We start from the raw sequence: 72,089 nt of genomic DNA, 5'->3' as shown, positions 1-72,089 counted from the left end.
GGTAGATGTGTTAGTTCCCTAGTGAGAGTGTGTACTTAACATAACATAGGGAATCATGACTAGCTGCCAGGATGCAGATTTAGTACATAGAGTCAACAGTTATGACAAGCACAGTGTGTGAATAAGAAGGGATCTGACTGCTATTTTTTGGCATTTACTTGTCTGAAGTCAAGGCCAATTTGTAGACAATTGCAAATTATGAGCCATCACAGAATCCCCCACCTGATGCAGACAAATAACTGGTGTCAGAGTCATGGACTAAAACTAAATGCCAAGAAATGTGTAATAGTATCATTTGGAAGTCAGCCACGTCTGGTAACTGCCATATTGACAACACACCCCTGTTGACCCAGTAGTTAGGGGCTTGGGGACACACAGACAGTAATCTAGTCTTTGACCATCACATTTGCAGTAGTGAAGAAATCATTGTATGTTGTGTAACTTATAAACAAAGATATGGCATCTAGGTCCAAGTTGGTCATTGTTCCACTGTATTCAGCAGTCATCAGACCTCTCATTGAGTACAATGCCCCCTTTGGTGTGTACCTAACCAGGCACATCCAACAGCTAGAATGTCCACTGAGTTTCCTCTGAAAAAGAATACAGTGAGTAAATAACATGTCCTATGCACACCACCTCAAAGCCCTAACCCTGAATTCTGCCTCCTATAAGCTCTTGAGGAGAGAACTATACCTGGTACACCAATTCAAATGTTACTTGAACAACTGGATGTGGAACAGGAAATTCACCTTGTATTTATTAAACACATTTTAAAGAAACTATTTCTTTACTACAAAATGTAAACAAATACATACTGGCAAAGTGCCCCTACTATTATGTCACCCTAGGCTGACACCTAGTTATAGTAAAATGAGCCTCTCTAATGAGACAACACAAGATGGTGGAGTGGAGATGGTGGAGTGATTCAGAAATACATAAATGTTGCTCAATGGAACTGTGCCTACTACGTGCTTCTACTACCTTGAACTCAGCTGAATGCTCATGTTGAGATCAAGGAAATTGTTAAATAATGTTTGGAATTGTCGGAGCATTAGTAAATGTGCATCTGCAGGAGACTCTTACTGCTGCTGCAGTAAGGGGGTGTGCACATTGGGGTATAGCAAGTACACACACAGTAAAGTGCAATTTCCCTTAAGAGCCACAGAGATCATCAGTCTGAGGTTGGGTTCTCCTTTTTTTCCAGATCCCCAATAAATCTCTCCACTGGCATAGCTATAGGGTCCAGATCTCAGCCAAGTGCTCAGGCTAAAATCTCCAGCACCATCTCTGTCCAACCAGTGCTTCGTGTCCCTGCTGAAGTAGCTGACACATACACACTTTAAGATTTGATTTAGGTACAGACACACAGATAATCCTGGGGCAGGCTGGCACAGGTTCTCCAGCTATACCACCTTTCTTCCGAGAATATAAGGTAGTACCGGTTGCTACCAACCACTATTATCAGCTACTATAAGGCCCTTCTCAAAGTGTGACCAATTTCACTGTGTAATAATATTGTTATGCAAATAGTAAGTGTGCAGAACAGCAAGACTGTTGGAGTGGCTTGGACAGTATCAGCAAATATATGCAATGTACTCTGACAGCTTGAATTATCTCTACACAAAACAGCCACAATTGAAAGGTTTAAATTATTTAATAAAAAATAAAAGCACAAGACAGATCTCATTAAGTCAACACAGTGCTAATCAATAGTTTAGAAATCACAAGAACTTTAAAACAATAATGTAGGATAGTCTGACATAAATATAGAAAACAGCTAGACTAATCTGGATACATTCTTATCTAAGTCTAAGAAAATATATGTCCTAAATAACTTTACTTACAAGGCAAAGTGCTGGTGAGTTGTTGTCAGCTTCAGAGTCAGACAAAATCCAAAATGCTCAATCTTTCTCTCTGAGAAAGTCTTAAATTAATAATACACAGTACTGCTAAGTCATTTCACATTACATTATTTTTAGCACTTCTCCTTTAGAGCCCAGGCTAACAGAAACTCAAAATTTACATTTCTTTGTAAGGTGCACCTGGCCAGGAAGCCACAGCAATACAAGGCACTTTTACATGTAAAATCTAGCAATTATCTCTGTCTTCAAATAGAAAGAATTTGCTAGCCCAGACATCCTACTACCCTCTCAAACATATGAATGAAACTATCAAAATTATCCCCCTCTGTAAACTGCAGATGAAATTTACTGACCTTTTGTGCTTCTGGGGTCCAGTTACTCCCTTCCCCATTACTTTCATGACTCTAGAGAAGAGTCAGCATCTCCTTTTCATGCTGTCTCTGCCTCTCCTTCTCCTCAGCTTCCTGGTGTAGCAGTTTCTCATTCTTCTCAGCCTGTAGATGTCGCTCTGCTGCTTCTGTTTCCAAATGCCTGGTCTGCAACTCAAGTCTCTTTAGCTCCAGGTAGATTTTTAAGTCCTGTGCAGAAAGGTTAAGCTGTCCGTTCTCTGTGTGTTGTACAGTTCTACTGCTCATCTTCCTGGTTGCTATTCTCTGATGCAGCTGTGACCAAAGCTGCAATCATGTCTCAGAATGTATGAATTAGATAGTTTCACTACAGAAAGTCAGGTTTTAACCAACAGAAAACCTACAACAGGCAACTTGCTCAATGAAATCGAACAGCAGACATCTACTATGAGTTCTGCAGTGTCGACACCCCCTGTATTTCAGAAAACCAATGAGGATGTGTACGTTTATACGTCAGATAAGTCAACTAGTCATCAGTCTGCGAATACACCCTCTAATTCGCATAATGGTGAGGATTTTTTGCAGGATGCCAAGACCTCTCAAAGTGAAGATACCAGAAAAAGTAGAAGTGCGGAAATGGCAGCAATTTCGAGGGCGTTCACAACAAAGTATAGGCATGAATGGAGCAAAGAGGAACAGCCCGATGTACAACAAACAAGGCCGCAAGAAGTAAACTGTAAGCACATAGGGTCTGTCTTGAATCTTTTAGATTTTAATTTGTCTGTGGCCACTGTTAGCTTACTTAAGGGTTTACAATTCATACCCATGAAGGATACTATGGTAGACGCATTAACTGATTTAAGAATTTTTATTAGAAATGTTAGCTTAAAACTCATGTTTAAAGACATGAGAAATGGACAGATTTAGATGCATAGGAAGTCAAGTGTTTTTGTACCTATGATTCTAAATGCATTTATGATAGCTTGTGAGTATGACTTAAGACAACTTTATTCTAAATCACCAAGTAGTAGGAGAAAATAATTTAATTTAGCATATGAAGAGCATAAAGCACTTATGGAATTGCACAATAATAATGACATATTCATCAAACAAGCAGACAAAGGGGGAGCGGTAGTAATTTTTAACAAATTAGAATATACTACTTTAATGAATGATTTTCTATCAGATGGATTAACTTTTAAAATTATACATTTTATTGAAGTTAAGAAGCACATTGCTGATGTTAATATGTATATATATGATCTGCAATTACAAGGTGATATATCAACTGATCTTTTTAATTATTTTACTGTTTCTTATCCATTAATACCTGTAATTTATGGTATCCCCAAATTGCAAAAAAGCACCACCAAACCACCAATGAGACCCATTGTCTCAGGTAGAGGATTGGTGATCAAGCCCCTATCTACTTATATTCAGAATACTTTAGGTAAATATTTCACCTTATGTCCTAGCTGTGTAAAGGATATGGGGATTTTTTTGAAAAAGTTGTATACATGTTATAAAATAATGCTGATAATGATTACATACTTGTAACACTTGATATTAATCTGCTCTTTACCATAATTCCAAATTAATATGGCATTAATGCAGTGCGTGATTTTTATGTAGAAATACAGATATGACTGGTAAAGAAGTGGAAAATATATCTAGTATGATTGAGATTGTTTTGACTAAAAATGTTTTTCTTTTTAATGGTCAACCATTCTTGCAGATAGCGGGTGTAGCCATGGGTGCTCCCATGGTTAACACAAATGCAAATATTGCGTTAAATGAGTGGGAATGTGAATATATAAATGGTTCTGCCAACCTTTTAAACAAAATGTTCTTTTTTATCAATGCTTTGTAAATGATTGTTTTATGGTTTGGAAAGGGAGCGAACAGCAATTACTTGAATTTGTTGAACATTTGAATAATACCACGGTGTTTCTTAGGTATAAAATTACTTTTTCCTATACCAGTAATTCATATCTTGATGTTCAATTATATAAAGACTGCAATATGCTTAAGACATGGTGTCTATAGAAAAGAAATTCAGGTTAATAAATATACACATGCTAAGAGTGTTAAGCACATTTTTGGTGGTACTGTTAAAGGGCAATTTTTAAGGGTGAGTAGGCTCAACACAGATAAAGTTAAATGTATAAACCAAATGGAGGAATTACCTGAACAACTTATAAGTAGAGGTTATAAGGAAGATGTAATCTTGAAAGAGATAAGGTATGTACTTGATAATAGATTACATATTGCTCCCCTTTTTTGGGGGAGCTAGCAACACAGTCAACACTAAGGAATGGTGTGTCAACCTTACTTAGGTATGTTACTACATATACTATTATGAAAAAGCAGGTCGAGGGTGCTATACAAAAAAATTGGCAGATATTGACAGCTATGCCTGAGTCGCTGACTATGCTAGGCAATAAACCAAGATTTGCCTATAGAAATAGTATAAATTTAAAGAGACAGTTATGTTATAAAGATTTTAATGTTAATTTAGTGGTGCCAGTAATAAAGTATGGTACACTTCCATGCTATGACTGTAGTTGTAAAAATATCTGTGTTAAAACAGCATACAGTTCAGCATCCTCTAACAAATGAGAGATATGAAATCAAGTGTCAAGCATTATGCAATACCACTACTGTAATATATTTAGCAACATGTGCACAATGTGAATGTTATTATGTGGGTAAATGTTCAAAACATTTAAAGGACCATATTATTGAGCACAAGTCTGATACTGGAAGATGTGTAGCCATGAATGCTTTAGCTAAGCACATCTTGGATAGGGGCTCAATACATGATTTTAAATTTAAGGTGTTAGAGGTGGTTTATAGGAATTTACAAGGAGGGGATATAAATAATATTAGACATATCAGAATACAGGTGGATTATTAGTTTAAAAGCAGAAAAATACCCTGCGCATAATAATATGGTAACATTAAAACCAATATTAGTTACCATGCAGGAGTATCAATAATTAAAAGATTTTTATGTATTAGATTTTATGAGAAAAGTACTTATGTTTTTGCATCTGTATGTATTTTTAAATTTATATGTATATGTTACTACTTTAAAAGTAGATATGGTATTAATTATTTGTTAATTGTTTTACTATGCTATATTAAGAGGTTTGTAAAATGAGTTCTAAATACTGATGAAGGGTGTTTCCCAAAAGCTTTATCTTATGCAAAATAAACTAGCATTCTTCCACTTGGTGTATGTACTTTTTGAATCATGCCTGCTTTACTCAGTTTTCCATGCACCAGTCCTTTAGCTTGGGACATCTCAGCCAACTGGCTCCTTGTCAGATTACTGTACTCCCCTGCTGACATTCTTGCCTGCTCTCCCTGACTAACTAAGCTAACAAAATAAATAAATAAAACAATTGTGATCTGAACTCTGAATCTTCACTGTGTGGCTGATTTAGAGTACAAAAACACCTTCAGTGATCACTGTACACAAGCTACAGGAATTAACTATCCACACCACAAGCCAATTAATATGTGATGTGGCTAATTCACCACTATCAAACAATTAATATGTAGTGTGGATATCCCACCACTGAAGCCAATTAATATGAGACACCCACGGACTAGCCCAGTAATCAAGGAGCCTCAGTCCTCACAACTAGCACCAGTGAGGGGCATTCACATTGGGGGAATAACAAGTACACACATAGTAAAGTACAATTTCCCTTAAGAGCACAGAGAGATCATAAGTCAGTCTTGGGCTGGTTTCTCTCTTTCTCTCCAAATCCCCAATAAGACTACCCACTGGCATAGCTATAGGTTCAAGATCTCAGCCTAGTGGTCAATCTAAAATCTCCAGCACCCTCTCTGTCCTACCAGTGCTTCATGTCCCTGTCCAAGCAGCTGACACACACACACACACACACACACACACACACTTTAAGATTTGATATAGATACAAACACACAGACACTCCTGGGGAAGGCTGCCATGGGTTATCCAGCTATGCCCTCATTCTGTCCATACTATAAGGTAGTACCGACTGCCACCAACCACTATTATCAGCTACTATAAGGCCCTTCCCAAAGGGTGACCAATTTCACTGTGTAATATTACTGTTATCCAAACAGTAATTGTGCTGAACCGCAAGACTATTGGAGTGGCTTGGACAGTATCACCAAATACATGCAATGTACTATAAGAGCTTAAATTATCTCTGCACAAAACAGCCACAGTTGAAAGGTTTAAAAATATTTAATAATAAATAATAAAAACACAAAACAAATATCAATTCAACACAGTGCTAATCAATAGTTCATAAATCTCAGGAACAAAAATATAGAAAACATCTAGACTAATCTTGCTAAATTCCAATCTAAGCCTAAGAGAAACTATGTCCTAAATAGCTTTACTTACTTACAAGGCAAAGTGCTGGTTAGTTGTTGTCAGCTTCAGAGAAAATCCAAAATGCTCAGTCTTTCTCTGAGAAACTCTTAAATTGATGATACGCAGTACTACTGAGTCATTTCACATTACATCATTTTTGTCACTTCTCCTTTAGTTCCCAGGCTAACAGAAACTCAACTTTTACATTTCTTTGTAAGCTGCACCTGGCCAGGAAGCCACAGCAACAAAAAACATTTTCACATGTAAAATATAGCAATTATCTCTGTCTTCCAACAATAGAAAGAATTTGCTAGCCCACACATCCTGTCTCTGAGCTTAAGATAAAACACAGTGGTAATTGTTTACTTAACAGCTTTCTACCAGCAGGGTGCACTGTGGTTACATTTTTGAAGTTCAGCATATAACACAGTTTTCTTACATTTAGTTTTCTTACATTTGTAAAAACAAGCCTGTGGATTATGTTAATGTTTGCAATGACATAGAATTATTTACAAATTTATTTCTAGTTAGGTTGCCAGCTTTCCCAAAGGCAAAGAGAAAAAGGGGCAGGGGAGTAATGAGGAAAAAGTACACACAATAAATTCACATTAATGTTAGACAGCATTGAATTTAGTATTATAAAACACTTATTTTAGAACTTTTTATTGAACTAAAACAAGAGTACAAAAAGAACTTATGCATACATGGGAACAATAATATGGGAAGTGCTTATGTATACATGGGAACAATGATCTGGGAAATACTTATGCATACTTGGGATGAATTAGTGCATTGTTATCTAGTCTTGGTCAGGTTTGCATTTTGCACTTTATTATAGTAACATAAATGATAATAATACATGTTATACTTGTGCCTGATATGCATCTGTTTGCAATATTGTACTGAAGTCACTTTATTTATACTTGTAGTTATATATCTAATACAGTCAATTAAAGACTGCATTTATACACTGACATATCCTTTAGTTGCAATACTGCACTTAAGACTTCAGTTAGTATCCTTTAGAGTAGTTATTTATAAAGTAAGTATTTATATAGTTTTCAACCACTGCATAAACATCTTAATCAGTTTTGGTCCTGTACATGCTCATCATAGAGTTGAAACTTTTTCACTATACTATACTATCCAAATACTCTCCCTAAACATAATATTCTCAATTTGTTAATGAAATGACAAAGCATTTTTTTACTGCTGCCTGTACTAAGTTGCATGTGTACTTTCTCTTTAGTAACTTCCACCTCTGCAAAATCTTAGAATGTGTATATATATATATATATATATATATATATATATATATATATATATATATATAAATGCAACTACTGTTTGTGTATAAATGTAAATAGAAATATAACTGTGTATAAATGTAAATAGAAATGCAACTACTCTGTGTTTGACTGGAACTTAGCATAATGCAATGTATGCAAATGGAGCTTTTCTCCGTGGGCCTCTGCTGAAAATTGGTATTACCTATTCAGACTTTCCCATTAAACATAATAAATACTTATTATATACACAATAAAAATCAGTTAAGGACAGAATACTGATCTATACATTGACATATTCACTTATTTTATTTATTTTGATATTGATATCCAGGAAACTCTTTCTGGGTTAAAATACCTTTTCAGCAGAGGCCCAGGGAGATCTAACTTGTTTTCTTTAATGAGGATGGCAGATATGCTTTCATTGTTGTGTTATTTGGCTGATGATTACATCAAAATGTTTTTTTGTGTAAGACTGTGGCATATTTTTATCTGTAGAAATGAAAAACAAGGGGTCAAGGCAGAGAAAGGACCACTTCAGACATGAGGAAAACCATACCCTCATGGCAGCCCTAAGGATTTTTGGCAAACATCTGACTGGTAAAGGGGTAGCAAAACAAGTTGAGTGGGAAAAAGCCTGGAATCAAATTGTAATGGATATTAATGCTGTCAGTGGAGGAACTCCAAATTAACAAGGTGTAAAAGGAGGGCAAATGATATGAATGGATATGTTACCTCCAAGGCAAGGCAAATTGTAATTCCCTTTACCAGTACTTGAGGGAGGGCTCCAACACTTATCTCTTTAACACCAGGTGAGGAACACCTTCTCTCCATTTGTGGAGATGACTGATACAGAAGATGAGGGCACCAGAGTAGTCAGAGTTGGTGTGAACAATGGCTATTACTGACATCTGTAGTAGCAACACATATCTGTTCAGTATGAAAACAGTAATAATATTTACATAGCCAACTGCATGCTTGCATGGAACGATTACATTAAACACAGGACAATTACTATTAACTGGCAAACCTTTCACATCTGTGCAGAATGACAGTGAAGGCAATGGGCATGAAAAGTGTCTCCCACACCTCATTAATCAGAATAAACTAGTTTATGCTGCTTCTTTATTGATGTTGTGACCATCGCGTCTCCAGAATAACTTGGAAAGCCTTCTTTCTGACTTGCATAATTTCAAAGTTATCTATACCAGATCCATATACACCTTAAATTCCCCCTTACTCATATCTCATTGGACCCATTATTGAATATAATATACCTTTTGTCATGTATGTGCCTAAACAATTACTTAAATTGACAGATCTCATAGATTCATAACTAAAAAGATCAGTAGCTTCTCTCTACTGTGTCTCTTAAAGATTCCTCCATGTGGATCTGTGTCAGTCCTTCCAAGCGTGAAAGATGCAAACCTTTTTGACTTCCTATTGTTCCACAGAACAATTGGTATCTATAAAACATGCTTAAAGAAACTAATCCTTCACCAAAAGCAAATAAGACACATTAGCATTATAAATTCATGCCCAAACACATCCCCCACTTGTTTAACAAACATCTACTACAAGTCAGAATGGCTCAAATTCTGCCCTCTCTATCTTGTCTTGCCATCCTTAAGGATGGAGGGATTGAATATATGTTTTTAGCTAGTCCTGAAATGGTCTGCAGACTGACTGTCCAGTACTTACCTAGGAAATTAAGAACCTATTAAGCCAGTGTATGCATCAGAAATGAGAGTCTAATTTGTATGATCTTCAGCTTCTAGAAAAATCAACAGTAAGTGGGATGAACAGATGGTAACCACAGGGTTGGGAGGGTGGCCTAGTGGTTAAGATGTTTGCCTTACAAACACAAGGTGCAGGGTTTGAGTCTCACAAGGGATAACGGACTAAGCTTAAAATGGCTCTCAACGGCACTTAGCTTAGTACTAATCTATGAACAAGGACATCACAAAGCAATACATTAGTAAACTGATGTTCTAACTATGAACTTACACTGTTTTTAATTGCAAATTTTTATTTTTCTCCACTTTTATTGTGTGTGTGTGTGTGTGTGTGTGTGTGTGTGTGTGTGTGTGTGTGTGTGTGTGTGTGTGTGTGTGTGTGTGTGCGCTCATGTGTTTTTAAAATTCAGTAGTTGCAGTACTAACTGGGAAGAAACATTTGACAGTGTCAAGAAGATTTACATCAATCTATTAACAACTATTTAACAAAGCGCCAATAGCTTGAAATAAAATGGCTGTAAAAACTTTTGGCAAACCTCAGAGGTATTCTTTTGTCTTTTTTTTTTTTTTTTTTTTTTTTTTTGAGGGGTACCTGTATATACCAACTCAAGGGTCGCAGAGCTGTTCAGCAAAGAAAAAAAAACTCTACTGTCAGCAAAAGTTGACCAAATTTCTTCAGTCTGTCAGCAAAATAGTTATCAATTATTACATGCTTCCATGCTGAGGTCATGGCACAGCAAGGCTCAGTAACTTATTGTTGTTAATACAATATCTTATATCAGAAATGACTTGAATATTAGGAATAGCTGTGAGCATGTATGTTCGTGTACATTGCAAGTGCTGATTCTGGTACACTCACCCAAGTTGTAGTTTTCAAAGTGATCAGATTAGATGCATGTTTAAATCACTTGGAGATTTGCTTTGCAATATTTATCGCTCAAGCATTGTTAAATTTTATACTTAAACCTCAGGAACAAAAGTACTGAAAAATGCTGTATCTTGTACTGAAAGTGTTGCTCGATTGTGCATAGGAAAAGCACTTATGCACATAATTTGACAATGATCATGAAATTTGCATCTGATACATTAAGAATGTATGCTGAATCAATCTCTGTGATGTACGTTTCATTTTGCAGTCTACAAAATTTATTCTACAATCACCGCTATGAATGTAAATACACTGCACATAACTGTCTCGGCTTTTTGCACCATGTCAATAAAAGGATATTTCTTCAAATGGTTTAACATAGTCTAATGATGTTTTAGTGAATAATACTAAACATTTTGTGTATGAAATTTAGCTTTTGTTTCTAACTTCAAGCACAATGTAAACTTTGATCTTGGATTTTGAGGGGAACGCAATCTCTCTCTCTAAGCCTGTACCAATTTTCTATTTAGCATTACTCAGTCAGTCAGCAATCAGGTAACTAAAATTGCTGACCCATTATAAGAATATGATCTGATATTCCTAATGGAGAACTGGCTTGACCATAATTAGAGTCCATCCATTGGCAAAAGATGTGGCTAACCATGTTTCCATTCTTCACTGCCCACATTTGGATAGGATCAGGTATGGAGTATTGACTAATCAGTCTGTATTGCATTTGTCCAAGACTACCTTTAACCTTCTTATGTGAGGATACACCTGCAAGAATGTACAGACTTCATTACAATAATTTTGATGAGCCGAAACTGATTATTTTCAGATAACTTCAATACATGGATAAATGTGGAGTCCCTAGCACTTGCTACAGAATGTACCTGCACAATGAACTAATTTGGGCACACAAGTTATCACCCCTCCATACATTATTTTGGACAAGCCCAGGATTTGGTCCTGCAGCTTGGCATTTTAGTAAGTGGCTTGATAGTGCAGCCAGTCCACTGGTTTGACCACCACTTGCTTCAGTTTACAGCTGATCTTCCCTCATGGATGATCTCCAGTATTACTCTAGTATCTTGTGTGATCCTAGAGGTGCTCTGTCCTGCTGTGCATCAGCCCCTTGTGGAAATAAGTGCTGATAGCCCAGGAGGGCTTATTTCTATACAATATTCACCTCTGACTGCCTCTCTGGACCTTATTTACCCTTGCTGTGTTTGTTCTGTCCCACTTGTAACTCCTGAGCACTGGATAGAGTATGAGTTTAGTTAACATTATAGGGCTGTATGCATATTGGAGCACTGCTGGTTCTCTCCTTATATCATGGTGGAAAGGCTTTGATTTGATGACCATTATGTTATTTAGCTATTAGAGGTCTCCTATAAGAAGACATTAGTTGTGCACAGGGGGATTTTGAATGTGATTAACCAGCCAACACTACCTTTAGGGTGGTTCAGAGTCTGAGAAGCACATCTCGTCTTGCTAGAACTTTCTTCAGAGGAATGTAAACTTGCCACTATTTTTTTTTCAGCTAAGCTTTCCTATATCAGGTCTGGCTCTGAATATAAAGTGTTTCCCCAGGAGTTGTGGTCTGTTTTGCCAGATTATGATAAGTTTGTTTATTTGCTTATAGCATGAATCAAACAATGTGTATGTTTAATTCTTGCCACACCAAGACTGATACTTTTTGTCCGGGGGACATAGGTCCTGTAGTGTAAACAACTGTCCATTCTCCTTTTGTGTGTGGTATCTCTTCCTTTTTTCTAAAGGAGGCCTTGGTCTGTATAGTTTTGAAGAAGCATTTATAAGATGCTAATGATTCTGACTGCTGTCATCTTAAATCTAAATATATTTTTATTAGTAAAACTTTGGTTTATACACAGCATGTATCCTTCTTTAAAGGACACAGTCTGATTTCTTACTTCTACAAAGATCCTTAGTGACCCACTCATAACCAGAAATTAAAGGTGTTATCTGGTCCTTGACCTCCTTGATCACTGAGCAGCATTTGACAAACTGGACCATTAAATCCATCTGGATAACTTAAGAAACAATAGCAACACAGGGGTAGTCATGGAATGGTTTGCCTACCTTATTGTTCATTGAAAAATGGCTGTTTTAAGTGCTAATTTCTTTTTCCAATTCTGTATGGACTATGGTACTCGGCAGGAATGAGTTTTGGGTTCCATCCTCTTTAATGTCTACCTCATACCATTCAGTGTCCTTATTAGGAATAAAATTTTGATATCCATCTACTGAACAGAGATAATAAATCAGTGCTAAAATAAGCAGCACACCCAAATTTGACACTAAGATCACTAGGTTGTGGGTTATGATCATATGCCCAGTGACTGAGTTTGTTTCCAGTACATATATAGTTGTTGCTGTTTGTCTTTTGGCTTTTCCCGGTTAGGGGTCGCCACAGCAGAATTCCGGTCCACTAATGATTGGCAGTTTTTTTTTTTTATGGTGTCGAGTTGCCAGCCTGACGCCCAACTTTCAAGGCATGCCCATTCAATGCATATCTTTCGAACTCCCACTCTACTGCGGGGAGGACATGCAGACTCCACACAGAAGGCACTCCCAACCCAAGCATCGAACGGGAGATCCTCTTGCTGTGAGGCAACAGCGTTACTGCTGCACCACCATGGCTAATGGAGCATAATGAGGGTGCTGCACTTCTGAGTGTTACATCCCTTAGAAGATCTGTTGAACACAAGTCCCACCTGCCTAAGTTGTGGTAGCACTGATGTAAGTAAAACAATGCACTGCATGCACTTCTTGAAAAGATAAGGGGAAATTCATGGGTGCGCAGGACAAAGTTCTCCGAGTCAGTATGCATGCTACTTCAGATCTCCACTGAAAATATACCACAGCCCTAATGGGACTAACCCAGTCAGTGAAGCATAAATAAATAAATGTGGTCTTTTTTAGAAATAACCTGAAATACAAAAAAGAATTAGTGGGAAATATTATACAGGCCTAGATTCATATGCATCTGTGCATGTAAATATGCATGCATGTATGTATGGGGTTTATTACAAGTGCATGCATTTTAGTTGCTCACGACACACTTGTTCCATACACTTGCTCTAATTAGCAATTGCCCTAACTCCCATTAGTCCAATCCTACTTAATTATTTAGCCCTCCGTCCACCTGCCCTCTTAATCTGTATAGACTTACCACATCCCTAAATATAACCCTCATGACACCCCAACACTGGCCTAGTAATCAAGGAGCCTCAGTCCTCACCACTGGCAACAGTGAGGGGGATGTACACACTGGGAGGATGACAAGTACACACACATAGTAAAGTGCAATTACCCTTAAAAGCACACAGAGATCACAGCTAGTCAAGGGCATGGTTGGTGTGTCTCCAGATCTCCAGTAAGGCTCCCCACTGGTACAGCTATAGGGTTGAGATATCAGCTGAGTGGCCAAACCAAGACCTCCAACACCCTCTCTGTCCAACCACTGCTTCATGGCACACACACACACACACACACACACACACACACACACACACACACTTTGAGGTTTGATTTATACATTCACACACACCTGGGAAAGGTTGGCACAGGTTTACTACCTATGCCCCCTTCTGCCCAGACTATGAGGTAGTTTTTATTGCCACCATCCACTACCTATTAGCTACTTTAAGTCACTTAATGGTGTCCAATTCTACTGTGTAATGTTACTATTAATCCAAATGGTAGTTTGACCAAGAGCAAGGCTATTAGGAGTGGCCTGCACAGTGTCACCAAATAGATATGCAAGTACTCTAAGAGCTTAAATATCTGTAAACAGACCAGCCACAATTGAAACGTTTAAATATATTTAATATTAAATAATAAAAGAACAAGAAAATACTAAGTAAATCTTCACAGTAACTTCAGAGTTCAAAATCACAGGAAAATGTTAAAACATTGCAGAACAGTCTAAAATAAATACAGAAAACATCCAAACTAATCTTTACTATATTCCTTACTGAAATTACTTTACCCAAGTTAACTTACAGAACAACAAGCAGGCAGAATTGGTGAGGGGAGGTTCTTCTCAGGTCAAAGACAAAATACAAAATGCACAGTTTCTCTCCCAGAGAGTTCTTAAATTGATATCAAATATTACTACTGGGTTAGCTTGGATGGCATCACTTTTTTTCACCTGACTTTAGTTCCCAAGCTAAACCCCCATTGTCAGAAATGACCAGCATTTAGCATTTCCCTATGAAAAATACATAAATAAATGTTTTTCCTCAGATGTTTGCAGATCCTGGAGTTCCTAAAACAAAAAAATTACTAGGCTTGAGATGTAGAAGTTATCTTTCTTTCAAGGCAACACTGAGAGTCCCCTAGTATAGGCATCCTGTTTCCTGTTGACTGAAACTGAAAGATAACATCTCTTTTGTTTATGGCGCAGCAATAAAGTACTTCAATCTCAACTATTCTTAAGTTTTGCAAGTTAATCTTCTATGTTCCAGTACGGTACACTGTAGATACATCTTCTAAGCTCAGCACTTTACACACACTTCTGTGCCAGCAGTTTGATATACAGACAACATACAGTTCTCATACATTTGTAACAAGCATATGAATCATGTTCATATTCACAAATTACATATAATTATTTACAAAATTCCAGATAGCTGGGCTGGCAGTATCACCTTCTGTCGCACTTCTATATAAATCATATTAATATTCACAAATGACATAGAATTATTTACAAAATTCCAAATACCTGTGCTGATGTTATTTTTTCAAGTGACCCTTGACAAATGTTGCATGAGAGGGTTGACAGTTTTGGAATACCTTACCCCATTCCCTGTCTTGAGATTCTAGCTGCCTTGGCATTGCTGAGCCCAGTACAGTGATGCACTGTCCTATCATATGCCTGCAATTCTAGGCTCCACCATATTAATTTGGGATTTTGCTGGATGGCTCCCTGTAGCCACGGATCCCCCTCAGACTTCTCCTGCCATCCACTGCAAATAATCAGCATAAGGGTCTCCCTATCATGGTAAGGTTTAATCATGTTAACATGGTACAATTTGTGTCCCTGCCTCCTGCCTAGCAGTTCTACCATGTAGTTAACATTACTGACCTTCATTACCACCTTGAAGGGTCCCTCCCAAGCTGCCTGCAGCTTGTTGTGTCTGACAGGATTGAAAATCATTACTTGCTGCCCTACAGCATACTCTGTAGCTCAAGCATTCCTGTCATACTAGACCTTTTTCCTGCTGTTGTCTTCTGCCAGGTTCTCCTGGGCCAAGCTCATGAGCTCCCAAAGCCTTGTCCAGAGGTTTAGGACATATGCCACAACAGACTCCTTGTAGGGTTCATACTCACCCACTTATTACAAATCACATCTAGAGTTCCCCTCACCCTATGCCCATACAGCAACTCAAAGGGTGAAAAACCTGTGGATTCTTGGGGCACTTCTCAGTAAGCAAACAATAGATAGGGAAATACTTGTCCCACTCCCTCTTAAACTGATCTGCAAATGCCTGTAGCATGGACTTGATTGTAGAGTTTAACCTCTCAACAAGACCATTGGTCTGGGGATGATTGTGGGGTGAAGCACCTAAAGACCACCCCCTGTGCTTCCACATACAAGCCAGCAGGTCTGATATGAAATTGGCACCTCTGTCAGTCAGTATTTCTTTTGGGAAACCTACCCTGCTGAAAATTTCTAACAAAGCATTTGCCACCTTTTCTGCCTCAATGGTGGACAATGCCACTGCCTCAGGGTATCTGGCAGCATAATATACTACCAGTAGGGTATACTTCTTCCCTGTGGAAACTGGGGTACTTAGAGGTCCCACAATATCCATAGCTACCCTCTGAAATGGCTCTAACCACAGGCAAAGGCATCAAAGGATCTTTGACCTTGTCCCCTGCCTTGCCTACCTTTAGGCAGTGCTCACAAGTCTTGCAGTACCCTGTTACATCTCTGGAAATCCCAGGCCAATAAAAGTCCCACATAATACTTCTCTTTATACGTTTTATGCCCATATGACCTGCAAAGGGAATATCATGGGCTATGGCTAGAAGTGCCAGACAAAAGGCTCTTGGCATTACCAACTACTGTATTCTATCACCCTCTAGCCCTCCCTCAAGGGTCCACTATCTATACAGTAACCCTTTATCCCAGTATACAGATTCCCCTTTTCCTTGATAATCAGGTGCCTCACTAGGTACCTCCCTCAGGCCTTGTAATGTAGGGTCTAAGACCTGGGCCTATCTCGACTCTCTCTTGGTAACCCTTCCCAGCTCTACTTCCACAGGAATCTGGTATCCTCTAACAGCAGTGCCTCACTTTCAGCCTGGGTACCACTACTCACCTCTGTCCTTGCAGTCACTCTGTCCAAGGTAACATCAGTACCCAAAAGCAGCTGTGGCTCACCTTCAGTCTCACTGCTGCAGGGTAGCTCCCTCTCTGAAGTAACCACCACACCAGTCCTGGCCTCAAGTCTGTGGTCTGCTTGAGTCTCCTCCAGGCTATCAGACCCACATGCTAGTCTTCAAGTCTGACTGCATGTCACTGCATGCACACAAGGTACTGCATCATCAAAATCATTCCTATAAGGACATCTGCAGGGATATCCTCAAACACACCTCTTCCACCCTCCCAGTCAAGGTGATCCATAGCCAAAGGTATTTTGAATGGGGTCCGTCCTAAAGGTCCGACTGGAGTAGAATGCCCAAGCAAGTAGCACTTCTCTTTAACCATTGCCGGTTTCACAATGGTTAGGTCAGAGGCTGTGCCTCTTAGCAGTGGCCTCTTTCCCATCCACAAAGATAGGACATAATCTCTTGTGGTAATTTGGTACCCTTTTCTCCAGACAACTTACTCCTGGCATTCTCTCATTTCCCACTCATTGTCTCTCCCCCCTTTTGTTCCCCACCTTGCCTCCATGGAAATCTATATGCTACATGCCCCCACTGGTTGCATTTAAAACATTTAACCCTTGGTCCTGGATGTGAACCTGGACTAGTGGCTTCCCCTGCCAGTGATGGACTCTGTTGGGGGGCTCTAGGCTACCCACCATGGGTTCCCTTAGACCCATGAGCAGCACATGGTATCCGTTTCGTGTGCAGTGATGCCCTGCTAGCTAGGTACAGGACTTTTTTTTCCCTCAGTTTATCTGCTGTGTTACATTCCCTATCTGTTAACCAGATTCTAATGTCCTCAGGCAAAGTGCTAAGGGCTTGTTCCCCTCAAGAAAAGGTCTCAAGCCCTTAAAAAGTGGTGACCTGACATCCACTCACCAACCTATGAAAATAAGTGCTTAGTTCAGCAATATATTCACACACTTTCATCTGCCTTGCGTCTATGCTCAAGAAACATTTTTCTATAAGCTTCAGGTGTTAACTTAAAGCACTATATGAATGGAACTATCAAAATTATCCCCCTCTGTAAATTGTGGAAGAAGTTTACTGACCTTTGCTGCTTCTGTGGTTTGGTTAGTCCCTTCCCTATTATCTCCATGATGCCAGCGAAGAGTCAGCATCTCCTTTTCATGTTGCCTCTGCATCTCATTCTCTTAAACTTTCAGATGTCTCAGTCTCTCTGCTGCTTCTAATTCCATTTGTTTCTCCTATTGCAGTCTCTCTGCTGATTCCAGTTCCAAACGTATGGCCTCCAGTTCAAGTCTCTAATTCGAGATGGATTTTTAAACCATCTGTGGAAAGGTTGAACTACCTGTGACGATTGAGGAGAGATGGGCGAAGGCTGCCAGCCTAGTCAAACAGAATTTGATATATAATTCTGGCATTTGTAACACAGGCATGTTTTCTTGAGTGTAAAAGAATATTGTGAAATGTGGAACTGCAAAATATGTGGCAACATTGCACTCTACTAGCCCAGTGAAGCATGTTGTGACCCTTTTATGTTAGAATTCAGCTCCAAAGAGTCTGGATGAAGGTTTCATGCCCATTGTTTTAAGGCTAAAGTTTATGACCATAATTTACATGTGGCTGGTGCTTTATTGCTCTGGTTTCTGCTAGAGTGTATATGTGAAATGCCTTGTATTGTTGTAGTTTACTGAGCAGGTGTTAGCTTGCTAAATAATGCAGTCTGTGGTCTGAGAAAACCTAAGTGTCAAAATGATGTAATTTAGGAGGGCCTCAGTGGAGCTGTTGGTTAGAGTTTAAAAACTATTGTTCAGTGAGAGACTGTAAGCATTTTGACTTTGGACATCTAACTCAGCACTCTGCCTTATGCTCACATGTAAGTTTTAGCACTGTGATTTCTTGTAGGAATAGTTAATGCTAGTAAGGATTAATTAGGTATTTTTCTTTGAAATCAGACCTGTCCTACTGTATTATTTTAAGTTTCTGTGTGATGTCTGAACTCTTAGATATATCTGTGGTGTAGTAGTTTTGTCTTGTGTTTTAGTTATGTATTATTAAATTTTAAAAACTTCTACCTGTGGCTGGTTTATGTAGAGATAAAGTATGCTTTAGAGTACATTATATATTTATAGAGTTTACTGTCTAAGCCCTTCTAATAAGCCTAGACTAAACAGTCACATTACCATTGGATAATAATATTGCACAGTAATAATTGGACATCCTTTTAAGGGCCTTTTAGTAGCTGATATTAGCTGGGTGGTGGCAGGGATTACTACCATATGGTCTGGATAAAGGTGCACAGCTGGAGAATCTGTGTCAGCCTTTCCCAGGAGTGTCTGTGAAGTTGTATAAATACTTATCTGAAGGTGTGTGTGTGTGGTGTGTCAGCTACTCGGCAGGGACATGAAGCACTGGTTGGACAGAGAGGGTACTGGAGGTTTTGGCTTGCCCAGCTAGGCTGAGTCCTGGACCCTATAGCTGTGCCAGTGGGGAGTCTTACTTGGGACCTGATGAGCAAGGGTGCAATCAGCCCCATACTGACGGTGATCTCTATGTGCACTTAAGGGAAATTGTACTTTACTGTGTGTATTAGTTATCCTTTCCTCTCTTCTAGGAGACAACCTCCCTGGTGTTAGTGGTGAGGATTGAGACTCCTTGATTGCTGGGCCAGGGTACAGTCATCACAAGTGTTTGGCAGTGGTGGGATCTACTTCACATACTAATTGGCTTGTAGTGGTGTGGGGTAGAATGAATTCCTGTAACTTATGTACCGTGATCTCTAAAAGTGTTTTGTACTCTAAAAAAGCCACGCAGTGTATACTTAGAGTTCAGATCACAATTATTTTATTTCTTCTGTTAGCTTAGTGTTAGTTAGGGTGAGCAGGCAGCATGTCAGCAGAGGAGTATGGAAAGCTGACAAGGAGCCAGCTGGCGGAGATGTGTCAGGCTAGGGGACTGGTGTATGGAAACCTGACTAAGGCAGACCTGATTGCAACCTTGGTTACAGCTGCATCAGAAAACAGCAGCCTGGAGGAAAATCAGACTGACAATAGAGATACAATATCCTCGGAGAATGGACAGCTCAACCTTTCTGCAGTGGACTTAAAAATCCAGCTGGAGCTAAAGAGACTTGAGTTGGAGGCCAGGCATATGGAACTAGAAGCAGCTGAGAAAATGAGGAGGAGTCTACAAGCTGAGGAAAATGAATGGCAGAGGAGGCATGAGAGGGAAATGCTGACTTCACCAAAGTCATGGAGGTAATGGGGAAGGGAGTAACTGGACCCCAGAAGCAGAATAGGTCAGCAAATTTCTTCCATAGTTTAAAGAGGGGGATAATTTTGATAGCTTCATTCATATGTTGAGGGTATGTAAACAGTATGAAGTTGACCAAGGGCTCTGGGTATGGTTCCTGACCCCCTTACTCCATGGTAAAGCTGTAACTTCTTTAGCACAAATGCATGACACTGATTGTTTTGATTATACTGCTGTAAAAAGACACATGTTAGAATATTTTAAGCTTACACCTGAAATGTATAGGAAAATGTTTTGTGAGCATAGACGCAAGGCAGATGAAAATGTATGTGAATATGTTGCTGAACTGAGCACTTATTTTCATAGCTGGGCGAGTGGATGTCAGGTCACCATTTCTGAAGGACTGGCAGACCTTTTGGCAAGGGAACAAGCCCTTAGCATTTTGCCTGAGGACATGAGGATCTGGTTAGCTGATAGACAGTGTGCTACTTCAGAGGAGTTGGGAAAGAAGGGAGACCTATACCTAGCAAGCAGGGCAGCCCTGCACAGGAATGGGACCCCCAGTACTGCTCATGTGACTAAAGGAACCCATGGTGGGCAGCAGCACAGACTGCCCCAACAGAATCCGCCAGCAGCAGGGGAAGCCACTAGTCCAGGTTCATGTCCAGGATCTAGGATGAAATGTTTTGAATGCAGCCAGTGGGGCCATGTGGCATACAGGTGTCCACGGACGCAAGGTGGGGAACCAAAGGTGAGGGAGCCAGTAAGTGGGAAAGACAAAATGCCAACAGTAGGTTGTCTTGGCACAACAGGGGTATGGAACTACCATCTTGCAGATGTTCTCAGAAGGAAGGATTTGAATGAGGCAGTACTATGTACTTATGCAGTTACATGCAGTGAGGCTAAGAGACAAGCATGTGGGTCTGGTAGCCTGGGGAAAACCCATACAGACTGCACACTTGCAGCCAGGACTGCTGAGGTGGTTACTTCAGGGTGGGAGCTGCTCTGTAGCAGTGAGACTGAATGTGAGCCACAGCTGCTTGTGGGTACTGATGTTCCCTTGGATAGGGCAACTGCAAAAGTAGAGGTGAGTAGTACCCAGGCTGACAGTGAGGCACTGCTGTCAGAGGATGCCAGACTTCATGTGGAAGGGGAGCTGGGAAGGGTTACAAGGAGTGACTTGAGACAGGCTCAGACCCTACATTGCAAGGCCTGAGGCAGGTAGCTAGGGAGGCACCTGATTCTTAATGGAAGGGGGAATCTATACTGGAACAAAGGGTTACTGTACAGAGAGTGGACCCCTGAGGGAGGGCTAGAAGGTGCGAAAGTACAGAAGTTGGTAGTGCCTACAGCTTACCATCTGGTGCTTCTAACCATAGCCCATGATATTCCCTTTGCAGGTCATATGGGCATATAATGTACAAAGAGGCATATTATGCAAAATTTCTATTGGCCTGGAATTTCCAGAGATGTAACAGGGTACTGCAGGACCTGTGAGCAGTGCCAAAAGATAGGTAAAGCAGAAGACAGGGTGAGAGCTCCTTTGATGCCTTTGCCTGTGATTGAGGAGCCATTTCAGAGGGTAGCTATGGATATTGTGGGTCCTCTGAGTACCCCAAGTTCCACAGGGAAAAAGTATCCTAGTGATTGTAGATTATGCTACACGATACCCTGAGGCAGTGGCTTTGTCCTCCATTGAGGCCGAGAAGGTGGCAAATGCTTTGCTAGAGATTTTCAGCAGGATAGGTTTCCCAAAGGAAATACTGTCTGACAGAGGTGCCAATTTTATGTCAGACCTGCTGGCTTGTCTGTGGAAGTCCTGTGGAGTGAAGCACATGAAGACCACCCATTACCATCCCCAGACTAATGGTCTTGTTGAGAGGTTAACTCTACAATCAAGTCCATGCTATGGGCATTTGCAGATCAGTTTAAGAGGGAGTGGGACAAATATTCATATCTGTTGTTTGCTTACAGAGAGGTTCCCCAGGAATCCACAGGTTTTCACCCTTTGAGTGGCTGTTTGGGCATAGGGTGAGGGGACCTCTAGATTTAATTTGAGATGAGTGGGAAGGGGAGTGTGAGTCTCACAAGGAGTCTGTTGTGGCATATGTCCTGAACCTCAGGACAAGGCACAGGGAATTCATGGGCCTGGCCCAGGAGAACCTGGCAGAAGTCCAACAACAGAAAAAGGTGTGGTATGACAGGAATGCTCAAGCTAGAGAGTATGCTGTAAGGTAGCAGGTGATGGTTCTCATTCCTGTCAGACACAATAAGTTGCAAGCAGTTTGGGAGGGACCCTACAAGGCGGTAAGAAAGGCAAGTGATGTTAACTACATGGTGGAAGTACTAGGCAGAAGGCAGGGACACAAATTGTACCATGTTAACATGATGAAACCTTACCAAGATAGGGAGGCCCCTGTGCTGAGCATTTGCAGTGGATTGCAGGAGGAGTCTGATAGAGATACCATGACTGATCTCCTCAGTGAGGCTCGGGCTGACACCTCGGTGGAAGGGGTAGTAATGTCCCAGCAGCTATCTCCTAACCAGCTTCACGAAATCCGAGCAGTGTTGCAGGAATTTGGGGACGTGTTCATTGGGAAGCTAGGGAGCACCCACCTGGTGCAGCACCAGGTGGATACAGGACCCCAAAGGCCTATCAGGCAGGCCCCTTATAGGGTGCCTGAGAGAGTCAGACTCTGAGGGAGGAGGTACAGAAGATGTTAGAACTAGGGGTGATTCAAGAGTCCAACAGTCCTTGGGCCTCACCAGTGGTGTTGGTGCCAAAGAAGGATGGCAGCAACATGTTCTGTGTGGATTACAGGAAATTAAATAGTCACACAGAGTCAGATGCTTACCCCATGCCTAATACAAATGAGGCCCTAGAGCAGCTGGGTGGGGCTAAGTATCTTACAACCATTTATCTTACCAAGGGTTATTGGCAGGTGCCTTTGACTCCCAATGCTAAACAGAAGTCAGCCTTTGTGACTCCTTTTGGCTTATATGAGTTCACAAAGATACCCTTTGGGATGAAGAATGCCCTAGTGACTTTCCAGAGGCTGGTAGATCATATCTTAGCAGGAGCAGGAGGATTTTCCCTTGCTTACATGGATGATATTGCTATCTACATCCATTCTGGCAAGAGCACCTTCAGCATGAGGTACTGAGCAGACTACAGAGGGCAGGGTTGACAATTAAGCCGAGCAAATGTCAGTTGCTTATGGTAGAGGTCTCCTACCTATGACATAAGAGTCGGGAGTGGTAAGATAAGGCCAGAACCTGCCAAAGTAGAAGCCATTCAAGCATGGCCTGCACCTGTTACCAAAAAGCAGGTGAGGCCATTCTTAGGGACAACAGGGTACAACAGAAAGTTTGTTCCCAATTATAGTACCATAGCTGCTCACCTCACAGACTTGAAAAGGAAGAACAGGCCAGATAAGGTAGTGTGGACCCCAGCATGTGAGCAGGCATTTCAGAAACTTAAGGAAGCTTTGAGAGGGCCCCCTATGTTAGCCAGTCCAGCCTATAGCAAATAATTTGTTGTGCAAAAGATGCTTCAAACTATGGGATAGGGGTTGTACTTAGCCAGATTTCTTCAGAGGGAGAAGAGCACCCAGTGGTTTATCTTAGTCGTAGGCTCCATCCCATGGAGGAATGCTATGTAGCGGTAGAAAAGGAATATCTAGCCATAGTGTGTGCACTACACAAACTTCAGCCTTATCTGTATGGAAGAAAATTCACTGTGATGACAGATCACAACCATCTAACATGGTTAAACAAGAGTCAGTCAGCAAAACGCCAAGTTGCTAAGATGGAGACTGAGGTTGAAAGCGTATGATATGTCAGTGCAGCACCGCAGTGGGAGTAGCAATGCCAATGCAGATGGGCTCAAGATAGGGAATGGGGTGAGGTACACCCAGATAGAACTGACACTCTCAAGCAATGTTTCTTAAGGGGCAGTTGAAAAACTTGCGTGAGTTTCCCGGGGTGGAAGTGATGTTACGATTGGGGAGATGAGAGAAGGCTGCCAGCCTAGTCAAATAGAATTTGATATATAATTCTGGAATTTGTAAATAAATGTAAAAATACAGGCATGTTTTCTTGTGTGTGAAAGAATACTGTGGAATGTGGAACTGCAAAATATGTGGCAACATTGCACTCTACTGGCCCAGTGAAGAATGTTGTGACCCTTTCATGTTAGAATTTGGCTCCAGTGAGTCTGGATGAAGGCTCCATGCCCATTGTTTAAGGCTAAAGTTTATGACCAGAATTTACATGTGGATGATGCTTTATTGCTCTGGTTTCTGCTAGAGTGTATATGTGAAATGCCTTGTATTGTTGTAGTTTACTGAGCAGGTGTTAGCTTGCTAAATAATGCAGTTTGTGTTCTGAAAAAACTAAGTGTCAAAATGATGTAATTTGGGAGGGCCTCAGCAGAGCTGTTGGTTAGTGTTTAAAAACTATTGTTCAGTGAGAGACTGTAAGCATTTTGACTTTGGACATCTAACTCAGCACTCTGCATTATGCTCACATGTAAGTTTTAGCACTGTGATTTCTTGTAGGAATAGTTAAAGCTAGTAAAGATTAATTAGGTATTTTTCTTTGAAATCAGACCTGTCCTACTGTATTATTTTAAGTTTCTGTGTGATCTCTGAACTCTGAGATCTGTGGTGTAGTAGTTTTGTCTTGTGTTTTATTTATTATTAAATATTTTTAAAACCTTCTACCTGTGGCTGGTTTATGTAGAGATAAAGTATGCTTTAGAGTACATTATATATTTATAGAGTTTACTGTCCAAGCCCTTCCAATAAGCCTAGACTGAATAGTCACATTACCATTGGATAATAATATTGCACAGTAATAATTGGAGACCTTTTAGGGCCTTTTAGTAGCTGATATTATTAGCTGGGTGGTGGCAGGGATTACTACCCTATGGTTTGCAAGTGTGTGTGGTTTGTCAGCTACTTGGCAGAGACATGAAGCACTGGTTGGACAGAGAGGGCACTGGAGGTTTTAGCTTGCCCAGCTAGGCTGAGACCTGGACCCTATAGCTGAGCCAATGAGGAGTCTTACTGGGGACCTAGAGAGCAAGGGAATGACCAGAGGCACAGTAAACTAATCTTAAAAGGGTACCTTCTGTGACCTACTTTACGGAGGCACAGTAGGCTAATCTAATAGGGAGGTGGAAGCCAAATACACTCTGGCTAGGCTTATAAATGCCCTAGGGCAGATAGCCTAGTATCTACCTATGAACCTATAAACCAGCCCCCGACTGATGGTGATCTCTGTGTGCACTTAAGGGAAATTGTACTTTATTGTGTGTATTAGTTATCCTTTCCTCTCTTCTAGGGGACAACCTCCCTGGTGTTAGTGGTGAGGATTGAGGCTCCTTGATTGCTAGGCCAGGGCATGGTCATCACACTGCCCATTTTCAGAGAGTTGCACATCCCCCAGGCCAGTCTGGTTGTCCTCCTGATTGCTGTTCTGTGATGCAGCTGTTCCAAGACTGCAATCATTTCTGATTTAGTCGGGTTGGCATGCACCAGTCCTTTAGCCTGGCACATCTCAGCCAACTGGCTCCTTGTCAGCTTGCCATACACTTCTGCTGACATGCTTGCCTGCTCACCCTGACTAACTAAGCTAACACAAAGAAAAAAAAACAATTGTGATATGAAACTCTGAGTGTTCTCCTAATATGTGGGTATCCCACCACTGCAAACCACTTAATATGTGATGTGGATATCCCACCACTGCCCACCAACTAATATGTGATGCCCCAGCATTGGCCCAGTAATCAAGAAGCCTCAATCCTCATCACTGGCAACAGTGGGGGGGGACGTACACACTGGGAGGATGACAAGTACACACACAGTAAAGTGCATTTTCCCTTACGAGCACAGAGAGACCATAGCCAGTCTAGGGCTGGTTTCTCCCTCTTTCTCCAGATCCCCAATAAGACTCCCCACTGGCACAGCTATAGGGTTGAAATCTCAGCTGAATGGCCAAACTAAGACCTACAGTACCCTCTCTGTCCAGCTACTGCTTCATGTCTCTGCCAGAGTAGCAGACACACTCATACACTTTGAGGTTTGATTGATACATGCACACACACCTGGGAAAGGCTGACATAGGTTTACTAGCTATGCCCCACTTCATCCCAGACTATAAGGTAGTTTTCACTGCCACCATCCACTACCTATCAGCTATTTTAAGGCCCTTAACAAAGGATGTCCAATCCTACTGTGTAATGTCACTATTAATCCAAATGTTAGTTTGTCCAAGAGCAAGGCTATTAGAAGTGGCCTGCACAGTGTCATCAAATACATATATATGTACTCTAAGAGCTTAAATCTCTAGATAGACCAGTTTCAACTTAAAGGTTTAAATATATTTAACAATAAATAATAAAAGAATAAGAAAATACTCAGTAAATCACAGTAACTTTAGAGTTCAAAATCATAGGAAATATTTAAAACATTGCAGGACAGTCTCAAATAAACACAGAAACTGTCTAAACTAGTCTTTACTACATTCCCTACTGAATCTACAAGAAATGACTGTACCCTAGTTAACTTACTTACAGAAGAACAAGCAGGCAGAAGTAGTGGGGGGATGTTCTTGTCAGGTCAAAGACTAAATGCAAAATGCACAGTTTCTCTCCCAGAAAGTTCTTAAATTAATATCAAATATTACTGCTGGATTAGCTTGGATGACATCACTTTTGTCAACTGAATTTAGTTCAAGCTAAACCCCCATTGTCAGAAACTACCAGCATTTATCATCTCCATGTCAAAAGTACACAAATAAAGGCTTTTCCTCAGATGTTTGCAGATCCTGGAGTTCCTAAAACAATAAAACACGTCTACATCTCAAGCCTAGTAGTTATCTCTCTTTCAAGGCAACACAGAGAGTCCCATAGTATAGGCATCCTATCTCCTGTTAATTGAAACTGAAAGATAACATCTGTTTTGTTTATGCCCCAGCAATAAAGTACTTCAATCTCAACTATTCTTAAACTTTGCAAATTAATCTATGTTCCATTAGGGTACACTGTGGATACATATTTTAAGCTCAGTACTTTACACACACACTTCTGTGCCAGCAAACAACATACAGCTCTAAATACATTTGTAACACAAGCATATGACTCATTTTGATATTCACAAATGACATATAATTATTTACAAAATTTGAGATAGCTGGGCTGGCAGTATCTCCTTCTGTCACACTTCTATATAACTCATATTAATATTCACAAATGACACAGAATAATTTACAAACTTCCTAACTTCCAGATAACTGTGCTGGCAGTGTTTCCTTTTGTGACAACTCCAACACTCTCCACCCATCCACCCAGTTCCTAAACCTAATTGGATACTTTGCTCACTAACCTTAACTCCACTATCTAGCCCTAAAACTCCATTTGTCTACCCTAGAACTAAAATCCCAGATCATACCTTAAACTTAAAACTCCTCATGCTCTCCCTAAACCTAAAGTCCTTGATCACACCCTAAATCTGAAACTCCCCACATACTCCCTAAACTTAAGTTCCTCAGTTGCTCCTTCAACCTAAAACTACCCATTGGCTCCATAAACCTTAAATTCCCTTGGCACTCACTAATGTTAAACAGACTATGGCTCCCTAATCCTAACCCTGACATTCCCTTCCCTAAACCTACATCTGCCCCCTCCTGGTGGCTGCCTGAAACCCTAGTCTACATTTCTACCCCTATCCCACTCCTTCCCCACAGCTGCTACACTTAACCTGCTTGAGCTCAAGTAATATGTTTAAGTAAGATGCAGCAACTTGGCTCTTTCTGCATGGCTGCGGTAACCTACCCAAACTCATATCCGAGTATGAGTGTGAGCAGTAGCCCATGCAGGCTCCAAGATGTTTGAGAGTCCCTGGCTGCAAGGGAGTGGGCTTTGGCTGCCTAGGATTTAGTAACTTGTAGTAGACTCTGCATGTATGCATCCATATAGCTATGCCTAATGTGCATATGTGTGTGGTTTGCAGATTTTACATTTTCAGTGTTCTCTTCTTCTTCTTTCGGCTGCTCCCATTAGGGTTCGCCACAGCAGATCAACTGTTTCCATTTCTTCCTGTCCTCTGCATCTTGATCTGTCACGCCAACCACCTGCATGTCCTCTCACCACATCCATAAACCTTATCGTAGGCCTTCCTCTTTTCCTGTTACCTGACAGCTTCATGCTTAGCATCTTTTTCCCCAATATACTCTGCATCCCTCCTCAGCACATGTCCAAACCAACGTAATCTTGCCTCTGGCTTTGTCTCCAAACCTTCCAACCTGGGCTGACCCTCTAATACACTTATTACTAATCCTGTTCATTCTCATCACACCCAGTGCAAATCTTAACATCTTCAACTCTGCCACATCAAGCTCAGACTCCTGCCTTTTTGTCAATGCCACTGTCTCCAACCCATATAACATAGCTGGTCTCACTACCTTCTTGTAGACTTTCCCTTTCACTCTTACTGGTACTAGTCTTTCACAAATCACTCCTGACACTCTTCTCCAACCACTCCATCCTGCCTGTACTCTCTCCTTCACCTCTCTTCCACACTCAGTGTTACTCTGAACTGTGGATCCCAAGTACTTAAACTCATTCACCTTTGCCACCTCTATCTCCCTGCATCCTCACCATTCCTCTATCCTCTCTCTCATTCACACACATATATTCCGTCTTAGTTCTGCTGACCTTCATTCATCTTCTCTCTAGAGCATATCTCCACCTCTCCTGTTCCCTACTCTCACTACAGATCAATGTCATCTGCAAACATCATAGTCCACGGGGACTCCTGTCTGATCTCGTCCGTCAACCTGACCATCACCATTGCAAATAAGAAAGGGCTCAGAGCTGATCCTGGATGTAATCCCACCTCCACCTTAAATGCATCCCTCACTCCCACCGCAGACCACACCATTTTCACACTACCCTTGTATATATCCTGTACCACTCTTACATACTTCTCTGACACTCCCGACTTCCTCATACAATACCACAACTCCTCTCTAGGCACCCTGTCATATGCTTTCTCTAAATCCACAAAGACACAATGCAACTCCTTCTGACCTTCTCTGTACTTCATCACTCTCAGAGCAAACATCGCATCTGTAGTGCTTTTTCCTGGCATGAAACCATACTGCTGATCACTAATCATCACCTCCCTTCTTAATCTAGCTTCGACTACTCTTTCCCATAACTTCATGCTGTGACTGATCAGTTTAATCCCTCTGTAGTTACTACAGCACTGCACATCACCCTTATTCTTAAAAATCGGTACCAAAACACTTTCTCCATTCCTCAGGCATCCTCTCACTTTCCAAGATTTCATTAAACAATCTAATTAAAAACTCCACTGCCATTTCACCTAAACACCTCCATGCTTCCACAGGTATGTCATCTGGACCAACAGCCTTTCCGTTCTTCATCCTCTTCATAGCTATCCTTACTTCCTCCTTGCTAATCCACTGCACTTCATGATTCACTATCAGCACATAATCCAACCTTCTGTCCCTCTCATTCTCTTTATTCATCAACCCCTCAAAGTACTCTTTCCATCTGCTCAACACACTCTCCTCACTTGTGAGTACATTTCCCTCATTTTCCTTTATCACCCTTACCTGCTGCACATCTTTACTAGCTCGGTCCCTCTGTCTAGCCAATCGGTGCAGGTCCTTTTCTCCCTCCTTAGTGTCCAACTTTTATACAACTCTTCATACGCCTTATCCTTAGCCTTCACCACCTCTCTCTTTGTCATGCACCTCATCTCTTGTCTACCTTCTTCATCTCTTTGACAATCCCACTTCTTCGCCAACCTCTTTCTCTGTATACTCTCCTGTACTTCATTCCACCACCAGGTCTCCTTGTCCTCCTTCCTCTTTCCAGATGTCACACCAAGCACCTTTCTAGCCATCTCACTTACTAGCTCTGCTGTAGTTACCCAGCTTTTCAGTAACTCTTCACTGCCACCCAGTGCCTGCCTTAACTCTTCCCTGAACATCACCTCACAATTACCCTTTTTCAATTTCTGCCATTTGATCCTTGGTGCTGCCCTCACACTCATCCTCCTCTTCTTGATCACCAAGTTCATCCTACAAACCACCATCCTATGCTGCCTAACTACACTTTCCCCTGCCACCACTTTACAGTCTCCAATCTCCTTCAGATTGGCCCTTCTACATAAGATATAATTCACCTGTGTGCATCTTCCTCCACTCTTGTATGTCACACTATGCTCCTCCCTCTTGTTAAAATACGTATTCATCACAGCCATGTTCATCCTTTTTGCAAAATCCACTACCATCTGACCTTCTGCATTCCTTTGCTTAACACCATATCTACCCATCACTTCCTCATCCCCTCTGTTCCCTTCGCCAACATGCCCATTGAAATCTGCTCCAATCACCAGTCTTTCACCCTTTGGTATAGTCATCACCACTTCATCCAACTCACTCCAAAATTTTTCTCTCTCATCCATCGCACACCCAACTTGTGGAGCATATTCACTAACAACATTCATCATTACACCATCAATTTCCAGCTTCATAAACATCACTCTGCCACTATTTTCACCTCCAAAACACTCTTAGCATACTGTTCCTTCAGGATAATGCCTACACCATTTCTCCTCCCATCCACACCATGATAAAACAATTTGAAACTGCCTCCGGTACACCTAGCCTTGCTCGCCTTCCATCTGGTCTCTTGCACACACAATATACCAGTCGTCCTTCGGTCCATCATATCAGCTAGCTCTCTTCCTATACCAGTCATACTGCCAACATTCAAAGTTCTGACCCTCACAATCACAGTCCTAGCCTTGTTACATTTGCCTGATTTTGAAACTCTGCCAGTTCACTGTACGGTGGGGGTTGGGAATGTGCACATTTCCTGCTGCTGTGTGATCTCCTTTATATATATATATATATATATATATATATATATATATATATATATATATATATATATATATATATATCACACACACACACACATATATATATATATATATATATATATATATATATATATATATATATATATATATATACACGTATACATATACATATAGGGGTCTACTTCAAAACATCTAAAACCCATAACATTGAATTTCATAACATCGAAAATGTGTATTGGAACATCAAACAGTACAAATCACAAGAAAATAACATCCCCTCCACATAACGACACCAAACTACCAAACACACTTTTTACTATGTTTCTGCAGGGGGGGGGGCAAGCCCCCCTGCACTACCCATGTGGGGGGATCTGTCCCATACCCCCCCGTAAATTAAATATACCAACTCCAAGATCCCACTACAGTGGGAAAAAGTTAATTTCCTAACCCCACTCTATCAAGCCCCCCCTGCAGAAACGTAGTAAGAAGTGTGTTTGGTAGTTTGGTGTCATTATATGTGGAGGGATGTTATTTTCTTGTGATTTGTAGTGTTAGATGTCATGAAATTCGATGTTATGGGTTTTAGATGTTTTGGATTTAAGATGTTCTGGTCTCACTGTTATGAAATTAGATGTTATGGGTTTTAGATGTTTTGAAGGGGACCCACATATACATATACATATATCTATATAGCCCAAAAAAGTACCCAAATCATCACGGCATTAAGCATAAACTAATAACTTTAATAAAATACATTCAGTGGGATAATACATAAAAAATAAGATTATCGTTTTTCAGTAAAACTCTTCTTCAGCTCTAAGAAATACAAGTTCTAAAATTATTTAAAAACACTCTACCAACCAATCAACTTGAAAATGCAAATAAGTCATGATATCCATCAAGAACAGTATTAGTAAAGCTAAAATGGCTTGTATCTATAAGATACACCAATAGAAGCAACTTTCTAGTTAAACATAATCACATTCTTATTGGCTGCATGAACATCTACAAATCCAATAAATGACCAGACTAAACACCACCACTCATTGGTTCTTAATGAAAGCATAATCCAATCATTAAAGAATTTCACATATTCATTGAAAGTAAAATTCACATTCGTCATATTTAATGGGCAATAGAAAACATCTTCCTAACTGGGCCCAGGCACGCTCCCATTGGTGATATATGTTGTACACAAGCAATCACTAATCAGATGTACGCAGCATTTCCCTTTTGATTCTATACAGGAGCATGAGTTAAACCAATGATGGATACATGCAGTCTAAAAATAAGTCAAGCTCCATTAATTAAGTGAAAGGTTCTGAGGCAACACAAAATATACCAGTAGAAGCAATTACTGATTGAGTATAATCACATTCACAACAATCACCTACACATCTATAGGTCCAATCAACAAAAAGAACTGAATGTCACTATTCATTTGTTCTTAGCAAGGACATAATTAATCATTATTTAAAGTGTCTCAGACACCCACTAAGGGTAAATACATTTGTTGTACCCAATACCCAATGAAAAATATCTTCCTAGTTAGACAAATCGTGCTCAAATTGGTTATACAAATAATGAACATCCAATCACCAAACAGGTCTGGACACCATTTCCCTTCTAAGTTTAAGTGGGAAAGGGCCTGCACAAAATAAAACAATTTTCAAGACAATTATTCAACTAATAACAGCCCAGGTGATAAACAGATTGAGTTTTTCCCTGAGGTTTCCACAGGTTTCCACAAGGAGGTTTCCACAGGGATCAAGGAGACAGAATATGAGACGTGTGGACTCGGGACAGAAAAGTTATCATTCCCTTTACAGAACTCAGTTGATGAAGTTGAAACGTTGGCACCGTATGCCGTAAAATTATACACACTCTTAATGGCTTTCATATTTTCAAATATTCTGACCACACTATTACCCCTGAACATGTTTGTTTGTTTTCCAAAAGGGTTAAAATTTGCCCCTTATAAAAATTCAACTGTGTTGACACTTTAATTGAATCCAGGCTTTACATTAGGAAGTTAAATTTGTCATTATATTTCAAGGACAAAGACTATGATAGGAGTATAGGAGTTTAGAAATTTATAAGAACACCAATGACGTAAAGATGAAAAGTACATTTAATCCCCCTTTGAATCCCATGCTAGCGGTTTTAGATAAAGCCATTATTGATGAAGTTTATGATTTGCAAGCAAGATATATTAGTAAAAACAAACAGAAGTCCACTGTACAATAAATTAGTTTAATAAAACACTGTATAAAACATGATTTATGCAATGTTTTATTAAACTGATTTATTGAAGGTTTGACTTCTGTTTGTTTTTTTTTCTGTTTTTTGCAATACTTTGAAGTCCTTCAGCTAGACAGGAGAGTTATTGGTTTGTTTGCCAAATAAGAACTATTAAAAAAGTTAATTTTACAATAACTTAAGTAAAGGAGAGAGAGATTTATTTGATAAAGTTAGAAAATATAAAACCATACGGATCATGAAACCTGATAAAGGTGGGGAGGGTTGTTTTATTTGATAGGTAACAGGTAAAAATAACTTGAGGGTAAGATTGGGAGCAGAAGAGAAAAATTGAAAAAAACAAACAAAATACTCCCAATGTACACAGGACTTAGCTTTAATAAAAAAGAAAAAGGGTTTTCGCTTACGCATATATATGTAAATAGATGCTTCTATCTAAAACTAATGTTTTAGCCTTTTGAGTTTCAAAAAGGGTTTCACAGAAAAAGTACCATTTAGTCCTGGAAATTTTTCAGCATCCAACAATAAAATCCATTTCTGCTCCAATGCTTCAACCTTTGTTTCTATGTCGTCCCCTCATGGGCTAGCATTCAATGATTGAATAACAAAAACTTTAAAACGTGTTTTATATATATTTTTACAAGTTGCATATATACTTTTGTAAGTTGTATATATTCTAAAATTAAGTATGTGTGTTTTACTTGAATTGCATCTACCAGTTTTATTACCTGATTGATTAATTAATTGGAACAAATTGGTTCTATTCATTCTTATTTAAACATTTGATGCATTTTAAAGTTTTAGTCTGATGAAGCGACAGTGTATGTCTGCAAAAGCACTTACTTTTTCTTTTTTATTAAAGCTAAGTCCTGTGTACATTGGGAGTATTTTGTTTGTTTTATTTGATGCCTAAGACTAATACAAGGCTGTGTTTGATATATTAAGGGATGGTGAGACCTACACCTTGGTTTCAATTAAGAAAATCAACATTAATTACAGACAAATAGATTATTTTCTTGAAGAATACTTATTAGAACACAGAATTTCTTTGGCTATGTACAATGTTCTGAGAGTTAAGAATCCAGTCATAGCAACCATTTTTGGTACCCCAAAAATCCACAAAAACATGGATAAACCACCTTTTAGACTGATAGTGGCTGGATGTGGGTCTAAAACGTATCCTATTGGTTTAGTCATTGACAGATGTTTAAAACTTATTTACAACAAAGTGGACCAAATGATCACTGACTCTTGGGATTTTTTTAGTGATACTGAAACTAGATCTTTGGACCCAGAACATTACTTTGACTGTCAACATGGTGGACTTGTTTACCTCTATACCCAAGGGTGAAGGAATGGATTATATAGCCTGGCTATATTTACGCCATTTAACAATGACAAAATTAATTTGATTTCTGATTTATGTCTTTGGTTTTAGATAATAATTATATTTTCTTTGAAGGGGAGTACTTTAAACAACTTAAGGATGTTGCCATGGGTGCTTCCTGTGCCCCTGTTTATGCTAACTTAGTGCTCCTTGAATGGGAGTCAGACTAGATCTTTGGAAGTTGTTTCTTAAATATATTAAATTGTACATTAGATTCCTGGATCACATTTTTATTTTATGGAATGGTTCAGATTAAGATATTAGTAGTTTTATTGAATACATTAATAACACATCTTTTTTAAATTTACATATAGTACCAGTAAGGAAAATATTCACAATTTGGACACAATGATTCATAATACTGGAAGTGGCTTTAAATCAAATGTTTATAGAAAGCCACCTTATAGTAACTCATTTTTAAAGTTTTCTAGTAGTCATTCATTTAGTCAGAAAAAAAAGTATTCTTAAAGGGCAGTTCATTAGGGCTGCCAGGATGACAGGGCAAGAAGTTTAAACCCCTGTTAGGGACTGGCTTAGCTAACGTTGATAGAGTGGGAGAAAATAGCAATTACAAAGGGCTTTAATTTTAGAGTATGGCCCACGGGCAAAATAAATTAAAAATAATTTTAAGAAGAACTGGAATATTCTTAAGGGTAATCCTGAAATTTATCAGCTTTTAGGGAACAGTCCTTCCTTTGTATATAAAGCAGGCCATAATATCAAATAAAGATTTGAAAGGGACCAGTATAGTAATATTGTATTGATGTTCATTTATCCTGGAAGCTGATAGTTTATATTAGAAAATGACATTTGCTCAAGAGTTCATTTTATTAAAAGGAACTGCCAATCTAAGGGGGTAATATATCTGGATAAATATTCATAGTGCCCTGCTTTTTATGTGGGCAAAACTGAAAGAACACTCCTATCAGATGAGTAAACATAATACTAGTAATGCTTTATTCAAACATATTAGTAATAGTCCTAATAGCAGTTATTTAAATGTGCGATTCTTGAGCAAGTTAGGACCAATCCCAGGGGTGGCAATTTCAAGTTTCTGCTTGAAGAAAAAGTAAAATGGCAATTGAGACTGCATGCTGGCCAGTCCCCTGACATTAATGAAAGCATCTCTCTTCAATCTAGTTTAAATTCTAGGTCTAATTTTATTTAATGTCATATTCATTTACTTATTTATATTATACTTGCATAGTATTTATCTGCATGTATTTACTTGGTAGTGTGAAGATTGGGTGAAGATAGATGAAGACTGCCAGCCTAGCCAGATAGAATTGTGCAGATAATTCTATCATTTGTAAATATGAATGTTGAACTACAAGCTTGTTTTCTTAAATGAAAGAATATGCTGTGAAATGTTGAACTTAAAACAATGTAGCAACATTGCCCTCTGATGTAAAGAAAGCTAAGTCAAACATTTCTTGTCTGTCCTTTAAAGTTAGAATTATTTCATGTCTCCCCCTTTGAAGAAGTTAGAATTTGGAGTCGATGAGTCTGGAGTGAAGCATCCTGCCTATTGTTTTAACTTAAGGAATAATTACTAGAGTTTACATATGGAATGTCTTTTATGGCTGTAGTTTCCTGCAGGTGCAATATAAAAAATATGTAGTATCTATTAGCCTGGGAACACCAGGAAAGTGTAAGAAGTAATGTTTATCAAAACTGCAATTTCAATTTAAACAGAGAGAACCAGAGAATATTAAGCATTTTTGTCTTGATCATCCAACTCACGGCACTGTCTTGCTCATATGTAAGTTATCTTAGACTTGTGTTTCATTAGAAATAGCTAGGAACTAGAAAGATTAGTCTAAGTGTTTTTCTGTGATGTCAGAACTGTACTACTGAATTATTTTGAGTATTTCTCTGATCACTGAACTCTTGTCTAGCACTGTGTAGTAGAAAGTATTGTCTTGTGGTTTTAGTTATTTATTATTAAATATTTTAAAACCTTTTAACTGTGGCTGGTTTGTGTAGAGATAAGTTAAGCTCTAAGAGTATATTTCATGTATATAAGGATCCTGTACCAAGTCACTCTAATAAGCCTTGACTGCTTAGTTATACCACCAATTGGATAATAATATTGCACAGTAATAATTGGACACCCTTTTAAGGGCCTTTGAGTAGCTGATAAGTATTAGCTGCATGGTGGCCAGTGGTACTACCGCATAGTCTGGGTAAAAGGGGCACTGGGGACCTGTGCCAACCTTCCCCAGAAGTGTCTGTGTGGTTGTATAAACTTATCTCAAAGTGTGTGTGTGTGTCAGCTACTTGGGCAGGGACACAAAGCACTGGTTGGACAGAGAGGGTGCTGGAGATTTTAACTTGCCCAGCTGGCTGAGATCTGGACCCTATAGCTGTGCCAGTAGGGAGTCTTATTGGGGATATGGAGAGCAAGGGAGTGACCAGCCCTGGACTCACTGTGATCTCTGTGTGCTCTTAAGGGAAATTGCACTTTACTGTGTGTATTTGTTATCCTTTCCTCATATATGAGATGTCCTCTCTGGTGTTAGTGGTGAGGATTGAGGATCCTTGATTGCTGGGCCAGGGCACAGGCATCACAGGTAGTTCAAGTTGTTTTTTTAGGTTATGATACCTTTAAATTATACATAGTTTATTTAATCGGCTAATTACTTAATGTATGTATTGGCTTTCCTTTTAATTGAAATTGATTCTGACAAAGTCCTTATTGTTTTTAGGATGAAAGCGCTTAGTGTAGGCTTTATTGAATCTAGCCCTATTAAGTATACACTGTTCTGACTGAACAGACAACACAGACAACACACACCTTCTTCCTCCTAATTTCAGTTTTCCTACTGATATTCTTGCAGTTTTAAATATTGACTGGGATTCATAAAGGTTACCACAAAGTGTAGACTACATGTGCAATTAATGTAATCTTTCTGAGTTACTAGAAAGCACAAAAAATGTGATAAGAATTTTATCAAATACATATTGTGTACACTTAGTGTAGGCTATATTGAATCCGGCCCATGTTTTTATTACATTTATTGCTTTGATAAAGTGTACTGAATGTGTAGTCCTAGTACTGATTGCTGCAAAACTTTTTTTATAACTGCTTCTGCTTTACCTTTGATAGAGTATTCTATTTTTATCAGTCAGCTTGAATATAACTATTGTGCTACATAAACCATGAAAATAGCATGTGCAGACATTTCTCAAGGCCGGTGCTTCCCAGATTTTCAAATAGTGAGGCTGGCATCCCCAAGAAGGAAACTACTGTTTTTAGGGAAACTCCCGAAAGTTTGAAAGTGTTGTTAGTTAAAATATTAATTATTCTCTAAATAGACCTTTTCTTTTTGATTGTTATTTGCCATGTTAAATGTCTTTAGTGTTGATGTTTGGACACTCAATAAAGATGGATTATTAAAAAATGTATATTAGTTTTTCTGTAGGTTTTAGATGCAGGATTATGCTAAATGAATATGGTTGGTAGTAAATAAATGGCCAATCCAAATGTATATAAAAAAGTAAAAGCAGAATGCAGCAACCTAGATCAACATCATTTTAAGGGCAAGTCTGTTGAAGGTGCTGGGTGGACTCCTTGTGTAAAATGCAGTGTATGATGTTTGCTTGAGAAAGTTGAGTATTTGAGAGTGAAGGGTGGCTCAAGGACTGTTCTGTGGTTTTAAAGAGGTTAAGTACGGCAGTGTCTGAAAACCTGTGCTTTAGGCCCCTAATCTTCATTAATGTGAACTATAAAATGTATGTGACTCAGATAGCCCCAGGATTTACAACTTCTTTTTTTATCTCATCCACTCATTCATCCAAGTATTTTTTTTTTCTTTAAGACATACATGGCAGAAAATCAAATAAATCTCTTAGTGATTTGCTCAAAAGTAATTATTTTTCACTTTTATGGTAGCCCATTTTCAGCCAGGACATTTATGAATTCAGAATTGTTTTTTTCTACTAATTGCATTATTCCTTGAACCTTGACCCCAGTTGTTCTAGAGAAACATTACTTCATAATCACTTACTTTAAACACAGCGCAAACTAGGTTTGTTTACAGATCACTTCTTATTCATTCTTTCATAGCCAATCAGCTCTGTATCTACTATTTGGCAAATAATTACACATTTTATCAAACTGCCTGGTTCAACTGATAATGCAAACTACTGAAGTTTCAACTACACCCCTTCTTCAGCAGTGCATTCATTTTTTTTTTGTTTGGTTTTTTTTTGTACTTTGTAATGTTCTAGGACACATCATTAATCATTAACCATCTGACAGATAACCAGTCATAATAAAATCATTATGTAAATATGGTTGTGGCTATGCATAGCCCTAAATAATGCCAGGCTGGCAATCTGGCATTATAAATGTTGAATATTATGCAGTCTCACTGATCTCTCTGCTACTTCACAGAGAGAAACTAAACATGTACTGCATGTCCTCCCTGTGGTCACGTGGGTTTCCTCCGGGTGCTCCGGTATCCTCCCACATCCAAAGACATGCTTTAGGTGGATTGGATACTCTAAGTTGGCCCTAGGCGTGAGTGCGTGCATGTGTGTGCCTTCCATGGAAGGTTGGGCACCAGGCTGGCAACTCGACACTGTAAAACTCCACTGCCAATCATGAGCGGACACGTGATCCACTGTGGCGACCCCTAACCAGAAAAAATCTGAAAGAAGAAGACCTTTTTTGTCATGCACTAAAGTTTTCAGATGACACATCTAATGTGGGTTTTCCTTCTTTGGGGGCATTACCAGCTCTGCTATCAGTTCATTTAGTCTAACATTCATCTTAGATCAATAATATGCAGGTTTGATAATATAAACAAATAAGGTAGAATTCATGCTGAATTCCTTCACTCCACAGATGTAATACATACCAGCATATCTAAAAATGCTGATACAGCCATCTCCTTGGCAGAGATGGATAAAGCACTGAGCATAACCAAGATGTCTTGGGTCAGATTAATAGTTCAGGTGCTGGCAACATTGTATGGGGGGAGTAAAAGGAACAATAAAGTAAAGTCTACTTATCTGTCTGGGGAGTCTGGGGTGTGGATGCTTTTTTAGAATCCATGGTAGTTAGAGAATCTCTAGAAATGGGTGGCATGTCCATGAGGATTCACATTGCCAGTTCCGTGGAACATAGCAGGCATATATAGGGAGGAAAGACAGGGCTATGCAGAAAATCTTTGATCCCCAGTTGATGAGGGCCCCACTAGTGCTGATCACCTCCTGAATAATGAAATTAATGGATATTCTAACTCCATCCTCATGGAGCTTTAGGGATAACAGAGTGCTCCATTAAAAATGCAGTAAAGCTCTCTCCCCGTATATATAAAAAATATAAGCACTTCAGGCAAAGCAGGGTCGGTGCTAGCATTTTGGGGCCCTACTTGGGAGAATGTAAAGTTTAACCACATTGCCATTGCACCCCTTCCCTGTCAAGATCATACAGTACCATTTAACAACCACTATAGTCTCATTCCATTCAGATCATTAAGAATTGATGTGCCAAGGTACACACTGGCATTTTGTACCAATGTTACATTACATTATGACAAACCCCTGTACCACAACAAGGTTGCTGCTCACATGTGCATGCATACTGACTGGCATTTAGTACCAATGTTATATTATGACAAACCCCTGTACCACAGCAAGGTAGCCACTCACAGGTGCAGACACTGACTGCATACTCCTCGAATGTCCAGATTTTCACAGAATGCCAGATGTGACACTTTGGGTCCAAATTTGTAGTTTTCTGGATTTTTTGTGGCAAATCATTGAGGACTGAATTCATTAAATGACAGACATTTGAGTTTAACTTAATTTCTTTCAGAAAATGTATGGTAGCACCTTTTATTCTAGCAACTTTTTTAAGTTCATAAGCGCAATATGTAAAATTTGTCCTGATCTTTGGGGTTGTACCCCCACTATCTATTATTTTGTCCAGATTTTGTGCCATAAGACTGAGAGCTATGGCTGGCATTTAGTAGTAATGTTATTACATTACAACAAGCCTCTGTACTGCAGCAAGGTAGCCAGTCCCATAGACGTACACAAAGACACCCACACAAATACACCCACACCGACTGGCATTTAGTAGCAATGTTGTTACTTTAAGGCAAGCCTCTGTACCGCATCAAGGTAGCCAGTCCCACAGAGGTAAACAAAGACAAAGACACCAACAGTGACTCCCACACAAAAATGCCACTCTGACTCACACACAAAGACACCCACCCTGCCTCCCACACAAAGACACCCACACTGACTCCCACACACAGCACAGACAAGACAAGATAAAGACAGCAATACAGCAAGGCTGAACAGAGACACCCACACAGACTCCTTCACACAGGACAGTAGCACACCAAGACAGACTCTTGCATACAGGACAGACACCCACACATGATAAAGGCAGCACTACAGCAAGACTGAACATTAACACCCACACAGGACAGAGGCACCCACCCCCAAAATACAGAGACAAGACCAGGACAAAACTACTGCAAGGCTGCACAGAAACCCACACAAGACTAAGGCAGCACTACCACAAAACAGAACTTAGACACCACTCTCAAACACAAGACGATGACAAGACTGAAACAAGCAACATTAGATAAACTGACCCCATCACACAAGAAGACAGTTACTGACATGCTGAACAGTCACACTGCAGAGGTACACAACACAGTTATGGAATGGGCATAGAAAAGACTACAGATGCACAAGACATACAAGGGAAATCCATGGGGATTACAGAGCCTGAAGCAGACTCAAACTCAAACAAACTCAAGAAAAAGTCATGGGTATTACTAAGCCTGAGCAGTCGACTCAAACCCAAAGAAACACATAAGAGAGCCATGGGGATTACTGAGTCTGAGGCAGGCAGACTCAGACCCAAAGAAACACACAAGAGAGCCATGGGGATTATGGAGCTGGAGTCAGACTTAAAGCAAAGCAAAGCATAATAGAGCAATGTGGATTACTGAGTCTGAAACAGGCAGATTCAAACCCAGAAAGAAACAGGTGAAGTCAATACCATCAGAGTGTCATTCATCTTCAATGTGCAGTTACATCCTCAGCTTTTTGGATTGCTGCCACTTATCTGTTCTTCCTGTGCTTCTGTCCTAGACTTCCAATGAGTCCTGCCACTTCCAACTGTCCTAGCCTCCCGATGAGTCCTGCTGCTCACAACTGTCCTGGCCTCAGGATGAGACCTACCACTCCTCGCTGCCTTTGCCTAACATCCTGCTAGTTTCATCCCCATTGTGCTACTTGGTCTTACCTGCTGGGGTAAGCAAAAAATTAGTGAATACACAGCACTATCCAAGCCATGCTAAGATGTTACCTGAAATTTACTGCTTTACCGCATTATAACAGATTATTGAAAAGGAAATATGAGCACATACATAGAGTTTTACTGGGATCTTATAAATTTTCTTCTGGACAAAGTCTTCATTGAGGCTGCCATGTGATACACTTTGTCCCACTTCATGCTCAGCTGAGAACACAGCTAAGTCTGAAAGTCTCTCCTAACTCATTGACAAATGTAGATGTGATATAGGGAAATATTACCAGGCCAGCTAACTGGAATTTTGTAAATAATTCTATGTCATTTGTGAATATTTATCTGATTTATACATAACTATATGTTATGTACTGAACTAAGATGTATCCACAGTGTACCCTGCTGGAACATAGATGATTAACCTGCAAAACTTAAAAATAGTTGAGGTTATAGCTGGGCCATAAACAAAAGATGTTATCTCTCAGTTTCAGTTCAGTAGCAGACACAATGTCTAGAGCTAGAAGTTTTTGTATTGTCTTGAAAGAGAAATAATCACTAGATTTCAAATTTAAAAGTGTTTTATTGTTTTACTACTTCCAGGATCTGCAAACATCTGAGAGATATGTATTAATAATCACTAGGTTTCAAATTTAAAAGTGTTTTATTGTTTTACTACTTCCAAGATCTGCAAACATCTGAGAGATGTATTTTTAACACAGAGATGTTAAATTTTGTTAGTTTCTGCTTTAGTCTGGGAACTGAATTCAGGTGAAAAAAGTGATGTCATCCAAGCTAACCCAGCAGTAAAATGTGATATTAAAGAACTCTCTTGGTGACAGATTGTATATTTTGTATTTTGCCTTGGGCCTAGGAAGAACATCCACTCATCTACATCACCATCTGCACTTGCCTTGCTGTAAGATTTAGGGCATACTATCTCACTTAGGTATAGATAGGAATATAGTAAAGACTAGTTTAGATGTTTTCTGTATTTGAGACTGTTCTGGAATGCTGTTTTAAAATATTTTCTGAAACTCTGAAGTTACTGTGTTGATTTTACTGAGTATTGTCTTGCTCTTTTATTATTAATTATTAAATATATTTAAACCTATCTTTGTGGATGAGTTTTGAGAGACATATTAAAACTCTTAGAGTACTTGCATATGTATTTGGTGACACTGTACATGCCACTTCTAAATAGCCTTGCAAGTCTTGGTCAGACTACCATTTGGATTAATAGTAACATTAAATGGGTCTATATTATAACAGTGAATGCTTAGAATAGCGAACGCTGTATAATCAACCCTAAACAATTGAAATGGCAAAATGCCAAACACACGGAACATGCTCCATAATAAAAAAAAAAAAACACAAAATAAAGCGGGGGGCTTTGCAACCCACACCCCCGTTGTGGGGGGCTTTGAGCCCACACCACCCTACTTAAATATACCAACTCTGAGATCTTACCACAGTGGAAGAAATGGCAAAGTCCCAAAAATGGCCCAGTGATTTTTTCCCCTGGGAAAAAAAAATGCTGTTCTGTGTTTTTGGGATTTCTCAACTTCAATTTAAATTTAATATGATCAACAAAATAGCATTCTCTATTTTAAGCATTCGCTTATATAATAGGGAACCACATTAAACAGTAGGATTGGAACTATGAACCTATGGACACCCTTTGTAAGAGCCTTATAGTAGCGGATAAGTAGGGGTTAGTGGCAGTGGAAACTATCTTATAGTCTAGGCAGAAGGGGCATAGCTAGCAAACTTGTGCCAGCCTTCCCCAGGTGTGTGTGTGTGTGTGTGTGTGTGTGTGTGTGTGTGTGTGTGTGTGTGTGTGTGTGTATATAAATCAAATATCAAACTGTGTGTGTCAACTACTTGAGCAGGGACACAAATCACTGGTTGGACAGAGAGGGTGTTGGAGATCTTGGTCTGGCCCCTCAGCTGAGATCTTAACTCTATAGCTGTGCCAGTGGGGAGTCTTATTGGGGATCTGGAGAAAGAGGGAGACACCAGCCCCAGACTGACTGTGGTCTCTGTGTGCTCTTAAGGGAAATTGCACTTTACTGTGTGTGTACTTGTCATCCTCCCAGTGTGTGCATCCCATATCTGTTGCCAGTGGTGAGGATTGAGGCTCCTTGATTACTGAGCCAGTGCAGGGGCATCACAGTAGATATATGAGTTTTAGTTTAGAAAAGCTGCATTCTGCAGTAGCCATAGTATCAGGTACAGTCAAATAAATGCTCAGTGAAACATAAGTATTTATATATATGTCTTGCAAGTGGTTGTGAATGAGGAGATTTAACAGTCAGTGGTGATGGTTCATCATGTCTGAATCATCACTGTCACAGTGGCCACTTATCCTGTTAGTCACTTGTTCTTTCAGAGCCTCGCAGTGTTGGAGAAATGTGTCATCTGCAACATCACTCAAGGCTTTAATATTTGCCAAAAATCCAACGGTCTTATCAAGCTCTGAAAGCTGCTCAAACCAGTCAGTAAATGATTCGATTGTTGTATCCAGCAGCACATTGAAAAACTCTACATGTAGTTTTACCACTGGATCCTGTACAGTCTCGTCTTTTCCTTCATAGTCAAAGAAGCACTTTACTTTCCTCCGTGTATTTTCTTGTAATGTGATGCCAACATCCAGTTCCTCTGCTATCTTGGAGGCTTCACCCATATCATGTCGAAATCCTGTCTCTAATTCTTCAACAGGTCCATAGTTGATGCCAGCACTTTGACACATGTTGAAATATCAGATGGACTCTGCAGAACTTTGCTTAAAGGATTTATCTCTGTCAGCACATCATACCAAACCACTAAACATAAAATTGGTACATGACAAGTCCCCAGCAGCACAGTCCCCTTTGCTGTTGATATGTTGCACATCACTTTGTCGTTGTTTTTCACCTATCTCCTGTAATGTTTCCACAACTCCCTTCAACTGAAATCTTTCTGCCTTGACAGAGTCTATCCTGCATTCCCACTGAGTCTCCGACAGTGGCTTGAGAGTGAGGTTTATGTGCCGTTTCAAGATCTGCCATCAGCTCATTGATGCTGAACAGAGTACGTAAATATTCTGCAGACATCCAAAGAACAACACTGCCTGTAGTGATGAATGTGCCCTATCACTAACTATAAGATTTAAATTATGACAGACACATGGCACATAAAGCTCTTGAATTCATTAGTTTTATCTGGGCCTGCACTTCAGTTGCCCTTTCATGTTGCTGCCATTGTCATACCCTTGTCCTCGGCAGTCGTTAATGTCCAGTTGATGATTTTGCAGAGTCTGAAGAAGTGCTTCTGTAAGTCCTGCCCCAGTTGCATCATTTACAGGCATAAATCCCAGAAAGTCTTCCTCATCTTTGGCTTGAGTCCTTGAAATATCCACATACCTAACTACTACAGTCATTTGCTCTGGATTGCTGATGTCTGGCATGCAGCCAAGAATCACGGAAAAAAAAAAAAACTAGCGTCCTTCACTACAATGGTCCTTAATACAGCATTTGCAATCAGCTGGATAATTTCATTCAGTATGTCCTTCCCAAGATAGTGGTCCATTGCTTCTTTATTCCTAATACAATGCAAATGTTCACCTATGACAGAATCAAACTGTGACAAAAGCTGCAATTGGCCTAAGAAATTGCCATTGCATTACTTGTATCATGGAATGCCATGTTCCATTCCACCAAGTATTAGACAATAGCTGTAATGCGTTCTAACACCACGCCAGTAAGTTATTTCCTTTTCACCCACTGCTTGTCTCTTATCATCCATTGTCTGCTTAATCTTTACTCTATTGTCCAGTTCCTTCCACTTCTTGGTGCTTGGTCATGGGTGTGTAAAGCTTTGGACATCTCTCTCCATGCTCTGTAACCACCTAACCTGAGAAGATGATTAGAACGTACAAACAATTTGCATGCAAAGCAAAACAGTGCATCTTTTGACACTGAATATGTCAAACAAGTGCGTTTTGCTCTCTCACCATTAGGCAGCACATGGAAACAGTTCTCAGATGTAAATCTTTTTTCTATTCATTGACTGTCTGGGAACTGTGGCAACACCAATTGCACAGGTCCATGCTGAATGGCAGCTACCCTAAACTTATCCCTTATCAAATCTGGCCAAGTTCCTAGATCCTCAAAAGATATACCTGACACTCCCTGCAAGTCATAGGCCAGATCTGTCACTACAGAAATATGGGCTCCTTCTGTGTCAAACTCTGGTGATCCAGGCAACACCTCTAAAGTTGAATCTGCATTAGCTGACATACCTTTGCCCATGGTAATGGCTGTAGGTTCATAGGAGGCAGCCTGTGGTGCAGCCACAACAGAGTGGTCACTTCTATCGCAAGGATGCAGGCCTCACAGTGAGCAGGTTGTAATGCAGAGCCATCGAGTTGTCCTGAAGGCAGGCCTTTCCTCTGCTGCTGAAGCTTTTTGCTGCTCCTGACAAATATGTATACTTCATCTCTAACTGGGAAAGAGAAGCAGAATTACTACACATGCAGACATTCTGTCATCTTCTCAAACTGTTAGTAAAAAGCACTACACTTCAGTTATATGTTATTGCCACTTTCTTTGACCTACCCGGACTGCATAATGACAAACGTTAGCATTCTGAACACATTCTAAGGATGGCATTTTCCAGTTTACACAGAAACTCCACCCATGACAATAGTGGAATGTTACCCATCAGATTTACTTAAAATGACTCACTGCAGTAAACCCTCATCTTTGACCTGGCCATTGCCATGTGAAATACAAACTCCAAGCTAGCCAACCAGTGTAAACTGTAGGCACAAGCTACAAACTTACAATCTTTCCTTTAACACACTGAAACTTGCCTCCACTGCTTATATAATACAATCACTAACTATACGTCACTATTGTGCTTTACTCTCCAAGCATCCTCTACTGTATATCAGTACTACTTCTACAAAAAGTCATAATAAAAGGAAATAACCCCAAACATATGATCTACAACTACATCTTGATGAGACCACTGCAAAAATGCATTCCAGTTAAGCAAAAAACTGACGTTGCCACACCAAGGATCACTAGTGATATCAAGGTCAGTTGTCAATCTCCTCTCGGTCCAGCTGGTGAATCTGGGAATCTTGAGGCAATGTATGCAGCTATTTAGCCAAACTGGAGGCTGAGCTCTCTCAACTCAGGACTGGCAAGACCAGACAAGCAGTGTGCAAAGCAGTCACAGCCCATGGACAAATACAACACCAAACATACTTGTCATAGGTGATTCCATAGTCAGACACACTGGCGCCCCACTCACAGGCTGAACAAGGAGAGGGTCACAGTAAAACTCCAGCATATAAACCAGAAAAATGGATAAGGTTCCAAAAAGTCATGTTAGTATGACTGTAGGCACAAAAGAATCCCTAACCTAATACTGAATGCTGTTCATAAACACAAGCTATACAGTATGCAGTATTTTACCGTACACAGAAGAACTGCTGAGTAACAGTAACCAGTAGGAAAAAACTAATGTAGGCAACAGGCACAACTGAAATGTATTACAAAATGCTCACTATTGCATCGCAGGCAAGAATGACTGACCAATAGGCAAAAAAAAAAAAAAAAAAAAAGAGAAAGGCCCAAGTTACAGTTTTAAGTTAAATACCAAACACTGGAGGTGAACCTCAGCTTTTCTACACAATTCTCTCCCTTTCATTCCCCCAAACATGTGAAGAGACCCCAAAATATGTAAAATATTGTTATTATAAGCCCCATGGAACAAATGACTAAAGTCTGAAACAACAAATAGCTAGAAGGAAAGTCACAAGTTTTAAGGGGAACACACCAAATAATTAGGCAAGAAAAAAGTCATGGAGCAAAAAAGACATTTCCAAAAACTATTCTTACTTTTATTACTAACCAGTCAAAATTCAGGAATGTAGTGTCAATGACAGGCACTGCATGAAATGTACAACATTTTCATACACCTGCCCACTATCTCTCAATCTCTTGGCACACACTTGAACCAAAATCATTGTTAGAACAAAGGAGTAAAATCATAGACTTGCTAGAAAACCTCATTTGTGAGGGACATAGAAGTGCCAACATCAGGAGATACACATTCCCACAAACACCCCCTTAGCACAAGAACTGTGGACAAAAGCATAAAGCCAGGGAATGCAGCATGCATTATGTGGAGGATATGAACATGAAGTCTATTTTTGCTAGTAACTTCAGCCCTCAGCATTGTGTTATGCAATCATTTTGTGAGCAGGAACAGACCAAAAATCAGGCAACCATTCTACAACATTCTCCCAGCACCTACCCCTGACCTCACAATAATTCCAATTGACAAAGCCAAAAATTGCAGATAAAATGCATATGAACAGTTTCAAACACTGCTATGAGAACCTTAAAGATACTGGAATAGCAGGGTTTGCATTAGCATGCAGTAAAACAGTACATTCTGCGAATTTTCACAGACACCACCACCCATGTTGCAACAAAATAATGCTAGATGAAGTAAACTAGAAAAATGAGCCAAAGGCATAATTAGGAATTTAAAACAATGTTCTTAACTAGAACAGATTTTGCAGGGGCATGCACTGCACTGCCTTCCTTACTCTTTGCTGGTCGGCGTATTGCACGTGGGCCATCCTAAACCAAGTGGTTCGTTTTAGCCTGCAATATAAAAAGTAAAGTACGTAGTAGCGTCCATAGCGCTTAGCGTGCTTGTTCTGTGATCTCCTCCTTTAAATCCTTGCTAGTCAGTGTAATTGCACGGGGGCCTCCCAAACCTGATGGTTCTTTTTAGCCTTTAATATAAAGCCCCGTTTTTGATACATGGTGGCCCATTTTAAGCAGTCATAAGGATTACTTTTGTTTCTTCCTTCAATTAACCTTCACAGTTAGACTCCTCGGTCCTCTAGCTACTTAATTAATAATTTTACAGAAGCTGCAAAATGCCCTCCTCTTTCCTGCGCTCTTACTGAAGCTACGCTGCTGCCTTTCCTAGTATTTAGGTACTACCTGGCAGTCCTTGCCAGAGCTTAGCCTGAGACCCACCGATCTTTGCATTTCTCATATTATCTGCCTGTATTCTATATCTGTACACCGGCCGCACATGTACGCTATTGTTTTACAACAAACTGCATACAGCATAGAAACTTTATAAGCATTTTAGCTGTGCTGCCTATTATTTTCCTGAATGTCTTCTAAAGTAATCTAATGCATATTTTATGGTTTGCCTGTTTTTGTCTTGCCTCCATACTATGATGTTTTATTTAATATTGTTTTTAATATTGCACTCCTTACTACCTGTCTTTCTCTCTCCTATATTTTAGCTCTGAGTTCTACTTCTACTCTGACTACCTGCTACTGCCCTGCCTGTTCTTCCCTGGTTCTCCCTGTTTCTGCAAAGTAGCTCTCCTACCAGCTCCCGCTGAATCTCACCCAGGAACACAGCTATTTGTGAAGCATACCCAGGAACATTGTACTCAAAGTATGTCTGCTAGTCTTAACTAAAGACTTTACTCTTATTTGCTAGGTAACAAAGTATGTCTGCTTGACTTAACTCTTACTTGCTAGGTAACAGAGTCTCCTGAGTCTGATACCTCATATCATGCCGCCCCAAAACCCGGACCTCAAAAGGAGGTGTATCCATATTCATAAAGGATACACACCTCCAGGTTGGTGGCATGAAGCTGAAACCATCCAGGTGCAACTAACAATAGGCAAAACTGCTCTACAAATTGTAGCATGCTACAGGCCACCCTCTCAAACTCAGGAACCCCACACAGCCTTCCTGAAGACACTGGAGGTATAAATGTATCTCCAAACACCATCATATTGGGTGACTTCAACTACCCGAATATAGACTGGGAACATTACTCAAGCCCTAACTTTCTAGCCTGAACGGGTTCCTGAGTTCATAACTAATGCCATGGAACAGCTAGTCACTGCTCCCACAGAGAGAAAAATATACTAGATCCCATTGTGTCACAAACATGGACAAAATGCTCCACACCCTGAAGCTCCATCCTCATTGGTGAGATTCTGATCATAAACTAACTTACTGGAAATCCACATCCGCCCCCACCCCAAACAAAGACCATAGTGAAGAACTTCTAAAGCAAACTTCACACTACTAAGACTGGTGTGGTATCCTCTGTCTCTGGTTAGAGGAAACCACAACTCCAAGCCATGGAAGCCTCATAAATGCCTTCTATGAACACCTCCAGGAATTGCATGATCAGGCAACTCCCAAATAAAACCAAGACTCTTACATTAAAGGGCAAACGCCCAGTCTGGTGGACCCCAGCCATTAACAAACTTTATACTGTGAGGAGAAAGTTATTACATGATAGAACAAAATCCATAAAAGGAAGTCACCCCTGATCATTACGTTAGAAAATGTAGCACTCATAAAATCAACTAAGGCCAATTTTAGAAAATTGCCATGGATCTAAAGGACAACTATAGCCTTTGAAGAAGAGTGTTAGGAACCTGTGGAAACCCTAGATATGCTCAGAATTGTTCAAAATGATACAAAATCACTGAACTCCACAGACATTGTGCCAACATACTGGCAGACAGGTTCAGTGCAAACTTCACCCTCCCCTAAAGGAGAGATAACTATCCCAGCGAGTGTAGCCTCCCGGAAATCTCAAATGCAGGTGAAAGCTGCTCTCTCTAAAGCTAAAAACACAGCATCAATGGGACCGGATGGTGTCCCGGCTGTGTGCTACACGAGCTAAATGAGGAATTAAACCCCATAAGGCAGCTGTTTAATCTCAGCCTTACCACAGGATACGTGCCCAAGGAGTGGGCGGCAACTGTGGTCCCACTCCACAAAGGTGGCCCACGGACCCTGGTAATTACCGCCCCATAAGCTTAACAAGTCTAGTCTGCAAAGCTATGGAGAGGATCATAATGGAGCTCATAAACAAAGATATAGGGACTTGCAGACATTGGACCCGACCCAGTTTGGCTTTGTCAAGGGAAGATCATGCCTTTTGAACTTGGTGACTTCTTAAATAGTCACCAAGGCCATTGATGAGGAAAGGCAGTCCATACAGCCTACCTTGACCTTGCAAAGTTACACAATACCCCACTCGGGTATTGTAGAAAACTACCAGCTTAAATGTAAACCCATATGTCACAAGATGGGTTGCAAACTGGCTTAAGGACAGAACCCACAGGGTTAGAGTTGCTGGCGCTGTGTCAGACTCCAAGGTCAAGTGGTGTCCCACAGCTCGGTCCTTGGCCTATTGTTTGGCATCTACTTCAGAAGTACAGGCCAACATGGGAGGACTTTTGACAAAGTTTGCAGATGACTGCAAACTGGGCCATAGTGGAAAGTGCATCGGACACTGATATCCTTCAGAAGGGACTCACGAAACAGATAGCTGGTGCCAGAGCCATGGCCTGAAGCCATGTATAGCATACCCTGAAACAGTCCCACAATATGTGGCAAAGCCAAAAATTGGTAAGAGGATAAAAAATGACATATGAACAGTTTCAAACACTGCTATGAGAGAACCCTAGAAGATACTGGAATACAGCAGGGCTTGCATTAGCATGCAGTAAAACAGCACATTCTGCGAATTTCACAGAGCACCACCACACCCATAAGTTGCAACAAAATAATGCTAGATGAAGCGAACTAGGAAAATGAGCCAAAAGGCATAATTAGGAATTTAAAACAATGTTCTTAACTAGAACAGAGATTTTGGCAGGGCATGCACTGCACCCTGTAGATGGGTTGCAAAGAGCGAAGCAACCACACAATGAACTCATTATGCTCCTGAACGTATTTAGAATGAAATCTAATACTGCCCCTTGCCTCCCATGAAACCAAAAACTTATTCTCACCAGAAATAAAGTCTGGGCCTCATGGAGATCCCATAGAAATAACCTAGATCTTCTACACTTCCGCCAGCTCAGAAATCTAACTAAAAAGGCAATAATATCTGACAAAAATAAATTCTACCAAGAACTACAACAAACCCATGTCAATAATTCTAAACTTTTCTGGTCTTCTGTCAATAGACTTCTCTCCCCAGGTACTTCCAAAACACCTTCCCCTATTAATGCTGACCCTGATACCCCCCAGCAAACTGCAGACGCTTTTAACTCTTTCGTCACTGAAACTATCCAAGCTCTAGCTAAACAACTAAATGCCAACAACTTAAACCCACCAAGTAACCTAACAAACTCTACCTTTAAATTCTCTCTACAACCTGTCTCCACATCTTACATATACAGACTCCTGCACAAACTAAAACCCTGTACCCCCTCTGCTGATAAGCTCCCCTCACTCTTTCTACAAAAGGCTGCTAAGGTTATCGCATATCCTATATCTATACTCATAAATAGGACAATCAAAGAAGGAAACATCCCAGATATCTGGAAAGTCTCTCATATTATCCCACTTCATAAAGGTGGAAACTCCTTAGAATACTCTAACTATAGACCTATTGCTCTCCTCTCACCTTTAGCTAAAATTATGGAGAAATGTATCCACCATCAACTTGTACAACATCTCTCTATTCACAACATAATAGCAAACTCTCAACATGGTTTTAGACCACATCATAGTACTACTACTGCCCTGCTTTCCTTTGTAGACACTATTAATCAGAACCGTAATAACAACCTACTCTCTTCTGCCCTCTTCATTGATCTCTCCAAAGCATTCGATATGGTCAACCACTCTTTATTAATAAATACTCTTGAATCCCTATCTTTTGATATCCCAGCCATTAAATGGTTTAATTCCTATCTCACAAATAGAAAACAAGCTGTTCTTTGGGACAACCATATTTCTTCACTTTTGCCTGTTTCTATCGGAGTTCCACAAGGCTCAATTCTTGGCCCACTTCTCTTTTCTCTCTTTATTAATGATCTTCATACTATAATCCCTCAAGTAACTTGCATTCAATATGCTGATGATTCTACGCTCATCTGCTCCGCATCCTCCACCCCAGAGCTTATCTCTGTTACTCAAAAAGTCTTTAATACCATAGAAACATGGTTTTCCAGTCGATTCCTCCTATTAAATGCTAAAAAAACCAAACTGCTCCTTTTCACACCCACTTCTAGGACCTCCCCCTTAAACTTCTCTATCTCCTCTAACAGTGCCACTGTCATTTCACCTGACTCTACCACTAAATTGTTAGGTATTACCATTGATAATAATCTCTCTTTCAACCAACACATAAACAACTCCATAAAACAAGTCAACAGAAAAATAGGATCCTTATATCGAATCAGACCATTCCTTACTCCAGTTACCAGAACTAGGATTGCTCACTCCCATCTCATTTCTACTCTTCTTTATGCCTCACCTATCTTCACCAACCTCAAGAAAAACAACCTAAACAAACTAACAACCTGCTACAATAACACTGCCCGCTTCGCTACAGGTAACACCTACAGAACTCATCACTGTGTAAACTTGAAACAACTAGGCTGGCTAGAGTATCAGAACTATCTTGCAATCCACCAACTTACCATTGCCCACAAAATACTGTACCAACCAAATAACACCCCTATACTCTCACAACTCATAATCCCCTATAATAATCTCAACTCTCTCCGCTCATCTAGCAAGCTATTGGCTAGTTCCATAAAATCAAACAACACTGCTGGTGACTCCCTTTTTACCAATTCTGTAGGTTCAAAATGGAATTCGTTACCAAGCAACATAACAAAGATTACATCTCTGCCTCTCTTCAAACAAAATATTAAACTCCACTTCCAAAATCACTGGCTCTGCTCCTGTAGCAAACCTGATTAACCTGATTCCCAATATTTCAACTTTACTTACAACTACCTCTTCTCTGACTTTACTTCTCCACTTGGCATTCTTCCCTTCCTCCCATACTGTCTTCTAATTCGCTTCCTTGCCTATTACTGTCCTAACTTTATACATTTTCATAATCTAATCCTCTTTTATTTTTTCCCCTTATTCTTTACACTCTTTTTCTTTACCTACTTTACTTGTATCCATACCTGACATGTATCTCTGTTTTCTCTGTATAAAATTTAATATCTTTTTTCCCTAGACTGTAACTGCAAGGGGAAGTAATTAATTCACGCACCTTTAATTTTAAGTCATATAGCTTCTTATTTTCTTGTAACTATGTATGATAGAAATTAACACTTGTAGTAACAATCTTAAATTGTTCAGTTTGTTATTATTGTTTCATTAACATGCATACTAATATTTTTATTTATTTTTTTTGTCTCTATGTACTTATTTTTTGTGGAGCTTTTCTCCCCGGGCCTCTACTGAAAATGGAATTTTCTCCAGCTAGACTAGCCCGGTCAACAAATGTAAAATAAATAAAAAATAAAATAAAATAAACCTACATTTTTTGATAAGGAACAGTCTAACATTACCAGGCAAACATTTAAACATTGTGCAACTTTAAACATTGTGCAACTTTAAACATTGTGCAACATTGTAGAATTCTAGCAGCCCTACCCCACTCCTCACCTATCAAGTTAACAATTCTAGGCAAGCCAAACAGAGTATAGGCATAACAAGGGAGTTTTAAACATTGCCATAAGTCTAGATGAAGGAAAACTACCACAAGACAAGGGCATTACAGTACGGATTTAAAATACTGGGCTTATAAACTAATAACAATGCTAAAATAAGATTTTGCAGCAGCATGTGTTGTATGATCCCACAATTTTGTGGAAGAAAAAAACAAAAACATCTGGATATTGTGCACATTCACAGGCCTCATCAACCTCCTAACCTCTCAGCATAATTCAAACAGTCAAAAACTGCAGAACAAGGTGTAATATCAGGGATAGTTTAAAACATCACTATAAATTTAGATATCAGAACAGTGTTTGCTTTAGCATGCATTAAGACATCAGTACATTCTATAGCATTCTCACCCCCCCCCCCCAAATCTCGGCACAATAACTCTGGATGAAGCGAAAACAAAATCAAGACAAGTGTGCTTATATAGTACGTGACCCCTCATTAAAAATATTCCAGGCTAACATTGGAACACTGCAAAATTCTCACAGGCCCTAACCACACTCCCAACCTTTCAACACAATAACTACGGACAACCCAAAAAATTAAAGTCATTGCATCAGTGAGTTAAACATTGCTGGTATACAAAATACTAGTGTAACAGGGTCTAGGGTCTGCATTAGTATACATCAGAACATCTATACCTTCTGCAACATTTTCACAACCACTAACCACCCTCCTAATATTAGGCATTTGAAACAATGTACTTATGCATTAAAAGAGGTAGAACATTTTGCAGTAGCATGCATTGTGTGAACCCACATTTCTGATGAGGAACAGACCTAAAATATCAGGCAAACATGTAACTATGCATTAGCATGCATTGATACATCAGTACATTCTGCAGAATGCTCACAGTACCCAACCCCTAATGTCTCAACACAATTTTGGATGAAGTGGTAAAACAAGACAAAAGCGTAACAGTAACAATGTGCTTATACACGTGACTTGTGTTTAACAAAAAAAAAATGCAAGGCAAACATTACTGGTATAACAATACTTGCATAACAGGGTTTGCAGTAATGTACATGCAAGAATCTATACATTCTACCATATTCTCACAGCCACTAAGCCACCCACTAACGTCTTAGCATGGTTCTGGACAAAGGAAAAAGTTATAGAACAATGTTGTAGCATCAGGGACAGTTGTAAACATTGTTGGTATACACAAATATTGACATAACAGAGTTTGTATCTGTACGCATTAAAACATGTGCAGTCTACAGCATCCTCACAGCCGCTATCCCCCTGCTAATTTTTCACCACAATTAGACAAAACAAAAATTAATAAACATTCTTGTGCATGTCAGCTTAACACAAGAACTATGCACAAAAAAAGTAATGCAGTCATGTCCCTAGATAACCTCAAACCCCCCCCCCACATAGACACACACTCCATGACTACATCTGGACATTACAGACAAGCTTCCTTTTCTTAATCTATTAGCAGAAAAATTATGGACAAATGTAAAACAGTGGTTCAACCACAGCCCTCACCGCCCCATGCCCCAACCCTCTTAGCATAAGAATACTGGACAAAAGTAAAATACTGGTACAACCACAGCTCCTCACCACCCCCAATCTTCTTAGCACAGGAATTCTGGACAAAAGTAAAAAAAACTATCAATAAATTAGGAACAAAGTAGCAAATTAACCAAGACAAAGAGTTATTACATCAACTTACAGTTTGTTTGTTTGTTTGTGCCTTTCGGCTTTTCCCGGTTAGGGGTCGGCACAGCGGAACTCCAGTCCGCTAATGATTGGCAGTAGATTTTTACGTGCTGGCTTGCCGGGCCTAACGCACAACCTTCAACGAAGGAATGCCCATTCATGCATGTCACCACACAGAAGACGCTCTAACTGAGAATCGAACGGGCAACATCTAACTGTGAGGAGACAACGCTACCACAGCAGTGGAAACCAAAAATCCACAAAAATTCTGGACAATTAACATTCTTCACCTTGGCAATAACTCAACCCTTCCTTCATAATATACCCAAAAGCACAGCTACCATTGGAGAACAATAACAAATATTTCACTGAAAACATTCTATCACTAACCAAAAACAACAAACCACCCAACATCAATTGACATCTCACCCAGCAATAATAGGTTAACATTCTCCTTCCAGCCCATCTCCACAAAGTCCATTGAAAAACTCCTAAAAAACTCAAACCTACTGCAAATGCAGCTGATAATCTACCAGTAGAATTTCAAAAAAATAGCAGCCGAAGTCATTTCTTACCCTATTGTACAGTGGTGTAGCAGTAGCATTGTCATCTCATCATAAGAGGTTTTCCGGTTCGATTCTCGGCTGGAGTGCCTTCTGTGCAGAGTCTGCATGTCCTCCCTGCATTCACGTGGGTTTTCTCCAGGTACTGCGGTTTCCTCCCACATTACAAAGACATGCATCTGGAGAGTTTCTCCCTGAGCCTCCACTGAAAATTGGCTTTGTTCCAAGTCAGACATTCCTGGTAAACAAATGTTAAATAAATAAAATACTGCCACCTCCATAGCATTCACATTCCAATATGCTGAAGACTCTTCACCTGTGCCGCATCTACCATGCAACAGCTCATGTCCCAATCCAGGCTGAAATATGCAAGTCTTTACCACTTACCCTATACTCCTAAAAATTATTCACTTTGACATCACCTCATAAGACTGCCCACCTATCCCTGGTCTAGCAAACTTTGTAATATACTTTTCTTTTCTCTGTCCCATCATCTCCCCTCCTTTTCATCACCCCTATCCTCCCTCTCTCTCTCTTCACCTCATTATACAGCATAGATACTACCTTTAAAAATAACAAGACTACTCTACCTCTTGCCCCCAACAGGTAACTCACAAGCTCTTCTAACCAGCTGGCAATCAAAATGAAATGTATATTACAGCTCACATTTCCTTATATTGTCTGTTGTAAAAACAGATCAACCATGCTTATTTTACATGTTTCAACCACATATGTACTAAGATAAGTAAAAAAATAACAGATAATTATCTTTGTATAGATTGCTATGTTGCCTTCATAAATGTGTTACCATATGGAGCTTTTCTCCCCGGGCCTCCACTGAAAATGGGTTCTATCCCAGTCAGACTATCTAGTAAACAAATGTAAAATAAAAATAAATAGTGCAACCACAGCTCCTCACCCCCCTTTCTTTTAGCACAAGAACGCTACACAAAAGTAAATAAACTGGTACAACCACAACCCCTCACCTCCCAATCCTCTTAGCACAAGAAATATGCACAAAGAAAAATGCAGTCACCTTCCTAGGTTACCCCCCACAAAGGCTGTTTCTAATCCTCTGTTCCTTCTTCACAACTGAAGACTGACTTGCTCTGCTTGTTTTCCCTCCAGATCACTGCAGTCCATTTTAACTTGACCTTAAAAGAGCAGTTGAAAATAGTGTTCACCAATGACCACAGCCATTCCTAAGGCTTGAATTCACCATTGGCCCCTTCTCAATCCTCACACTGATCCAAACCTCGCTCGAGCTTTCACTGGCTAAAAGGTAAACTCCTCTGTTTAAAAGCAAGAGAAGTAATCCTTATTAGTCACACGTGCCTTTTTAAAGGCAGTTTATACAGGAAGTGCTTTGCAAGAACCAATGAGATGATTGCTTCATCACTTCCTAGTTTAAAATAAAAATGAGAACTTATTTCCCTGGCTGCTGCAGCCAAAAGAGCCCTTGCTTCACAGAAGTAGACCTGACTGAGTGCAGCTTATGGACAGATCCAAAAAAATAAAAAAAAACCCGGAAAAAAATTTTCTGTTGTGTGGTGCATTAACAAACTGTGCATGAGGTGCCGAACTGAGGAAGTAATGGAGTGACGCAGCTGCTAGATGGGGGCCCTCCTTCATAGGGAGATAATCGGGGGCTCCCCACAGCCACGGGCTTTGCAGGTGCCTAACACTTGCTATGAGCAAAGTCAGCTTTCAAAGAGCTGATTTTGACTTTACGGTATTGAATGAACAGCTACATTCCCACAATGCAACTGCAGTTAACAATAATTAAATATTGCACCCAGTTACCTGAATGATGCATTGCTCACAAAGCAGATCATAAAGTTTTCAGGGGCTGAGAATGCAACATTTATCACCTCTGTGTCTGCACTTATCAGTGTTCATGAGATGATATTGTAATGTTGTGCACAAAGCATCAAATTCACTGAAATGCATAGACTATACATCTTAGGAACAAATTCTTATTTTTTAGTATTTTTGTAAGTGATCTGTATATTTTTTATGCTTTTTCATTATTAATAGTCATATGGTGTGTGCAGCACAATAAAAACAAACTGGCACCAACATGAAGAGAGAAGACAACCAATCATCCATACATAGACATACATTGCTGAGGGCTTGCCACAGCATGCATGTGTGTAATATATACACCCTCAGATTCACTCTATGCCCTGCACGGCATGCAGGATTAGTGCAGGAACTTGAGCAGGCAATATGTCTGCTGTGTAATCCAGGAACAGCCTGCAGGGGCGTGCACGAGAGCTCCTACACTAATACTGCACAGACTAAGCCCTTGTATGCAAATCACCCCATTTGCTGGAGAAATCCATGCAAATGAGGTGATATTGCGATCCAGAAAGCTTGCGATCATCTGTGCAGGACTAGTGCAATCTGCAAAAATGTAGTCAGTTAGTAACCAAGTGCATTTCAACAAAATCCAAAACGGAGCTATGACAGCTCCAAAGGCTACATATCATTGAGGAAACATGTCAATGGCCAAGTATAAGGCCACTGGCATTGCAAACTATACAAAAAATAAAAAAAAAATCAACTTTCATTTTTTTTTAGCCAATCTCGGCTGTTGAAGCATAGGGCAGTGGCACGCAAACGGGATCGGGTGTAGAATAATAAAATAAACCTAAAATAAGCATTCTAACTAAAATCAGTATTCTGACATGCAAGTCAATGGCAGGCAGAAGACAACCTGGACATTGAGCATTGGTTTCTAAGGGGGGAGGCTCAGTGTGAGACATATAACTATGCATTAGCAGGCAATCCTATGCAAATGAGGGGAAGGTTAGTGAATCCCAGTTTTCCCCAGCATGTCTGTCAGGTCCCAATAGTGTAAGAGTATGAATAGCTGGGTGCAAGCCTAGGAGATAGGTGACATCATGGTGGTGTGTGTTAGGCATACTGTAAGTGGATTGGAGCCTTGTGGCTTGGGTTTGCTCCTAAATTAGTACAGCTAAGCCGGGGGGTGTCTAAACCTGCCTAGCACTCTTTACAAAGCCTAAGCGGGTGTGTGTGCCGCACACCAGGTTTTACAGGAAGAAAAAGAAGTTAAACCAGGAAATAGCAGCAGTGTGCACATTTGTGTACACTGTTTGTGTGGCACACACACGGGCTTAAACAGGGAAGCAATGGGAAGGGAAAACAGCAGTAGGAAGGCGTTCAAGGAGAACTAGCATAGCTGGCAAGTGAAATGTATCAGAATCAGCCAATTACACAGGCAGCAGACTAGCCCAGCCCAGAACACTACTATAAACAAAGCAAACCCCTTCCTCTCCGGTTTTTCCCACACTCTACACCACCGGTGTATACAAGCAGGGACATTAAAAAAAACAAACCTACAAAATGAGAAGGGCTGCAGCAGGCAACATAGAACAACATGTGCAAGAAGCTGAGGGTGGTGAGGACGTGAATGCTGCCAAACAACCCACAGTGAGGAGACGGAGAAGAGTGTACAGACCCAGGGTAACCTACCAGGGGCTACATGAGCTGGAGATAGTGGAGTGCTATAGGTTGAACAGAATCTTCCTACAGAAAATTGTTGAGATATGCCGGCCACACCTGTCACACCAAACTGACTGAGGGGAATCAATCCCAGTGGATACCAAGGTATGTGTAGGCCTAGGTACAGTAGCCACAGGTACCTCCCAAAGCACAACTGGGGATATCATGGGGATCTCACAGGCATCAGCGTCCAGAGTATTCCACCAGTTCCTGGATGTCATGTCAGCACATGCCAGTGAGCACGTATATTTCCTCAACCCCTGTGAGGTGTTGACCAGCAATATGCATCACTTCCACCAAATAGCAGAATACCCTGGGGTAGTGGGTGCTATAGACTGCATGCACATACATATCAAAGCACCACCCGGTGAGCACGGTAGGGCCTACATCAACCGCAGGGGCATCCCCTCCACCAACTGCCAGGTCGTATGTGATGCCCAGGGCATTATAATGAATGTGTGTGCTGGCTGCCCTGGAAGCTATGACGATTTCCACATATGGCATCTGACGCAGCAGTACCAGAGATTTGCCAGTGGGGACATCCCCTATGGTCACCTAGTGGGGGATGCTGGGTACACACTGGAGCCGTGGCTGATGACACCCATCAGAAATGCACACACACCTGAACAACAATGCCATGATGAGGCACACGCACAGGCTAGACATATAATAGAGCATGTGTTTGGGATGCTCAGGTCATGGTTCCAGTGTCTGGACACATCCGGTGGAACCTTGCAGTATTCACCAGCTACATGTACCCAAATTGTTATGGTATGTGCTATGCTACACAATATGATTCTGCAGAAACAGCTGTAGCAGGAACAGCATGGGGAAGGGCCACACAGCCCCCCACCAATGCCAAGGCCTGCACAGGCAGAGCGTAACCCAGAGGAGAACAACCTGAGCCTGCCCCAGTAGGCAGAAGGAGGCGTGCCCAGTATGCCCTGGCCTTGGCAAAGAGGTAACACATAGCACATGCACTGACACAGTAGGACCTAGGGAATGACACCTCTCTCTGACTCACACATACAGTAAAAGAGATGCTAAACATGACACTACCTGTGCTCAACCATGTATAGGGAGTGTACTATGTAAAAACGACATAGATAGCCCTCCAGCACCATCCGCAATTCTCGCAAACCTCAAGGTAGGTCAATCAACCTACCAATTGCCAAATGGAGTAGAATGTGTTGTTACCTGTAGCTATGGTATGGAAGTGAGCATGCAAGGGAATCGGGTGGATGAATGTTATGACAGCAGACAGTAGACACCCATAGTGGCACCATGATATTTGTAACACATACTGGAGTCACCATAGTAGCCAGTACTACACAGGGTGACAAAACCCACTGCAGGAAATGTGCTGAGCGACATGTGTGTCTATATGATCCACACATGCCAGTCAGGACGGTTCACATACCCAGCAACAGTCACAGCCAGCAGGACAGGTGTAGACAAACCCAAACAGAGCCTGTGCCATGGCTCCAGAATGATGGCTATGGTTAACCTCCCCCCCAGGCCTACACAGACAGACTACAGCAGGGCAGGCAGTGGGATGTTAGTTCTGAAAGGTAGGAAGTCAGACAATAATATGTAGGGCAACCAAAGCCACGATCTGTAGTACACTGATATGTCTCTAGTCAGCATGATAGTTAGCAATACAGAATGAAATGGAGTACCTGACGTATCAGTAGTGTCATGGCAAATGTGTACAAGTGTCATATGTTCCCCCACATCCTACATAGTAATATAATAGCAGTCAGGTGTGCCCCCCGACCCTGTGTAGTAATGTAGAAATAGTCAAGTGTGCCCCCCCATCCTACATAGTAATGTAATAACAGTCAGATGTGCCGCCCCACTCCTGTGTAGAAATGTAGAAACAGTCAGGTGTGCCCTCCCGCTATGCAGAAATGTAGTAACAGTGAAAGCCAAATGATCGATGGATACCCTGCAGAGACAGCATGCTACCTGTTGGTGTACAGCACAAAGGTCAGCACTGCAGCAAAAACTACCTGAACACGATCCGCACATTCATTACAGATGGTCATACTGGGCATACTCACACACTTAAACAAATGAAGGCCATGACTGCAAACACCAGTGGACCAAACACATCTGGCAGTTGCAGTTGTTAGTGCAGACACTCGTCAGTATGCACCACTCAAGCCTTGCACACACAGTGGATAGGAATACAAACATATATGTCAGGACAACACACTATAATAAGCCAAAGGTAGACTTACACAGATGCGTGGAAGAGGGTGACTGTGACAGGAAGCTATCCAGGTCTGTCCCACCCAGCACACAGCCAAAGGGCCCCAAACACATGAGGTGCAGATGTCACTCACTGAAGATACTAGCCACCAGTATCCGTCAGCATTACACACTATGTGGTGCATGTGCCAGCTGTGCAACATGACTGTACAAGGAAGTAGTCATCTAGCAGCTGTATACACGTACCTGTGACATATGACTCCGTGTGTGCCTGTATGTGGCGTGTCAACCCCTAGATGAATGGGTTATGGCCCATGCATATACCGCCCTCCCCATAGCCCTACTATGACAAGCCTGCTGAGGTCATCCAATGTGAAATACACCTTTGGGAGAGTTGTAGTCCAGTAATCTCTGTGACATGGCCCATAACTGCGTTTTCTGTAGTGTGGTAAACTAGTTAGGGAGGAGTTCTAACCCCAGACTTGGCATGTTTGTGTGCTTGTCTGACTGTGTAGAGAGCAATGCTTTTTAGGGTACTCACACTCCTTACAATTCATATACTCAACTTTGGCAGGACTGCTGATGTCACCCACCTAGAAATACACCACTGGGAAGATTGCAGCTCAGTAATCCCTGTAGTGTGTCCTGTAACTGCTGTAGTGGGATGTATGGCTGTAGTAGGGTTCCATCCCCACCCATGGCAGTTCTGGTTGTTTTGTGTGTGTTTCAATGTCTGTGTACAGAGCAATGCATTATAGGCTAATCACACAAAGTACATTTCAAATGGCCTACTTTGGCAATCCTGCTGATGTCATTCATTGTGAAATACACCTTTGGGGAAGGAGTATTCTAGTAATCCCTGTTTTGTGTCCTATAGCAGCTCCATACAGTAGTATGATATAGACCTCTGTTAGGGATTCTATACCCTCACATGTCGGTTGTGGATGTTTTGTGTGTGTCTCACTATGTAGGGAGCAATGCATTATAGGCTAGTCACATGCAGTACATTTCAAATGGCCCACTTTGGCAATCCTGCTGTCATTCATTGTGAAATACACCTTTGGGCAAAGCACTCTCTAGTAATCCCAGTGGTGCGTCCTATAACAGCTCCATACTGTAGTGTGATATAGACCTTTGTTAGGAGTTCTATACCCACCCATGTTGGTTGTGGATGTTTTGTGTTTGTCTCACTGTCTGTGTAGGGAACAATGCATTTTAGGCTAGTCACACACACTATATTTCATATGGCCTACTTTGGCAATCCTGCTGATGTCATTCATTGTGAAATACACCTTTGGGGAAGGAGTTCTCTAGTAATCCCTGTGGTGCGTCCTATAACAGCTCCATGCTGTAATATAATATAGACCTATGTTAGGGGTTCTCTACTCACACATGTCGGTTGTGGATGTTTTGTGTGTGTCTCACTGTCTGTGTAGGGAGCAATGCATTTTAGGCTAGTCACACACAGAACATTTCAAATTGCCTACTTTGTCAATCACGCTGATGTCATCCAATGTGATATACACCATTGGGGGAGAAATACTCCAGTCATCTCTGTGGCGCATACTATAACTGCGTAGTGCTGTAAACTAGTTAGGTAGGAGTTCTACTCCCAGACATGTCAGGTGTGTGTGTTTGTAACATGTATCCTCTGTGGAAGTGGTTGTGAGTGTGTGGCCAATGTGGAGCGGGTTTTTCATATTTCTTATATGATGGCCCTACTATGTATCACATTGTCCACCATAGAGGGATAACAGACGTGAAATGGCTGAGAGGCTGGGGTGCAAAGCCGTACCCATACATGTGACATCAAGGCCAGGCAATCACAGTAAGCAACCCCAGTATTACAAAGAACACACTCTCAACCCATGTCTCATACACACACACATGCCTAGGCAACAGCCAATATGTGGGTAGTACACTGCATATTGGCCACTGATAGTAACTGTGGGGTGATAGCTGTGGGCTACAGAGGGCATGGCACCCTGTCCATCCGTCCAATATTCATGTACATGCAGAGTGTGCACCTTCCCCATGTTCCCCAATGGACACCTAAAACACCTGTGGTGCCATCACATGTGACCCACGAAGGACATACAATGCCTGACAACATGCCCAGTATTGATGCCACTGACACCAGGGAATGCCGTTAGCATGCTATCAATTTAGGTGCAGGCTAAACCTGCAGCCCATTACCAGTTTCCGCCACAGGTGGGTAAGACTGTTACATCTAATGATAATCTGTTTTCACAACATGGGCCAGACACCCTAGGTACAGTTCCACATGTCACTGTACATGCATGTGGGAGGTGTGACACATCCCAGACACCGTCCATGTCATGGACTAAGGAACACATACATGGCAAGTGATGCACAGCATTGGTCACACACAGTAGTCACCCAGGAGACTGGCTGGGGCATACAATACCCACCCACGTTTGAGATTTTAAGTATTTTGCTTTAGATTATTTGTTAAGTTTTCTGCATTGCCACCTACTTTTGAGCATTTTCTGGCTTGTTAAACTTGATTTCTGTGTTGGTAACTGTATTTAGAACACAGCCTAGAGCTGATTACTGAATTTCCTGTGTGCACTTATTTTTAAAATAGTTTTTTTCTTCAAACTTGCATTGTATCTGTCTCTGGCCTAGCACTCAAGTGTGGGGTCATTTACTGCACTGTTCTAACTTGTTGATACTTGTGAACCTCTGCTTTCCTTAAAAAAACAAAAAAAAATCTTGCTTTTTTCCCACTTTTCTGAGATTTAAAAAAGTTCAGTTACAGATTTGCTGTTCTGAACTGCTTGTAAGTTTCTTGGAGGCCGTTGTTTGCTTGGGCTAAAGGGAAGTCTCTGTGTTCATCAGTGGCAGTGATAAACATTGAGCAGCCTGCCTGCCCCTGTGGGAGTGGTTACTGCCTTGAAACTGTAGTTTTTTTGGCCATTTTGGGTAAATTCCAAACTCCTTGATCTCCCTCTCTTAAAACCCGATTGCCTCATGGTTTTGGCATCTTTTCGGACTTGTTGGCTGTTGGTGAAGCACCCACCAAGAGGAGAAAACGCTGAGAGAAGAAAGAAGCCACTTTTGAGATTTTAAGTATTTTGCTACAGATTATTTGTTAAGTTTTCTGCATTGCCGCCTACTTTTGAGCATTTTCTGGCTTGTTAAACTTGATTTCTGTGTTGGTAACTGTATTTAGAATACAACCTAGAGCTGATTACTGAACTTCTTGTGTGCACTTATTTTTAAAATCGTTTTTTTCTTAAAACTTGCATTTTATCTGTCTCTGGCCTAGCACTCACGTGTAGGGTCATTTGCTGCACTGTTCTAACTTGTTGATACTTGTGAACCTCTGCTTTCCTTAAAAAAAACAACAAAAAAAATCTTGCTTTTTTCCCACTATTCTGAGATTTAAAAAAGTTCAGTTACAGATTTGCTGTTCTGAAATGTTTGTAAGTTTCTTGGAGGCCATTGTTTGCTTGGGCTAAAGGGAAGTCTCTGTGTTTATCAGTGGCAGTGATAAACATTGAGCAGCCTGCCTGCCCCTGTGGGAGTGGATACTGCCTTGAAACTGTAGTTTTATTTTCCATTTTGGGTCAATTCCTAACTCCTTGATCTCCCTCTCTTAAAACCCAATTGCCTCGTGGTTTTGGTGTCTTTTCAGACTTGTTGGCTGTTGGTGGAGCACCCACCAAGAGGAGAAAATGCTGAGAGAAGAAAGAAGCCACTTTTGAGATTTTAAGTATTTTGCTTCAGATTATTTGTTAAGTTTTCTGCATTGCCGCCTACGTTTGAGCATTTTCTGGCTTGTTAAATTTGATTTCTGTGTTGGTAACTGTATTTAGAACACAACCTAGAGCTGATTACTGAATTTCCTGTTTGCACTTATTTCTAAAATAGTTTTTTTCTTAAAACTTGCATTTTATCTGTCTCTAGCCTAGCACTCAAGTGTGGGGTCATTTACTGCACTGTTCTAACTTGTTGATACTTGTGAACCTCTGCTTTCCTTAAAAAAACAAAAAAATCTTGCTTTTTTCCCACTTTTCTGAGATTTAAAAAAGTTCAGTTACAGATTTGCTGTTCTGAACTGTTTGTAAGTTTCTTGGAGGCCATTGTTTGCTCGGGCTAAAGGGAAGTCTCTGTGTTCATCAGTGGCAGTGATATACATTGAGCAGCCTGCCTACCCCTGTGGGAGTGGTTACTGCCTTGAAACTGTAGTTTTATTGGCCATTTTGGGTCAATTCCAAGCTCCTTGATTTCCCTCTCTTAAAACCTTCTTTTGCGCGGTTTTGTGCATTTTTGCGCATAGCGCAACATCGGGCAGTGCCGCCTAATTGGGTTTAAACTATTTCTGGCTCCACAAAGTCTGCTCTTCACTTTTTCCCTTAGAACTGCTCTATCTCTCAAATGAAACACCATATTCTCATTCTAAGCCCCCTCACTGGTCCAAATAAGTAATCTTACAAGTTAGCACTAATAAACCATAAGCACTACTTACTCTTATACTCTCTATGATTACCTTGTCCCCTATTGGTCTGTTTTAATTCAGTTCCCTATATTACTCTAGCATGTCCAAAGGTCAGTCAATGGTTTCCTCTCCAATCCAGCTGGTGAATCTGGGAATTTTGAGGCAATGTTACAACTGTCTCATGTACACGGACAACCCTCTCCTCCTCCAAACAGGTTCAAATATATGTGAGAGATGCGACCATATAGCCAAACTGGAGGCTGAGCTCTCTCATCTCAAAACTGGTGTAACCAGTCAGGAGGAGAAGGTAACCTCACACAACACAATTCCAGTATCACATAGTCCCACCACAACAGCAAACCAAACGCATAAAAGTAATCCAATGTAACTACTGTCTGTTTATTTTACTGTGGAGCTTTTCTCCCCGGGCCTCCGCTGAAAATGGACCCACGTCCAGTCGGACACTCCCGGTCAACAAATTTAAATAAATAAATAAATAAAAACACAAAAACATACTTGGAGGCTCCAAATAAAAATCTACCTAAGCAACAGAGACCTCCAAAGCAGACATCCAAGCAAACGCTACCCCAAAACAAACCACGTACAACACATAGCACACAAAGTCAGTGTGCCAAGCAGTCACAGCCCTTAAGGCTGAATAACACACCTGATACTCTTGTAATAGGTGACTCTATTGTCAGACACACTGACGTCCCACTCACCAGGCTGAATAAAGAGAAAGTCACAGTGAGCTGCCTGTCGGGCACTAGGATCCGCCACATAACGCAAGCACTCAGGTCACTCCAAAGCAAATACAAATATGACTCAGTCATTGTACATGCTGGCGTGAATGACCTGAGATGTACCTCCCTCGATTACATGAAAAGAGACATAGAGGAGCTCTCTGATCATGTAGCCCATGCCGGTATGGCCCTTACCTTGAGCAGCATCTTACCCTCACCTAGAATGATGCCACAGTATAAAGACAAAATGATCGATTTTAACAATTGGATAAAATTTTGGTGTCATTCAAAGGGGATCCGGTGTCTGTCAGCCTGGGATGACATGCTCAACAAGCCACGTTGCTTCGCTAGGGACGGCTTGCACCTGTCACCCCTGGGCTTTCGGATATTGGCAAAGGCTCTTGTCACCCCCATAGTGCCTTTTTTAGGCAAGGCTCAAAAGTCAAACCCAAGGAACAAGAAACTAAGAGTAATGCTGCTAAACGCCAGAAGTCTTAACCTCAAGATGCATGCACTCGAAGCTCTCCTCAGTATGGAGAACATCGATATCTGTGCAGTGACAGAAACCTGGTTCAAGGCTCCAGAGAGCACCCCAGCAACACCAGGTTATACCTCATATCATGCTTTTCGGCCCCAAAACCTGGACCGAACCACAAAAGGAGGGGGAGTTTCTATATTTATCAAGGATATCCACATCTCCAGGTTAGTGGCATTGCACGAAGTATCGGAGACCATCCATGTGCAACTGACAGTGGGCAAGACTGCTTTTCAGTTTATAGCATCCTACAGACCACCCTCTCAAAGTCAGGAATCCCACTCGGCTTTCCTGAAAACATTGGAGAACATGAAAATCTCTCCGAACACCATTATATTGGGCGACTTCAACTACCAAAACATAGACTGGGAGCATTACTCAAGCCCCAGCACCTTAGCCTAAAGGTTCCTGGAATTTATAAACTCAAATGCTATGGAACAACTAGTCACCACTCCCACAAGAGGGGATAACATACTAGACCTGATCATTACCAATATGGGGACTCTATGCTCCATACCAAAAGTATATCCCTCACTGGTAAGATCAGACCATAAATTAATTTCACTGGCTATCCACATCCCGACCCCACCCCCAGCCCAGAAAAAACACAGTAAAAAACTTCTCAAAAGCAAACTTCACACCTCTCAAAACTGAAGTGGAATCCTTCAAGGCCCCAGGGCCAGTGGAAGCTACAGCCCAAACAGCAGAATCCTATATAAATGCATTCTACGGACATCTCCAGTAATGCATGGATCATGCTATCCCAAACAAAATCAAGACCCAGTCATCCAAAGGCAGGCGTCCAGTCTGGTGGACCCCAGCTATAAATAAACTGTACAACAGAAGGAGGAAGCTACTACATGACAGAGCAAAATCCCTAAAAGGGAAGGCATCTCTGATCAGTACTAGCAAAAAATTACGATCCCTCATAAAATCCTCCAAGGCCAGCTTTGAGAGAAAATTGCACAGGACACTAAAGACAGTCATAAGGCTTTTTTCAGTTATGTTAGGAACCTGGGATGCAACTCCCAGACTTGTTCTGAGTTGATTCTAAACGACAAAAAATACACTGAACCCACAGACATCGCCAATATCCTGGCAGACAGGTTCAGTGCAAACTTCTCCACCCCCTCCCCCCAAAAGAGCAAGTATCTATCCCGGTAGAGTGCAGCCTCCCAAACATCTCTGATGCTCAGGTGAAGGCCGCCCTCTCCAAAGCAAAAAACACTGCTTCCATGGGACCAGATGGCGTCCCGGGTTGCATCCTACATGGACTCCAAGAAGAACAAATCCCTCAAGTAAAACTGCTGTACAATCTCAGTCTCACTACAGGATATGTGCCCAAAGAATGGTGTTCAGCAACAGTGGTCCCACTCCACAAAGGTGGCGCCTCTATGGACCCTGGAAACTATCGCCCCATAAGCCTGACTAGCCTAGTCTGCAAGGCTATGGAGAGGATCATCATAAACAAAGACATTGGGGACCTACAGACACTAGATCCTACCCAATTTGGCTTTGTCAAGGGCAGATCCTGCCTTTTGGACCTGGTCGACTTCTTCAAAACAGTCACCAAGGCCATAGATGAAGGGAAGGTAGTCCACACAGCCTATCTGGACCTCGCAAAGGCATTTGACACAATACCCCACTCGGGCATCACAGATAAGCTATCCAGCCTAAATATAAACCCCTATGTCACAAGATGGGTCGCAAACTGGCTCAAAGATAGAACCCACAGAGTCAGAGTTGCTGGAGCCATGTCAGACTCGAAACCGGTCACAAGTGGCGTCCCACAAGGTTCTGTCCTGGGACCTCTCTTGTTCAGTATTTACTTTTCTGAGGTACAGGCCAACGTGGGAGGACTATGGCTCACCAAGTTCGCAGATGACTGCAAACTGGGCACCATAATCAACTCTCCAGCTGACACAAACATCCTTCAAAAAGGTCTCACAGAAATGGATAACTGGTGCCAGAGCCATGGTCTAAAGCTAAATGCCAAAAAGTGTATAGTCATACCCTTTGGCAAAAACAATGTGACCACAAATTACCACATAGGTGGTAACCCATTAAGTACAGAGAAAGTAATTAGGGATCTGGGGACCCAAGTTGATAGCAACCTCTCCTTTGACAACCACATTGCCAAAGTGGTTAGAAAGACCTTCTACATAGCCCACCTCATCATGAAAGGATTCACATCTAGATCAAGAGAGGTAACCGTGCCCCTTTATTCATCCCTCATCAGGCCCATCATAGAATACAATGCCCCCTTTGGGATGTACCTTACCCAACACCTGCAGCAATTAGAAAGACCCCAAAAGTACCTCACCAGGTGAATCAACGGACTCAAACAGATGTCATATGCTGCTCGGTTAAAAAAACTCCAGCACTACTCAGTTGCATACCGCCTACTTCGAGGCGATCTATGCCTGACATATAAAGCTATGTCCAACCCAGAATTAATGGACATGCTCCATCTCAGTAAATCTAAATCCCTTAGAGCCACACGCTTGAGGGACTTGAATCTCAGCACAGAAATAAATAGAACATGCTGGAGGGACAGATTCATAAACCCAGAGACTCCCTTCGCTCTGGAATAGAATTCCAATTCATGTTAGGCAGAGCACCTCACTGACTCTCTTCAAGAAGAATCTTAATGAGTGGATGAGGGATCGTAGGTTTGTCCCGGGGATTACTCCCTTGTCACTATTAGACAGAGGCACAGTAAGCTAAACTTTAAAAAGGGCACAGTATACTGAAATCAAGGGGTGGCACAAGCCAAACACAATCGGGCTAGGCTTATAAATGCCCCAGGGCAGATAGCCTAGTATGAACCTATGAACCTATGAAACCTGTGTGGGAAAATGCAGACACTGCAGCCCTGAGCCACAATGCAGACCATTATCATGTGGCCTGATGCCAAGGTATACTCATCGCCTAGTCTTGTACAGCCGTCTGGCACAGTCGACCACCACACACCCATGTAGACATGCACCCATGCATGTCAGTACTGGCACCCTGTGTGTTTGTGTGTGTGTTGTATGGTGCGTACGTTCACATCCACACTCCCTACAACCCCCATTGGCATACTGAAGCATGCTGTCTGATGTCAGACACCTCCCCATACCCTTTGCCCATGCAACCCCCATATGGCCCACGTGGTGCATGTGATACCTGCACAGTGATGTGTTGTGGCAATCCCACTACTGATGAGTTGCAATCCTGGCCCTGCCAAGTGTGTCAATGTCTGTGCGTCCCTGTGAGAGTGTGGCTGTGTTGATGCTGGCACCTGAAAATGCGGACAGGCATGTGTACGTCACCTACCGTATAGCTACCGTAGCCCTGTTGTAGATGTCAGTCACCATCAAATATATGTTCTGAGGGCTCCAAAACAGGTAACCCATGTGGTGCATCCAATAACTGCATAGAACTGTGATAGCACTACATAGTCATCAGGGGTTTGATACCCTGTGCTGGTAAGTGTATGACACAAACTTGCTTAGGATTTACACTCCCTGACTTGTCTTTGCCTCTGTCTGTCTCTCCCACTCCCTCTATGGTGGATGTGGATGTGGAGACCTACACCTGCTTTGCTTGGCAGCAGCATGTGTTTTTTAACTGATGCTCATGATCAGCTGATGGCCTCTGCACGAATTGCAGCCCTCTCCTAGCTGATTGCATGGGGAACATCTGGAGTAACATTCCCATAGCCAATTGCATGGAAACACACTCCAATATCTAGGAACATCATGTCAGTGTTGGCCTTTTTCATTCACCATGAGAAGGAACTAGATCTGTTGTTTGGCAAACAGCATCTCAGATGGATTTGGGATTTATCTCTAACAACATACACTGTGGAAACAGGGCAACACACAGGAGGGGGATGTGCCTGACC

This window comes from Protopterus annectens, chromosome 13.part0 (assembly GCF_019279795.1).
Source record: "Protopterus annectens isolate FY-2018-M chromosome 13.part0, PAN1.0, whole genome shotgun sequence".
Taxonomy (NCBI): Eukaryota; Metazoa; Chordata; order Ceratodontiformes; family Protopteridae; genus Protopterus; species Protopterus annectens.
Note: the sequence above shows the minus strand (reverse complement) of the source record.